This window comes from Vulpes lagopus, chromosome 5 (assembly GCF_018345385.1).
Source record: "Vulpes lagopus strain Blue_001 chromosome 5, ASM1834538v1, whole genome shotgun sequence".
NCBI classification, from domain to species: domain Eukaryota; kingdom Metazoa; phylum Chordata; class Mammalia; order Carnivora; family Canidae; genus Vulpes; species Vulpes lagopus.
The window spans coordinates 54904075-54976163 of record NC_054828.1 but is presented as its reverse complement, the minus strand read 5'-3'; positions in this window follow the sequence as shown (position 1 = coordinate 54976163).

Genomic DNA, 72089 nt, shown 5'->3' with positions numbered 1-72089 from the left:
ATGTGTTTGGTACTAATGTCTACAATTCTCAGCATTTTCTGGTTTCAAATTCTTATCATATTTAATCCTCCCAAAAAGCCTACGGTGGAATTTATAAACTGTTTCCCCAGGGGTTGGATGGGATACAAAAACAGAACAAAACAAAAAGCAGTATGGCTCATTGGGGGAGAAGTGGGATCAGTTGGCAAACATTGTAATATTACCTATTTAGCAATAAAATAGACTATGCAACAATATAACCTAAATCTCTGAGCTTTTCAAACATGTTTTTTTTAGGAGTGTACAGAGAAAAGGAATATACAACTTCTAACTTTCCTGTCCCTTTTCATATTCAAACATCTGCATTGCACCATACTTAGAAAGCTATTTAAATATATTTTGTTTTCCCTCCCATCAAATGATTTTGTGACATCCTGATAACCTGAGATAATCTTGTTTCTTAACAATTGTTGACAATCACTGGGTGGTGATGATTCAGCTAAGGAAGGAGATTAAGAAGCTAATTTTTAGAATCCTCAAATCAAGGGGCACCTGGGTGGCTCAGGCAGTTAAGAACCTGCCTTTGGCTCAGGTCATGATCCCAGGGTCCTGGGACTGAGCCCTGCATTGGGCTCCCTGCTCAGCGGAGAGTCTGCTTCTCCCTCTCCCTCTGCAGCTCCCCCTGCTTCTGCTCTTCCCTCCATCAAATGAATAAACAAAATATTAAAAAAAAGAATCCCCAAATCAAGAAAAATATCTCCTTTTGTACTAGGGGCCAAGCTTGAGAATTTGGGCCAAATTCTAGTTAGTTTTGAAATCATTTCTAAAAATATCCCCGTATGACCCAGGCCCACTTTTGTCTTGGTGTTTCCACCTCCCAAAGAGATATCTTCTTGGCTCAGTTTCATCACCACATAGTAGTCAAGAAGAAATATCAAAACTCATGAAATAAGGCAAAGAGAGGTGGTTAACTTTTATATCATGTAGAATTTTTTTTTCCATTTTTTTCATTCTTTCACTTTGGGAATTGTTAGATTAAATGGTGCTTTAGTTTGTGATTCCCAGCAGTATACTCTGAAATGAAGTTTGAAGGCAAATGGCTTATTTGAAAGGTGCAAGAAACAAGGAAGGGGTGTGATAAGTGAGACAAGGAAGAGAAGACAGTAAATAAAAAAAGCACGCAAAAAAAATTAATCATAAAAAATGTAAAAAAGCACGCAACCATTATGGGTGACTGGAGCTAAGATCTGCGGAAACCTTGGGAAATGGTATGAAATACAGATCTCAGAGTTATTCCATGAGAGGTAGCGGGCTGCAGTCTTCAACTCCTGTTAGTCATTGATCAACGTTTGCCTCTTAGTGAATGGGAGAAAATGTCAATTCCTTGATATTCCTCGCCTGCCAGAGTCTTGCCACAGTGGTTTCCCTCCCCTTAGAGAAAGCCTGCTGGGGCCAAGATTCAGATACTGTGAGTTGCAAGTTGGACAGTGGCCATTAAAGTGATATAAGCAGGGTATCAATTGTATTTGGTACAAATGGCCTCCTCTGTGTCTTTGAAATAAAAGCCATTCTATTTCTAGCTGTTCCTTCCTATATGCTTGCATATTGCACTTCAGTTTTCATTAATTATCTCATTATATTATAACCATTTATTTGTATACCTCATACTGTTCACCAGCGAAACTACAGTGCACTACCTCTTAGGAGCTCAATAAATATTTTTGGAATAAATAAAAGAATATCTTCAGAATCATGAATGACATCTTATAATCTTCCATTATTGACTTTTCCTACTCACCTCATGCTAGTCTAGACAATTAGCATACTTTTAAACTTAGACGTATGATTATTCTAAGATTTTAAACACACTATATAGTCACCTGTATTAAGAAGTATTTTTTCAGGCACTCTGTTGTCCTACTCTATTAACATTTAAGTAGAGGTTTTAGCAAAGGAAGTAAAATGCTGCGCGCGTATCTTGAAATACCCAGATTCAGAGGATAAGTTCATTAAACACCAAAAGTGAGGTAGTGGAATTACATGAGTAAATATGCATTTCCAGGTCAATGCACTTTATAGGGATGCTTTGAAACTTAAGAGGTTGGCAAAACAGAGAAAAGGGAATGGGTTGTCATTGAGATTTTAAATGAACAAGAAATATCCCTGCCACTTTGAGAAGGATCTAGAAATATACACTCAGTTGAAGTGCTGTCCAGTAGAGCCATGCATGAGTTTACATGGAGTCCTAAGAGACTTGTCCATGAACTTTTTGTTACCAGTACTTACAGTTTTACAAATACAATATTTTAAAATTAATTGAGGTTTGAATAATATCTTCTCTGTAGTTCTATTTCTGATTCGTGTTCTTAAACTTTATGTTCTCTATTGGTACAATGGCTTATATTCTAAAACACATAACCTGTGGTTGTATCAACTCACAGCTGCCATCCAAAGATGTCAACCTGAACAGTTTTAACTTTCTTTTAAGTAAAGGCATATCCTGGGGCACCCGGGTGGCTCAGGGGTTGAGCGTCTGCCTTTGGCTCAGGGCATGACCCTGTATCCGGGGATGGAGTCCTGCATCGGGCTCCCGCGTGGAGGCTGCTTCTCCCCATACCTGTGTCTCTGCCTCTCTCTCTCTCTGTCTCTCATAAATAAATAAATAAAATCTTAAAAGAAAGTAAAGGCGTATTCTAAGATATCCAAAAGTATTCATTTATACTTATAGCAAATACATTTAAAACCTTATACAGGTTGTGGTTTGTGTGTGTGCATATCTATCCTCTATCTATCTATCTATCTATCTATCTATCTATCTATCATCATCTATCTGTCATCAAAGCAGAAGATGAAGAAGTATTTGAGGAGAGTCACCTTACTCCTGGGGAAGCAGGGATGATCCCTTTCTTGCTTTGTCTTCTCCTATGTCCTGTAAGGGTAAGGCCTGCCTCTAACTTTCAATACCTGAAATCTTCCAACCCTGGAAGGTGATAAGAGAGGCATGAACTCTTTGTTAAATACAAATGGCAAAGATTTCATAGCTTGGAAGAGTAGAGCTTCTCAGCTGAGATGGTATTTGAAAAATGAAACTAAGAAAATGATCCCTTCAGATGATTTCCAGACACTGGATACTAGTCATTTCAAACTTTAATTTAGGAAGCAAGGAGGGGGACCCCTGGGTGGCGCAGCGGTTTGGCGCCTGCCTTTGGCCCGGGGCGTGATCCTGGAGACCCGGGATCGAATCCCATATCGGGCTCCCGGTGCATGGAGCCTGCTTCTCCCTCCGCCTGTGTCTCTGCCTCTCTCTCTCTGTGACTATCATAAATAAATTAAAAAAATAAAATAAAATGAGCTGACGGGCGAAGTATGAGAAATAGGCATTTAGAAAACCAAGGGTTGCATGCAAGTAGAGAAAAATATGACATCTAAAAAAAAAAAAATAAAAAAAAAAAAAAAAAAAAAGGAAGCAAGGAGGTAGCAAACAGGGAACAATAATGGCCAACACTTGCTATCATTACTATTTAATAGATGCAACTGAAGCATTTTACATAAATTTTCTCAGTTAATCATAGCACCAACCCAAGAATAGATAACATTCACATTTTAATAGGGTAACATTTAGAAACTAAAATAACTTACCCAAGGTCACATAGCTAAGTGTCCAGCCAGGTCTATAACTCAGGAGGTCAGACTCCAAAAATCATATTCTTAGTAAAATTCTGTGTATGATCTAAAAAGGAGGAAGATAGGAGGTATCTTAAAATAAATTATGCAGATCCTAGTCTTCTCATGTCCCAAAGGTATAATCAAGACTCTAGTAAAACTGACTGAAGCACATACCTTAGGGACCTTGAGAAGTCATCATAAGTGATAAAGACTTACACGAAGGTTATTAGTTTGTGAGTGAAAATCTTGAAGACTTTGAGAGATTGAAGTGACATTATTTATATTATATTAATTACCTTGGTAACTTCTTACTAATTGGCCAGATAAAAGGGAATGGAAAAGACTAGACTAGTGTGTCCTCAACTACTTGAGAAATAAGTACTATTAGCTTGTATGTGTAATACCATGTTTGTGGCAGTTCGGCTCATCTGCTCACAATTTGGTCCATAATTATTGGTTAAGCAAGTGAAAAAGGGAGGTGTAAAAAAGGGGTAGGAGCCCATAATAACACTACCACTTGTAGAGCTTTCCTAGAGTTTGTCATTCAGAAGTATTGAATGAAATAATTTTATTGGACTTCTGAAAAATACTTAAGGTAATGAGTTAATTTCCGTCTATCAGCAGATCCTAGATTCCTTGATACAATGAGCGATACCTATGAAGTGATGAGTCTCAGGCAGTTAACCTTCAAAGCATCACGACAGTAAGTTTTATTGCAGGTCACACTTATTAGGCAAAAATAATTTGGGGGCTATAAATCAGACTATAAATCAAAAGATGAACCTTCTGTGTTAGAGAAGGCCAAAATGCCCAGGCGAGTAGTCACCTACAGCAGTGGTTCTTAGTGGGGTGTATTTTGCCGCTGAGAGACATTTAGCAGTATCTGGGGACAGTTTGGGGTGTTACACCTGCAGATGATACAGACATCTATTAGAGAGTGGCCGTTGATGCTTCAAACATCCCACAATGCACAGGACAGCTCCTGACAATAAAAATGAGCTGGCCCCAAATATCAGTAGGTCAAAGTTGATAAGCATTCACCTATTAATGAAGACTTATTTGGAACAATTCCATCCATGAAGTCTTAAAGTCAGGAAGCAAAAATCTATTGAGAAGGGACAGCAGCTATTGGAATGGCGAAGGTTTGTGCCTCTGTATTTTTATGACTGTATAAAGCTAATTATTGAGGATTGAGCAGGGAGTTTTGATTATTGGAAAGTCTGAATAGGTTGATTGAAAACTGGCTTTTTAAAAATGAGAGCTTGAATAACAAAAGGAAAATAAAAATTCTGAATCTTGTCTCAACTAGTTTAGGCAAATAAAGGATAAACTGTAAGTATATAGGCATATCATGTAAATTATTCAAAACTCATACTATAAAACTATGCTTATGTAGTTCTCTCAAAAAAGTATTTTCAATACTAATGGTATATAAGGAAAAGGAAGAGATAGTGGCATATAGAGGTATTATTTTTAAATATTATTTCTCGGGGACCTGGGTGGCTCAGGGGTTGAGGGTCTGCCTTTGGCTCAGGGCGTGATCCTGGGGTCCCGGGATCGAGTCCCGCATCAGGTCCTCGCAGGGAGCCTGCTTCTCCCTCTGCCTGTGTCTCTGCCTCTCTCTGTGTGTCTCTAATGAATAAGTAAATAAAATATTTAAAAATAATTATTATTTCTCTACGTGATTTGTACTAAAAATTTAAATATCAAAAATCCCAATGAATTCTGTTGTTGCAAAGCATTCTTGTTTCTAGCTCACAAAACTACAATAGGATGTAGCATTAATGGTTTTCCCCATAGGTCTGAAAAATACAATCATATGATTTCTCCAAAATTAAGGAATATTAATAAAAGTGCCTCTTTTTTCATAGTAAAAGCAATTTCACTGTTTATTTCGGGAATGCACTTTGCACTAGATTTTTAACTGAGTGATAATCACAGAAAAACTTTTAATCCTGATTTATACAGTTGATTTCCTAGTTAAATGCCAAATATCTTTTTTTTTTCCCTGAGACTCATACATTAAGAAGCATTATTAAGCATATTTTGGTAAATGTAGTAGATTGCATTTGAAGGTAGAAAGGCTCTAGATTAGGCACTCTGAGTCTGGGGCCTGAGAATGGAGTTTGAGGTCTTTAAATCCTCTAAAATTGAGTTTAAAATTTTGTGTTTGAATGTATTTTTTTCCCTATGTGGAAATAGTTTATAGTTTTCATAGGATAGTGACAGGGTCCATGGACCAGATTCTTAAAAGTATTACCCTAGAGGAAAGTTAGAAAGGACTTAGATTAATCAAAAAGTCTGGTTCTCTCTTTTCTATCTGGAAATATAAAATTAAAATTGTCATATTCTCTATTGGAGCAGAGAATAAGAAAGGTGAAAATTTCTTATCACTGTTGGCTCATAAGGAATATCCATCTTTCAAAAGCTCATTTTCACAAAAATCTGGATTCTCTCTTAAACTCATATTGACAAAAACTACAATCTTAAAACACTGCTATCTACTGCTTTGAATGTTTTGAGAATACACACACACAGACACACACACTGAATTTAAGGAGTCCAATTTTAAAACAAAAATACTATAAAACAGTCTTTTTAGGTACAAACTGTGTCCATCTAAACACTGCAGCTATAATCACTTAAAATTAACCTGTTGTTAGTCCTTATCTTTGCAGCAAATTCATAAAAAAGAGAAATATATAAATGCTATAATTCTCTTTTGATTTTTATTTAAGAATGTTCAATTTAGGGGCAGCTGGGTGACTCAGTCGGTTAAGCATCTGCCCTTGGCTCAGGTCATGGTCTTGGGTCCTGGGATTGGAGCCCCTGCTCTGCTCATGGGAAGCCTGCTTCTCTCTCTTCCTCTGCCTCTTCCTCCCACTTGGCCCAAATGCACACAGGAGCTCTCTCCATCTCAATAAATAAAATCTTTTTAAAAATAATTCCCTACTTACTCTCTTTAAGGGATTCCTAGAGCAATCTGTTTGGATTTCTATTATGTTAATCGTATCATTCTGTATTTCATTATAATTTATTTTTTAGAATTTTTTTAAAAGATTTTATTTATTCATGAGAGACACAGAGAGAGGCAGAGACACAGGCAGAGGGAGAAGCAGGCTCCATGCAGGGAGCCCGATGTGGGACTCCATCCCAGGAGCCCAGGATCATGCCCTGAGCCCAAGGCAGATGCTCAACCACTGAGCCACCCAGGCATCCCTGTATTTCATTATAATTAATTAAAAACATGCCTCTTTATTCCATATGAGGTTACCTTCCTGAAATCAATTATTTTTTTCTTATTCATGTTTTTTTCTCCCTTATCAGAGTACCTTTCAAAATGAAAGTACATCAAAAACCATAAAATTTGTATGTTCTAATAGCACTTCAGATTTGGTCAAAATAGTTCTTGAAAAAGAACATAAGAAGAGAAATCACTTTGTCAGATAACAAAAAGGATCTAGTCTGTTAAAGGTCCAAATCTGTAATCCAGATGGAGGAATAGATCTGATCCTCCAATATCCTGAATTCAAATATAAAGTGAGATAGAGTTTCAAACTAAGGTTTCCTGTCACTAGATTTGTTAGAGTTTGGCTCAAACATGAAGAAAACGTGGGAAAGGGGAATATTTTGACAAATATCTGATTAATAATCACATAAATAGTTTTGTTACTTAGAAAACTTTTATTTCATGTACCCAGACTGGTTATACTTGGAAAAGTGATAAATTCTATTCCATTTTTCCTTTTTCTTGCCTTCTCTCTTTTCATAGGAGAGCTGTGTAGGCCGTAAATAAGAAGCATCAAAATATCCAGATATTACAGATCAATGAATTAAATTAAGGGTGCACTCATTTAGCCAATTTCGATTTCACAAGACATACATTTTACCTGTGACTCAAAATATTGATATTTTGCAAACCTAACGCCAGATTGATGCAAAATTTCTTTCCCTTGTGCAAAATTTTACTGGGGTAAAACAAGTATTCACCATTCACGATGTCAGTGTGCCAAATGTAGATTTACAGAACATTCTGAACTTGACTAAGGAGGACTAAATTTAAAAAATTATATAATTATTTGATAACTATTCCAGTGCCTTCCCGGGCACTACAGCTTATTAGCAGATGCTACATTACCCCAGCCAGCTGTCAATACCTGCTGTCACCATTGCACATGCAAAATATGCACAGAAATAGAGCAAATATATTCCTCTGATATCCTTCACCATTAGGTCCCGAAGTTAGATGGTCTAAACCTTATCATCTTCATTCTGTTTCCTTATTCTACAACGAAGATATACAAGATGCATACTTTTTAAAGTTGACTTTTCCAATCACTATTATTACTGGTAAAAACTGGCAAAAGTCAGTTTAAGAAAGCTAGAAGTTTGGTCATTGATATGCAAGCAAAAATTGTTGATGAGTTTTCCACAAGTTAAATTATGGCGAAAATCTCCATGAAATTGCATGTATTTTCACAGTGTGGTTTCCCCTTTTTAGTTACATATTTTTCTTTGATCTCTGTGTTACAAATAAGACCACGGGTCAACTCTTTTCACCTTTCTCTTTTGTAAATTCTCTATACAAAATGTCTATGGGATGGGTATACTAAGAAATAACTAAATTTAAAACTGATGACTTCTTTGTGCCTCTAGCAAGTTAAGGTACAAAAAATATTTCAAGATCTTAAACTTCCCAGTTTTATTTCTTTAAAATTGACACACATATTGTTAAAGCTGCTTATTTTCCCCAAGCTATTTTCATCTTAGATCTCCCACAAGGTATTTCTCTTCCAGTTTCCTTTTCAACTGGCACATGTACAACCTTTCCAAATTCCTTACTCGACAGTTCAAGCAAATATTACGTTTATTCCTACTCAACTGATCAAATTTCTCCCCAACCATAACTTTAAATTCATGTCTACCATAAGAACAGATTTGAAAGTGATATTCCTGGAAGTGGTAGCTTCCTATCAAAGTCAATCTCTTTATATAATTTCTGGCTCAGGGGAGTTTGCTCCCGTGTGACTGGTCTCACACACACAGCAACGAGATTCAACAATATACTTAAACGGAATGAATTCAAGGGAACAATCTTCTTAACAAATAATCTATTCTACATCGAAGGTCAGTGTTTTCTTTCGGTGTCAGACCTTTTCTCTGAGGGATTTTATTATATTAGACAGTTTCCAATAGGAACAAAAATAGTCCTTTAAGTATTTTGAGCTCTATCTCATTCCCAAACTAATAATCAGATATTAGAGGTTTACGTACTAATGCATCTAGAAGAGATTTGAAACTACTTTTTTTTTTTTTTTGCTTTTTCCCTCGTGCTTAAAAAACATACATTCTCTCAAATGACAATTTACCTCCTTCTAAGTAAAAATAAATAAATAATATATTCTGATCCTTCCCTATACATTGGGGTTTCAGGTTCTGAAGCACAGTGTTTGAAGTGAGAAAGTCCTTATCTTTTCTTCCATATTAGTCAAATAAAAATGTTGTCTGATATTAAATGAATGACTTGATTTGTTCTCTAGGCATAACTGCATGGATTTAGATTCCTTTTTTTTTTTCCAACCAAGGAACATGGAGGGATTTAATAATCTCCTATACACAAACCAACTTAAAAAAAAATTTCCATTACTTCTATTAAAAAAAAAACACTTAGGTAAATATTATCCCCATATTTTGTGAGACCAAAGGTCTCAAAGCTATATATTTATATATCTGTAATAGGTTTTAAATATAGGTTAATTGCAATTGCCTAAATAAAAAGTCTATAAACATGAACTCTGTGACCTGAACTAATATAGAAAGAGTGCATGGATTAAGAAACCAAATTATTTTGGCACTTTCAGGCACTGGGCTTGGAGAAGTTGATGGGTTGTAGTATTCTGAATCATGAAGAGATGTGCTATAAATAGTAATATTATATATATTAGATCCATTAGAAGTACTAAATCTGAGAATATTATTGCTATAGAGATTTTAAATTACAGTACTATAATTTTGTTCATTTTATTTAAATATTACCACTCATGTCATGAGATAGCATCATGTACAACATCATTACCTTAAGTGCAAGGTACTTTTTGGTATCATTCAACATTAAAAATTATTTTGAATGAAAAACTCAGTTTATAAGTTTTGCAGCATATGCTAATTTATAAAATATTTCTGTTGAGTTGATTTTTTTCTTTTGCATTAGCGGAAAATATATTTTTATTGTTTTTGTTCACAAGGTGGCAGCTGGTTTGCTTTCAATATATAATTTCCATTTTCAGCTTTGCTCTAATATGGAGTCAGATTACTGTGGCCCCTTATTCTGGAGTTGTCTTTATGTTGTAGTTTCTTTACATTACTTAATCATACATGTAATTTATTTTACTCCAATATACCTTTATATTATTTAGTTTACTAAATTACTGCATATGCTCATTTATGCTCATGAAACTCAGATATCTAGGTATTCAATAATGTCTAAACATTTATTAGGTATTATTTCACTTGTAAGTTATTATTTTAATGCGATAGTGGCCTATTAAGGAATGATAGCATCTATATTGTTATATTTTCTACATGATAATATTGATTTTTAGTAGAATTTCCATGAAAACAAAACTCCATTGGAAGTTTTGTTAACTGTGATATGAGGAGGCTAGGTGACACCCCTTGGCAGAAAACAAACATAAAATATATATATATATATATATATATATATATATATATATATATATATATAAAATCCTCTCAACTCATTATTTCAGAGCACTAAAAATCAACCAAACACAAACACAAAAAATTGAGAAACAATTATTTTTCAAAATTTCCAACAGTGTTGGGTGAGAATGGTGAAAAAGCAGCGGCCTTCTTGTTGGGTTTCCCCACCAGCTTAGTCAGAAAAAGCTCTAGTTTTAATTGTGGCTGAGAACAAAACCCAGAAATTCTGAAATAATAGAGAAGACTCAGTTGAAGGCTGAGGGATAGTAGATAATAGCAAAAATATGGTTTTGTTATCACTGTTTTTGTTTTGGCTAAGTGGAGCTGATTCAGTTTGTAAATATTAGGAAACAAAGCCTATGACCTCAGGATTGGAAACTGTCTGGTCAGAACTCAACAGGGAGATTCTAGAAGTGACACAGAAATAGAAATGCTGATATGAGTTACCCAAACATTTCTGGACGATTTCTGTCTCCAAATATCACTATGCAAGTATGATGAAACTTAAGAGAACCCTGAAAAAATAGAGGCCTAGTGAGACACGAGTAGTGACTTTGACCTTGAAGGTGTGTCACATAGCTTGGTTTGCTAAAGCAGCATTGTAGTCATGAGGTTTGTGAGCCTAACACCCACTTGAATCATTGGCTGATCACTAAATTATAGAGACATCACTGTAAGTCATCTTAGCCCTTTCCCAAAAACAAACCAAAACAAGAAATAGGCCCAGCAGGGAAACAACAGGTCCATGAGAAAGTCTGGTTTTATAATTTCTGACACAATAATAAAACAAAGAACAGGAATGATCAGAAAAATAAAACAGAATCTAGAGTTCCTAGAATATATCATCTAAAACATCTATGTTTAGGCAAAATTCCTCTATGTACAGAAAAAAGTGTGACACTTCCTCAGGGGAAAACACCACCAAAACACAACCATAAAACAACTCAAAATGGTCTCATCTTGCATATGTTGGAATTAGTAATGAAGACTTCAAAGTGACTATTTTAAGTCAGTCAAATAATTAAAGAAAATATGTTCAAACATTTAAAGAAAAATATGATAACAATGAGACTATAAATAGGGACTCTCAAAGAGAAATGGAAAGTATAAAAAAGACAAAGTGGAAGTTTCAGAGATAAAAGTTACGATAACAGAAATGAAAAATTCAATCAATGACCGTATCCAGAGATTTGAAATGGAGATGAAAAATTATGAACTGAAGATGAATGAACAACAAAAAAAATCCATTCCAAAGAATAGAGAGAATAAAGATTGAATAAAAATAAATAGGTAGGAGACACCTGGGTGGCTCAGCAGTTAAGTGCCTGCCTTTAGCCCAGGGCTGATCCTGGAGACCCAGGATCGAGTTCCACATCAGGCTCCCTGCATGGAGCCTGCTTCTCCCTCTGCCTGTGTCTCTGCCTCTCTCTCTCTCTCTCTCTCTCTGTGTCTCTCATGAATAAATCAATAAAATCTTTAAAATAGATAGATAGATGATATATAGATAGATAGATGATAGATAGATAATAGATAGAGAGATAGATAGTACCTCAAAGATCTTTGGAACAATATCATGCATTTCAACATATGGGTAATGAGTTATCAGTCGACAAACGAGAGAAAGGAAAAGAAAATGAAGAAAGTGAAGAAATGGCCCCAATTTATTTCTCATCCCTAATGAGGAACCTGAGCTCACAGACCCACACTGAGTGCATAATGGTCAAACTGCTCAAAATTAAAGACAATGAAAAAGCCCCCCCAAGTCCTAAGAAAAACATGACTGATATCATACAAGGAGAAATGAATACATCAATGTCTGACTATTCAATAGAAATAATAAAGACTGTAGGCTCTGGAATGAAATATTCAATATACTGATTGTTATGGAAGAAATAAAACTATCTTTCTTGGCAGATAAAATACAAAATAATCTTGTATGTAGAAATTCATAATGAATCTACAAAAAATTTATCAGACAAATAAACAAGTTTAGAAAGGTTGCGGGATACAATATCAATACCCCAAATCAATCGTACTTCTGCAAATTGGAAAAATACATTGGATAATGAACTTTAGAAATTCTATTCAAAATAGTACTGAATTAGAATAAAATATTTGGGAATATACTTAACAAAAGTAGAGCAAGAACTATACATATTGATGATAGAATTTAAAGAAGACAAATAATTGGATATACCATATTTATGATTTAGAAGATTCAAAATACTAAAAAGTAAATTCTTCCCAAATTGATCCATAGATTTAACACAAATCTTAACAAAATTCCAGTAGCTTTTTTTTGGGGGGGTTGGGGGCATAAAAATGTATAAGCTGAGCTTAAAACTTATAAAGAACTGTAAAGAATCTAAAATAAATAAGCAGTTTGGCAAAAGGAAAAAATATTGTTGGAGGACATATATTTCCTGATTTCCCAGTTTCCTATATAAGCTGAAGTAATCAAAAGTGATTAGTACTAGCACAAGAATAAACATACAGTTCAATGGAGCAGGATAAAAAGAGTCTAAAAATGGTCCTCACACGCATGGTAGTTGGTTTTGAACAAAAGTGCCATAGTAATTAAATGAGGAAAGAATATTCTTTTCAACAAATGGTACAGAAATATTGATATATCTACTTTTTAAAATTTTTTTTTATTATTTATTTATGATAGTCATACAGAGAAAGAGAGAGGCAGAGACACAGGCAGAGGGAGAAGCAGGCTCCATGCACCAGGAGCCCGACGTGGGATTCGATCCCGGGTCTTCAGGATCGCGCCCTGGGCCAAAGGCAGGCGCCAAACCGCTGCGCCACCCAGGGATCTCGATATATCTACTTTTAAAATAAACATCAATTTCTCCCTCACACCATACAGATAATTAAGTTAAAATGAATTATCAGCTTAATGTAAGAACTAGAACTATGAGGGTGACTGGATGGCTCAGTTGTTAAGTGTCTGCGTTCAGCTCAGGTCGTGACCCTGGGATCTTGGGATCAAGTTCCCATGTTGGGCTTCTCTGCTCTGCTTCTTCCTCTGCCTCTCCCCTGTTATGTTTTCTCTCTCTCTCTCAAATAAATAAATGAAATCTGTAAAAAAAGAAAAAAAAAAAAAAAACTAGAACTATGAAATCTCTAGAAGGAACACAGGAGAAAGAACTTTGTTACTTTGCCATAGACAAAGATTGTTAGATATGACACAAAAAGCACAAAAAGTAAAAATGACTAAAAATATTTTATTAAAATTAAAAACTTTACTTATCAAAAGACATCCCTAAATAGAAAAAGATAAGCAACAGATTAGAAGAAAATATTTACAAAACCTATATCTTATGTATCCCAGAGAATATAAAGAACCCTTAAAACTCAAACATAAGAATTAAAATATATCATTAAAATGGGAAAATATTTTTTTTTATTTATTTTTTTTTAATGGGAAAATATTTTAGTTGACAGCTCCACCCTACAAAAGATGATGGAATGGCAAAAAAAAATAATAATAATAAAAAATTTTAAAAAAAGATGATGGAATGGCAAGAGAGCTATGGAAAAATATTCAACATAATTAATCATTAGGGAAACACAAATTATAATCACAAAAATAAACCACACTAGAGTTCGTGGAAAGAGAGAAGGAAGGAAGACTGGTGTACTAGTCTAACCAGTAAGAATGTGGAGCATAATTTGCTGGTGGGAATATAAAATGTCAGAGCCACCTGAAAAAACAATTTGCTAATCTTCTAATGTTAAATATACATTTACCATATAATCCAGCCACTCCACTCCTCAAAATCCATTCTACAGAAATGAAAATATATATCCACTAAACTCTTTTACACCAAAGTAATAGAAGCACTATTTAGAGTAACATCTAGAAACAACCCAAACATCCACAAGCTAGTAAATGGATATCCAATAAGTGGTATATTAACATAATGCAGTACCATTCCGCAAACGAGAAGGAACTACTAATGCATCCAATAACCTAGATCTGAAAAATATGCTTGCTACATGAAAAAGCCAGATACAAAAGACTATATATTATATGATTTATATGGATTTTCAGGGAAAGGCAAAATTATAGAGATAGAATCCAATACATGGTTTTCTGGAACTAGGTGTGGGAGTAGGGACTTACTGTGAAGAGCACAAGGGGATGTCGAAGGTTATAACAATATTCTGATACTGCACAACTGTATACATTTACTGAAATCATTGAATTGTATATACAAGGTGGTTTAATTTTATGATACACAAATTACACCTTGAAGCTGTTGAAATTCTCTATTAAAAAAGAGAGAGAGAAAGAAATTAGGGTTTGGGGTTCTTTATTGCATGATATTAAAATGATTTATATACATGCTGTTTAACATTTATTGATAACCTAAATGTTCTAGATTCCCTAGGGAGATTTCAAAATGTCTCTGTCCTCAAGTCACAATAATGACAAAGATAGAACTGAGTAACTATGAGACAAAAAATGAGATAAAAAGTTAAAATTGAGACGGGAATTGCTATAAAAATAAAGAAGTAATTGAGAATTCCAAAGAACACTCAGAAGAAGAGAATGCCTGTTAGTTGTTGAAAAACAGTATAGGACTTAAATATGCAGAGTTGTTGTCGAAAAGACATTTATCGAGGAGGAAGCAGCGTGAGTACAGGCATGTAGGCTCTAAACATATCACATATCACATCATGTTGCTATAAAAAATAGGAATGTCTCTCCAGTAAAGTGATAGCCTGCAATTTTCTTTTAAAAACAATCTTATTAAGAAGTATACATTGGCAGCCTTTTTTATCAAAATGAAGGGGCAATATAAATTTATTCTAAATTTACAATGTCGAAATTGAATTACCTTGATCTTCTTTATAACCTCCCTTGAGAGTTTCAAATATCTTTTTAAATCCCCCAACCAAGCACCTAGAAATCATATTTTTAGACCATATATATTAATCTTCTCTAAGAACTCATAACATAGGTGATCTTTGCAAAGGAAAATTATGATCATGTAAATGAGAAAAAAACAAGGAAATATAATTAAATTATGCAAAATTATAAGTATACTTTTTATTTTTTAGGAAATCAAGGACATAGCAATATAGATTGGAAAACAAACTAAAAAGCATCCATTAATGTAGGAATATTATTTTTAACAAAAAATCTGCAGTGGGGTTTTCATAAGGTACTATTATCAACATTGAGCAATTAAAATGAATTTACTTTACAGAATGTTGATCTATATTTACTTAAGCTCTGAAATAAATAAATCTAGTTAGAGTAATGGAGAATGTAGAAAAGGTACTTGAAAGATTGCCGGACGGAGTCACTGCTTAGGTCAAGTCTTCACATTTCTAGCTTTTTATGGTCTACCACATCATGCAGCTTCTGAATGTTTCACTTTGAAAGTCACTCTGAGGTGACGTTCTGATCACACATTTTTTAGGTGACCCACAAATGGCAATTCAGGTCCAATATTATGGAAGTGTTGGTTTTGAAAGAAGATTTATCTTTTTATAAATATAATTACTTTGTTGATCAGAATCAACACAGTCATACCAGATAAATGGCGAGGCGTATGAAGAAGAGAACTTACTACCTTGATAGCATAGTTTCACAATTTAAGTTTGAATATTCCTGCTACTTTTGTATTTTTATATTTTATATGTACTTATATTCTTTTATATTGTCTGCTGAACACAATGCAAACTTATACATACTTCTACTAGAGAAGACCCTGAAACTTACAGAAGGATAAAAGAAAATTTAAATGCTTATTTGTAACTTATAGCAAATCCTTGTTTTTTTTCTTTTAATCTCATTACTCTAAATAAGACGTCTTAGATTGGGTGAATAAACTGAATAAACTGGGGATACAGAAATCTTAGGAAATTTCTAAGTCTTCTGCTGCTTAGCTGTTGGCACCTATCCAGAAATAAAGATGCAGGTGAAAGTGAAAAATAATTTCAAAATATTACCATGAGGAAAAAATAAAAAGAATATGATAATAATGTTAATTTTTAGGAGATAAAAAGAAAAAGACTGGGTAATTTTAGGTGTACTTACTCTGAAGCTTTAATTTTTACCCCTTTGTTAATAAACAAATTCAATCTATACTGAACAAGCCCCATCATTTGCATACTACCAGCACTGTATTTTCCTACTACTCATAGACAAATGCCTAGGAAAAATTACTAAGGTCTTCATGGTAACATAAAATACAGCAATAATTTTATTAGGTGAAAAGACAATAGCAGGTTTTAACGTGGGATAATCATTTTTGGATAAAGTCAGGCAAGTATTGAGACAGAGTATATAAAGTAAACTAAAATATCTCAAAACAATTTATATGAAAGCTTAGGAAAAGAACATATAACTGAATTATTCCAAGAATTTTATATACCTAGTAAATGATACTGCAAAGCAGGTGTTTTTCATTAAGCATCTTCAAATGGTTTCCTTTTTCATTATACCATAATTTTGGTATCATCCCCGTTTAATAGTTTTCCTCTATACCTATTAAACTTGAAGCACAATAATCAGGTAAAAGCATTTATAGCATTCCTAATGAATAGATATTTGATTTATATGCTCATCTGTAAATAATCGTGATATGAAAATTATTATATGTACTCTGCATGTAAAATCATATTTTTAAAGCAAAATAGTGGGAAATTGAGCATCGTCTTTTATGTGTCTACTTATGATATACTCTGACATAGGCTCTCAGTGGGATATTCAAACAGAAAAAACACATCTTTCTCTTCAGATTGGAATACAAAAAATGTACTTCAAAAAATGTGTTTCATTATTACATGATTTCCTTTGCCATAGATAAAAAATTATACTCCCGAGGCTCCCAAAATTAAAATCACACTTCAGGAGTCAAAATCCTGGTGGAATTCGATAAACCTGTGTCAAACATCAGACCAGAATCCCTACCTTAGAAGACAGTTTCCAGTGTGGCGGTAAAAGCTTGCAACCTGACAAATGTACACTCATTTTTGCCCAAAAAGAACAGAATGAAATGCTATTGCTTACATTGACTTGTCCACATCAATAGAGGGAAACAAAGGGGATATTATAAAACCCTAATTAACCAAAATACATCATATTTAGTTTGCAGTGTGTCAAATTGCTGTTTTTCCTAGTTCATCTTATTAATCACATTTTACTAAATTGGATTCTGAAGTTTAATTGACAGTATTTTGGCACAGACTTTCTGAGGTGTCTTTCTGAGTAACCTTCTGAAATAAAACTGTTATTACCATCTCAAAAACAGAATTTATTTTAGCTTAAATAATAACGGCAGGTCCAGATATTGTGGTACTTGAAATTTACACAATTTTGGAGACCCTCTTTAGGTAAATACAAATTTATAATTATAAAATTAGGTACAGGGCAGCCCAGGTGGCTCAGCGGTTTAAGCGATGCCTTCGACCCAGGGCCTGATCCTCCCTGCATGGAGCCTGCTTCTCCCTCTGCCTGTGTCTCTGCCTCTCTCTCTCATGAATAAATAAATAAATAAATAAATAAATAAATAAATAAATAATCTTTAAAAAATAATAAATAAAATTAGGTACAAAAGTAAATCTTAACTGAAAGTGGTTTTAACTGATTGTAGTCAAGTATTTCATGGCTGCAAATTGTACAAAACTATATGAACATATTGCTAGAGCCCTTGAAAGGGCTCAGAAACCAGTATGAATGAGAGGCCGCCCAAGCCTAATCTTCATTAGCTTTAGTACAAAATTCCATGAATCTACAGGCTGTGAGAAATGCACTTCTAGGCCTAAAAATGCATGGAGATGACAACTTAGATGTTACCCAGCTGGATGCCAAAGAGGAAGTCATGAGACTGGATGAGATGACAGGGAAAAGGAGAGGTTGTTCACAATTGAACAAGTCCTTTAACAGGGCACAGCAGAATGGACTTGCAGAGGGTTATTCAAGGAGCAGTGGAATTGAGCAGTACAGAACTGTGAGCCTGGGAAACATGGCAGCAAGAAGATGTTTGTATTTGATGCGATAATTTTTAAGTAATATAAATGGATGAGACAAGAGCTTAGACTAACTTAATCCCAAAGTTCCAAGCAAAATTCCTTTATTTCTGGGTGTGCTGCTCAGAATTTTTCCTGATGGTAGAGACCAATAGCCTGAAGGGCAAGTTAGTGGAGCAGAAAAAGAGAGGCCTGATGGGGCACATCTTTCCATCTTCAACATACCATCTTCAAATCCAGATGAGTGTTAACGTACAATGACTCAGTTGCCAGAAGTATTTTTTGCCCTGACTGTGTTGAGTAACATAGACCAGTAGTTCTGAGAACATAACAGCCAATAATCTTTTAATCTCTTGCTCATAAAAGTTATTAGTCCATTGCTGGAATTTAACACTGATTCTTCATTCTCTAACACATACCAAATTATCTATTAGAAAGTAAGTATCTTGTCACTTAGGAATAAAATCCATCATTTTATGTGGCTCAGAGAATATTCCCTATGTATGTTGTTCATTTAGCCACTGTGCCAATAGGGGATCCATCAGGATTATACAGATAAGAAAAGGCTAGGGTACAACTTGTTCTATGCATTCTTTCCCATTATTTCCCCCCTCTTATTACAGTGTTAGCCCAGAAAATTCCACTCTTTGACTCATGCACTCTTGCATTTCAAAATTATATCTCAGGATTATTTTTTAACATGTACCCTACTACTGGCTTATGTAAGTTATGGAAAATTAGTTTACACATTTCTACTGAAAAAAGAATGATAAGAACAAAAATGTAATGCCAATAATAAAAACAGACTTAACTTACTAATCACCGATGTGCTAAATACTTAACATCCACTATTTGGTAGCTATTACTGTTTACTCCCATTCTAACAGATAAAGAAACTACATATTTGTGAGCTTGAATAGCCTACTCAAATTTATACAATTAAAAATAGAAAATCCCAAGACTTATGCTCAATATATGCTAGACATTAAATGATTTATATATCAATACATTCAAGTATTATAATAATGCTAGAAGGTAAGTAATAATATTCTTTATTTCTGCTTCTTAGATGAAGAAACTGAAGCAATGTAAGGTTAAATAACTTGGCCAAAATCACATAGCAACTAAATGACAGACTCAAGTGTCATACCTAGCTGATTTGGCCACAGAGTCCATACTTTTAAACACTATGCTTAAAATTTGCTTACTGAGAAAATATTGTAACATTAATTGATCCCAAAATGTTCAGTGATTAGCCATTATAAGAGAAATAGCAAATGAAAAATGATGAGTATTCTCAACAGACAAACTGCAACTGTGTTCTGTAATAAACCTAAGTCTGAGTCTAGATCCAAGTCAAGGTCAAAGGAAGATCTAATTCTAAGAAATAAAGTGAGAACATATTATATTTGATTGAAGTGTCAGGTATAGCACAAAATATCTGAAATAAATATTTAATACTCTGAAATTCTTTAAAAAATAATTCACATAATCATAAACTAAAAAACATGTGGCCATCTCAATATGTAAAGGATAAGCATTTGAAAAATTCAACATTGATAAGTGACAAAAACACTCTGCTCTGTAGAAATATAAGAAACTTCCATAATCTAATAAAGGGCATCTACAAAATATACAGCTCAAATAATACTTAATGGCAAAAGAGTGACAGCATTACCCCCAAAATCAAAAAGAACAGAAATCTATCAACTCTCACCATTTCAACAATGATTTCCATTAACTCCTCCTCATTATGATAATATGATTATTTATGTAGGAAATCTTTAGGAATCAGCAAAATAGTTTAGTAAACCAATAAATAATTTTAGGAAATTCTCAGAATAAAATATGAATACATACAAATCAGCTATATTTTTATGAATGATCATAATCAAAATTTAAACTATAAAATATATCAAAATAACATCTGCAATTACATAAAATATGAAATACTTCTAGAATATGTGACAAACATGTGCATGACATGTATATTGAAAACAAAACAGAAAAACATTCAGATGCTCAGAGAAATTAAACAAGACACAAATAAATGTCAAGTTATATTACATTCATGGATGTGAAAGATCAATATTGAAGATCAATTTGGGAAAAATATCTTAAGTTCAACACAATCCCAATCAATACCCCAAAGCTTCATTTTTTTCTCTCTCTCTTTCTCTCGAGAACTCGGTAGGCTAATTCTAAAATTTATATGGAAATGCAAAGAAACAAAAATGACCAAAACAAATTGGAAAAAAGAAATTGAAGGAACTTATACCATCTTATATTCACATTTACTATAAAGCAACTCTAATCAAGGCTGTGGGATTGGTATAAATATAGCCAAATAGGTGATATGAAAGAGAGAGACCAGAAATAAACCCATATATCTATGGCCAATTAAACTCTCAAAAAGTTGTCAAGCCAGTCGCTGAAGAAATCACTTTTGAAAAAAATGGCACTAGAATAATTGAATAGAATAACTGAATAGCTTCCTACAAAAATGGGAATGTCATCCATTAACTGTCACCAGATTAAAAAACATAACTTGAAACGGAGCATATACCTCAATATAAGTGCTAAAATTATAAAACTTTGCAAAGAAAAAGTAGACAAAGCATCTTAGTAAATTTGAGTGTGGGAAAGATTAAACAGGACAAAAATATCACAAGAAGAAAAAAGTGGTAAATGCATGTCAATAAAGATTTAAATGTTTGCTCTTCAAAAACAGAAAGGAAAATAAATGGAAGAAAATATTTTTAAAATAAATAGAGAAATGATTAAATGTAGAAATGTACATATATTCAAGATGTATTCTACATTTAATAATTTCTAACATTTAAAAAATAGTTTAAATCTTGTTTAAAAAAAAAATTAAAGAAGTAAAAACAAAGTATTTGAATGATTTCTTCACCAAAGGAGCTGTAAGAATGACAAATAAGCATTTGAAATTGTGCTCAACATCATTCATCATTAGAGAAATGAAAGATCTAATAAAGTACAATGAGAGCACCAAAGAGTAAGTACAATGGTCAAATTAAAACAACCGATCATACCAAGTGTTGGCAAGGATATGAAGCAATTCAAACTAATATACTGCTGTGAGAATGAAAAATGTCACAACTACTTTGTAAAATAATTCGGCAGTTTTCGAGAATTAAACTTATCTATGACACAACCATTTCACTTCCAGGTATTTATCTAAGACAACTGAAAGCACATGCTCATACAAAGGCTTGCACACAAATGTTCACAGCAGCTTTAACTATAATAGTGAAAAACCAGAAACAACCTTACTGGTCATCAACAGGTAAATGGGTAAACAGATTGTGAGATGCTCATATAATGGACTTCTCAACAATAGAAAAGCAATATGGACAATTTTAAAATACAACTTCTTAAGTGAAAGACACTAGACAAAAATAACACATTTGGAATTGATTCAACTTACATGAAGTTCTAGAAAATGCAAACCAATCTACAGTGATAGAGATTAGATCAATGTTTGTTTAGGGACAAAGGGATTGAGGAGGGTGGAAAGGACAACAAAGAGGTATGGGGAGACTTGTGGGTGATTCGTTAGCTTGACTTTGGGGATGCTTTGTTGGAAGTACGTACATGTGTAAAAATAAAACACTGCCTATGCAAAATATGTGCAGTCGAATGCACAGCAATGATTTAATAAACCTGTAAAGCAAGGTGAGAATGGTGAGGACAAAGAGGATAAGGAGAAGGAGGATGAGGAACTGTGGCCACAGCAAAATCATTGAATCACTGGCTCTATCCAATTAAAAAGGCAAGGAGTTCATCCGTGAAGGCTTTCTGACATAGGTAGGCTAAGAGTCAACCACAAACCACATTAGCTACAGTTAACAAAATGCTCCTAAAATGTCTGCCTGGCTGAAATATTATTTTATGTACAACGCACGGTCAGTGGCAAATGGCTGGTTAAATATTAAGGGTGATGTGAGTGTGCTTTGAGACCAGTGTAGGGCTAGCAACCAAAATATGTATGCCATGTGGCTTCATAAAGCCGTGTGTATCTGTATCACTACATTTCATACTACCAAAGAGCCTTTAAATTAAAATCATATTATAGGGACACCTGGGTGGCTCAGTGGTTGAGCGTCTGCCTTTGGCTCAGGGCATGATCCTGGAGACCTGGGATCTAGTCCCACATCGGGCTCCCTGCATGGAGCCTGCTTCACCTCTCTCTGCCTGTGTCTTTCATGAATAAATAAATAAAGTCTTTTTAAAAAATCATATTATAATTGCTGTTGTTAACATTTAAGGGGCAAGAAGAAATATCTCAGTTAAATGTCTTGGCCAGTATTATCTAACTCTGGCTTTTATCTTCTCAGTCTAAATTCTTTATTTTATAAAATTCTGTGTATATGCATTAGGAAAAGCAGACATCTACAATACTCAATGTAGATGGTAGTCATAAGAAAATAAGAAATGGGTAGACGAGGAAATGAGAAAAGGATATCACATGTGGCTTCCTAGACACAGTGAGTGTTGAACCAAATCTTGAAGGAATAAACTAAGATTTGTTAATAGAAGTTGTATAGAATCTGATCTCTAAGATCATTAAAAAGAACCTAATTAAATATGGAAGGAGCAGAAGGTATGTCATTCATCCGAGAAATCTGGGAGCAAAGTCCTAGGAAGGGGAGAAAGAATAATTAAAATTTTTGTGGGGGTGCGAGTACGAAGTCTGGCCAAAGTAAAAGGGAGCTGCTCAGTGAGGACCGTAGAGCCTCACCCCAGAGATCTGCGGAAACAGAAGGGGGAGTTTAGAGAAGAAGGTTCAGAGGAAACACGCATTACCCTCTTAAAAGAGAATAACCTAGGAATCGATGCCTAGATATCAAAGCTAGACTCCACAGATCATTTTTGTAGTAATTGTTATAATAGTGGATAATGTTGTTACCTCCCCAGGTCGGTTTCTTCACGGTAAAATGGGGTTGTAACAATACTTGGTTTTTAGGATTACAGTTGCCCTTACAGGAGATGCTTAAAAGCAATGCCTGGAGCAATAGTTAGTGCCATATAATGGCTTACATTAACAAATAGGAAATAAAATGGAGTTCTGTGATGCCTGGTGAAATGACTGCACACAATAGGTTGTCATTAAATTGTTTGACACATCAGGACTGCAGTTGATCTTTCTTCTAGTTAAGGTACTTATAGTAAATAGTGGCTTCTCTAAAGATACTTCATTTATCAGTTTCTTTTAGCTCTAAAGGGGTTATTGGCACCTATCATTGTATGGAAGCTCGTATTATTGCTGCCAGACTAGTTTCAAAGCAAAATATAATTTTTCACTAAAGGCTCTATAATTTAATATTGTCTAAGGTATAAAAGCTAGTTGTGCATAGCAGTGACTTTAAAGGTATTTTATAATTTAATTGGCCTTTTCTTCTCTTTTTCTGAATTCACTACAGATTAAAGTAGGCATTATGGTTTCCATGGAACAAAAGAGTTATCTTCAAAACATGTCACAACGGCCTGGAAGCTGGTAATAAGAAGGTGCTAATAAAGACTCACTAATAAGCAGCTCAAAGGTACCTCAAAATAACCCTACCATGAGCTTTTCCATCCCCCAATCCAACATACAAACATCAAAGCGAAAGAATAGAGAACAGGATTGCATATTGATTATTACCTGCTTTTTTGTTGTGAGGATCTTTTGTTCTGCACAGTTTGAGAAGCTTAATATGTGTGAAAGAAGGAATATAGCTTAAGAGTAATGAAATGGGAGCCCTATTATTAATAGGATGGTTCCATCCTACTTCATGGGCTGTAAGAACCAAGGTAATGTTTTCCTTCCTTCCTTCTTTCCTTCTTTCCTTCTTTCCTTCTTTCCTTCTTTCCTTCTTTCCTTCTTTCCTTCTTTCCTTCTTTCCTTCCTTCCTTCCTTCCTTCCTTCCTTCCTTCCTTCCCTACTTCCCTCTTTCTCTCTTTCTTTCAATAGAAACCTGAATTGATAGAATTCATGATGCGGGAGGCATTCCAACTAAAATCACATCTTCAACAGGGTTGATGATGAGTCTTTCTAGAGGAGGCCCAGTGGTAAAACCAATACGCTGCACCAGCTAGTCAGTGGGTATTAGTTACATGGTGGCCCAGTAACTATTTCCCTCACCCTGTGCCCACTCTCAGTCCTGTATCTTGGGTGAAATTCCACATGACTTTTGACAAGATCTGACCAAGTTTACGTGAACAATAACTCTTAGAATCAAACCATTATATACTTTAACTTCTGTGACTAGAAAGATCCTCACATGACCAGTAACAGTTAATTAAAAACAATAACTTCTGGGACACCTGGGTGGCTCAGCGGTTGAGCATCTGCCTTTGGCTCAGGCCATGACCCGGGGGTCCTGGAATCAAGTCCCACATGGGGCTCCCTGCAAGGAGCTTGCTTCTCCCTTTGCCTGTGTCTCTGCCTCTCTCTCTCTCTCTCTCTCTCTCTCTCTCTCTCTCTCTCTGTGTCTCTGTGTCTCTCACAAATAAATAAATAAAAACTTAAAAAAAATAAAAGCAATAACTTTGGCTTGAAATTTAGGGAAAGTATTTTTCCTCTTATTACTGGAAGAGTTGTTAAGAGGTTCTGAGGTGTGGGGCTTCTGCAACCATAAAAGAATCTGTAGGGGTATTAAGCCAACTTGGATGAATACCAGAAAGAAATTTTCCTTAACTCAGTTTACCACCTTTCATACTTTTGAGACCTTGCAAGAGGAAGAATGCTGATATTTGACAAAATGCTTACTGCATAAAATATATAACTATTTTTTAATCATTCACTTCTTTAAGAGTCAAAGAAAATTCACTTGTCAGTACTTTTTGAGTGCTAAATTGTAAGACCTATTTTGTATTGAAAAGCAAACATATTATATATCTAATTTTAGACATTACTGAAGTTTAACAATCCTATTGTGATTAGCAGACTTATTTCTGTTAGAGTTTTTTATTGTTATTTTATTTTTTAGTATCAACCCATTTCTCCTAATAGCATCTCTGGTATGTTGTGAACATAAGGAGCTAGGTATATAGACTACAATAGATATTTTGTAAGTTGAAAACAATAGCTGTAATCTCTGTGTATTTTTTTAAATTTCAGATCTCAAGTCACTAATTTTGAAAGAATAAGTGACAATAAAATATAAGTTGATTATTATAAAGATAGTTTTTACACGAAATTGACAGTGAATTCAGCTACATATTATGTCACACAGTCACTGAAGGAATTACTACTAAACTCTGAATACTTTCTTGGAATGTGATCCTGAATATATGTGTCCCGTGGTTTATCAGAATCTAAATGCCTGTGGGTAAAAATCAGAATTAGAAACATAATAAGTGAATGATAGAGCAATCCCTATATATCATACTTTAAAAATAAATTAGTGAATTCCAGCTCTAGAAATGACAAAGTAGGTTGTATTGGAAAAAGCAGCCCAAAGATAACCATGATAAAGTCTGGTGGTGGGGGAGCCATCACACCAAGGTATTAGAGAGCTCTCCACAGCAGGAAATGATTTTAGGTTATCCAGCACTTAACAACATAAGTTAACTGGAGGAGATGTAGTTCTTTCCCCTAAAGGTATTTTCCAGGTGATGAATATAAAGGCTAGAAATCAAGTAGAAAGATTCAGTTCTATCAGTTTAAGGTTTCAAAAGACAGACATTTTAGGTAACCAGAATGCCCAGGAATTAAGGAGATAAATCTCAGAAAGGATGAAATCCAGAAAGGCTTGTTCCCAGTTCTATCCATAAACTCCTTGAACACCATGGCGTACCTCTGAGCTGAACAGCCCTGTGGGACATTCCAAAGAGTCATGTAGTAAAAATAAATGCATGAATAAATACATACAAAATCTGAAGGACTGAAAGACTAAGAAGAAACTCCAGCTCTTGCCCTAAGGAACAGGGGTAGCATTTGGAGTTTCAGTCCTGTCAAGTTAGAAGCATTTATGAAAATCTTTGAATTTTCCAGAGTTTGCCCCCATAGATTATAAAACCAAAGCACTGCAAGATCAAGGTGAATTACCAGTAACTTAACTACCTGCATAAATAAAAACAAACCATCATCAATTAATAATAAAAGCCAGGATCTCCACAAAGTGGTATTTACAATATCTAGTATATAATCAAAATTTATAAAATGTACTGATAAGATAATATGACCAACTCTTCAAGAAAAAAACAAATACAGAAACTAGAAATAGAGTAAGGGATAACCCAGATGTGGAAATAGCAGGCAATGTCTTTAGTGAAAGTATTACAAATATGTTTGAGGACTTAAAGGAAAACTTGGTTAACTGGATACAAATGCAGAAATTCAACAGCAGACAACCCAATGGAAATTATGAATTGAAAATTACAGATCTGACATGAGAAATAAAATTACTAAATAAGCTTAATAACAGAAAGAAGAGGACTGAAAAACGGGTTTTTGAGATGATTAGAAACTATATCATGTCAAGAACTAGAGAAAATGACTTAAAGGATGAAGAGAAGTTTACTGACTTGTGGAGCAAGAATGAATGTTCTAAGATATGTAGAATTAAGCACAAATAGAGGAGTAGAAAAATTGGGACAGATTTTACCAATATGATGACAATCATCAAATAACAAATCTAAAAAACAAGCAACTCAAAAAACTCTGCAAACTCCAAGCAAAGTAAATTCTTTTTTTTTTAAATTCTTTTTTAAAAGCAGTACCTATTAAAACAGCTGAAGTGCAAAAAAAAAAAAAAATCCAATCAAGGGAAATGAGCATATAACAACAACAACAACAAAAAAAAAACAACCAGATACATTCATCTTAATACATTAATAACAAAAACTTTCAGTAAACTATGGATAGAAGGCAAGATTTTCATTAAGATAAAGAGCATCTTAATGGTGAAATATTGAACATCTTTTCATTGAATCTCCCAAATAAGGAAAAGAAATCTCCTCCCCCAATTTCTTTTCAGCATTGCATTAAATGTGCTCAATAGTACCGTAAGGCGATAAAAAGACACAGTAGAAAGATTGAAAAGGAAGAAGTAAATATCCTTTATTCCCAGATGACAATTGGTCACATAGACAATCCAAAGACATTTATAGAACTACTAATAGAATAAGTGAATTTAGCAAGACCACAGCTGAATATATTACAATTATTTTATTACTTGTTTTTTGAGAGACCATGTGCACACATGAGTGGGTGGGGAAGGGGAAGGGGAGAGAGAAGGGGAGGAGAGGGAATCTTAATCAGGCTCTACTCTCTGCATGGAGCCTGACACAGTTTCAATATCATAACCCTGAGATCATAACCTGAGCCAAAATCATGATTCGGATGCTTAATCAACTGAGCCACACAGGTACCCCATAATTATTTGTATTTTCATACACTGAGAGCAATAAGAAAAGAATTCAGAATCCATTAACACACACATCAAAATCCATTATATACAGTCAAATTTAGCAAAAGATGCATAAAACCTCTACATTGGAAACCATAAGAGATTGCGACAAGGGATCAAACTTGACCTAAATAAATGAGAGATGTATCATGTTCATCAATTAAACAATTTAATGTTGCTAAAATTTTAATTGATCTAAAAAGATTAAATTCATTTTAAGTTAAAATTCTAACATGATTCCCTGTAATAATTGATGAGTTGAGATTAAAATATAAATGGATACTTAAAATATCTTGAATAGCCGGAAATAATTTTGAGTAAAAAAAGCTGAAAAACTCACACTATATGATTTCAAATCATAACGTTCTTTACTATGAAGTTGTACAGTGATCAAGACAATGTGTTCATGGAATATGGATGGAAAAATAAGTTGATGCAACAAATAAAAAGTACAGGTACACATATAAAGGTCAATTGCTTTTCGACAAAGACCATGCCAATTCAATAGAGAAAGAAAAATATTTTTGAAATGCGGTTTTATACCTGCTGGATATCCAGATGGAGTAAAAATACTTCAACACCTACATCAGGTTTGACACAAAAATATTTGTAAGGTGAAATATAGGCAACATTCAAAGTAAAGTAAGAAAGCTGCTAGACGAAAACACAGAAGTACATCTCGACCTTGGGGTATGAGGGGATTTCTTGGAACCAAAACACACTAACTATGAAAGAAAAAAAAATGTATTTATCAAAGTTAATACTCCTCATCCAAACATATCCATTTTTAAAAAAGGCCTCAGAGAAAATACTTACCGTACATACATTTTACAAAGGACCTGTATCAACAATGTAAAGAATTGGCAAAAAGCAATAGCAAAACAACTTAATTTTAAAATAATTAGGCAAGAGACACTTCACAAGTGAAGATAAACAGATGGCTAATAAGCACACGAAAAGATGTTCGACAGCATTCATCATCAAATTAAAACCACAATGAGATCATTTCAAATCTAGAATCGCTAAAACTTGAAAGATTGACAACACTAAATGTTAGTGAAGAAGTAGAGCTATTGGAACGCTCGTGCTGCTGGTGGGAACGTGAAATGGTACGTACCCTTTGAAAATCTGGCAGTTTCTTAAGTAGTTAAATATATAGCTATCCATGCTCCACCAATTCTACTTTTAGATATTTACGTAAAAGAAATAAGAAAAAGAGTATATCCACTAAAGTCTGTACAAAAATGTTTATAGCAGCATCATTAAAAATAACTTAAAATTATAAATAACTCAATTATTGTCACAGAAGCCTGGGCAAACCAGTTGTGGTGCACTCCCACGATGGCACACTATTCAGCAGTCAAAGGGAACAGGCTACCGATAAATGCAGAAATATGGAGGGAGATCTCACAAATACGTATGAAACAGAAGAAGCCAAGTGCAAAACAGGATATTTTCTAGGATTCCATTCATAGGAAATTCAAAAATGGGCAAAATTCAGCCAGGACTTAGAAATGAAAAGCAGTGCATGCTTTGGGGGTGGTGGGTGACTGGATGGGTGAGCAGTGATGTGCATGTATACGTTTAAGAAATTCTGTAGGGGAAAAATGTCTGAATTTTAAAAATTGTGATTTCCATATGAGAAAATCTGGCCTTGCCCATTTCCAGCTACTATCATGAAGTTGTTGAACACAGAGTCAAGAATGTCAGGTCACACAACACCTCATAGTATTTCTACCACACAGAAGCAAGATAAATAATCTCAAGAGCAGAACAGTAAATGCAGTAAAATAACTAAGATCTGAGTTGATGAATTTTGTTTTAAATAATTGTAAGTTCATATAATTTGCTTTTTAATAATGCCTGTTTAATAACTAGCTCATGAAAATTCCTGAAATACTATCAATCTCAATTTGCACATTTTTAGAAGCCATCTTCACCACGTCTTGGAAGGGGAACGTTTCTGAGGCAAGCAGTCATGTTCTATATCTTGGCAGGGATGATGGTTTCATCGATGAGTAGATTTATCAAAATTCATCAGTTCTCCACTTCCGACCTGTTCACTTTACATCATATAAGGTTTTCTTGAAAACCATATGGATCATAAATGCTTACTTTCTCTTGAGTCTGTTGAGTGATTTTATCTGCTGATTTCTAGGTTAGCTAATTTTTCTGGATTAGAGTTATAATTTTAAGAAATTATTAGGGAAAATATATAACACAATTTACCATGTTAACAATTTTTACATGCACAGTTGCCTTAATCGCAGTCACAATGTTATACAACCACCACTGCTATCTATTTCCAAAATTTTTCCATCATTCTAAACAAATTCTCTTTCAGTTAACCAATAGCTTCCCATCCCCTCCTCCTCTTAAATCCCGGTGGTCCTAATATACTTTCTGTCTCTATAATTACCTGTTCTAAATTCTTCCTAAACACTCCAAATACAAAGTCATTCATTTACGCAACAAATATTCTTTTTATATCCTAACAAAAGCTAATAGTTTTAATATTCCTGTAACTACAGAAAGGAGCAAAATATTAAAACATCTTTGCCCTCATAGAGTTTACATTCTTCTTTTGGAGCTTTGATGATAAACATTTTCAGTCTGTCGGTCTTCTGTTGGTCTCATTCTCTCAGCAGGACTTTAGTGATATGTGGTTTCTAATGAGAATGTACTAGAAGTTGGAAAGATGACTAGAAATATACCCTTTTGTTTCATGTTCCAAATAGCAGATATCCTGCAGGCGATGAAGATTAAGTCACGGACAGAAACATTAAGCCCATGTTTGCCCATCATCTCAGTCAATTGTTTTTCAACTTGAGTTCCAGATAAAAACATAGATAAATTGATTTTATGGTGGCTCTTTCTCCAAGGGGTATGCTATTAGGATTAGTTCATTATACGGAATCATTATATTTTTAGCTGAGACTGCTCCCTAAAATTGTGGATTTCTAACTAAGCTAATAAAACCTTTCAGATTCATAGCGCTTTAAACATTTATGCTTATGGCAGCCTTGTGAGGGAACATACAACAGGAAATAACTTCATGTCTTATGACTGAGGAAGCAAAGATTGTAGGATTCCCCCAGTATTGGAGGAAAGATGTGGTAATCAAATCAAGATCAATTTAAGTACTGTTAGAACGGACTCTCTTGTATCACGTGTCACGTAACTATCCTTGGCCCTAAGAGCATTTGGAACTAATAATAATAGATCAACCAAAACTTTTATATTACAAACAAACAAACAAACAAACAAAAATCACAAATGACTTAATCACATAGTATTTTTCAACTTAAAATCCATATTATATTTCATTTGTTTTTAATTTGCTGAATCATTTATAAACAGATTTATAAGTATTATTTGTGTCAATGATAGTATTTACGGTAAATGCATGGTAAGCATAGTGAATCACTGGGCCCCAGGGTTAGAACTCATTGTCCAACACTCTATGGTCTATGTGGCCTGAATTGTGGTAACAATGCTGTTGTTGTTGTTGTTTGACAATCAGTTTTAATACCATTCATGTGCTTCATTTAAATTTAAAAAAATGTATTAGTGATAAAATCAGTAAAAAGTAAACACTGCTCTTATGTTGGTAAGAATGAATCCCCAAATTGATGCAAACATCATATGCTAACATATACAATGCTGCTTAGAATTTGTGTGCAGATAAACCAGCCTTTTCACAGATATGTGTATAAAAGATCCGATGTGAACTACTTACTGAAGAAGGAAAGTGTAGACCTTTATTTTTTTTTCCTTAAAGATTTTATTTATTTACCCATGAGAGACAGAGAGAGAGAGAGAGAGAGAGACAGGCAGAGGGAGAAGCAGGCTTTCTGCAGGGAGCCCCATGTGGAACTCAATCCCAGGACTCCAGGATCACACCCTGGGCAGAAGGCAGTGCTAAACCACTGAGCCACCCAGGCTGCCCAAGTGTAGACCTTTTGAAACTACACGGCTGTAAATAAAATATACAAGTATCCTTTTTAAACATCTTGTCAGGGTAACCACAGCCTAGATTTAACATAGGTATTTTGAGAGTTTGTTATTTATTATTTGGCTTAAGATTTCTTAGGGTCGGTGGGCAGAGGTAGAGAGGGAGAGAAGATCTTAAGCAGGCTCCATGCCCAACCCCAAACCCAACCCCAACCCTCCTAGCACAGAGAACTAGGCAGGCCTCCATCTCACAACCCCAGAATCGTTACCTGAGCTGAAATCAAGAGTTAAATATTTCACTGCCTGAGCCACTCAAGCACCCCCTGGTTTAAGACATTTAACATTTGTATATGATACTCTAAAAGTATAATAATTATTTTAGTTAATTTTGAATACTTTTTCTGTGGTCCTCAATTCATCAAGATTCAACTTGTCACTGGCAGATCATTTAACATAATGAACACACAGGAGATTAATTCGAAGAACTTAAAGTTAGTAAACATTTCCCCCCAATGGCTGCCCCTTAATTATCTAAATATTCTATATAAATTAACTTATAAATTAGGAAAATGCTAGAATTAGTTTTATATACCTACACAGTATATTTTATTAAGTCACATTTAAAAAAAATTTTTTATACTTGCCAATATTGATTCTATAGGAGTATTGACTATGTTGTTATATTCTCACATTGGTTCCACTATGGAACAACAATTCCCAATCTCTAATAGTAATAACTGATTTTTTTTTTCATGTGCCAACTTGTTCCCGGGTCTGACAGCTGCTGGTCTTCTCATTAGTATCTCTTTCATATTTTCATGCTCTCAGAGCTGGCATCGCAGACAAGAAGCTACTTTTGCATCAATTTCTTTGTGGGATGCTTGCCAAAATGCTATAGCCCATGCTCTTCTTTTGCACCATTTCATGAGCTCAAATAGCCATGATGTATTCTGTTTAATACTTTCTGGCAAAGATTATTGGAAAGAGCCATGCAATCATCTTTCAACAACACACCATTCACCATTGTGAGAGATGCCCTGATGTTCCCATATGCCCATAAGGCTTTTCCCGTTTCTTCTACTTTTTCAGCCAACCTACTCATAATAAAATTAATACATTGTTAACATCAGGTCCATGGCTATCTCTTATGCCATCCATCTGGACTTGTCTTCTGTAATAGGCAAGATTTTATGAATGGTTTCAGTCTATTTTTCCAGACCTGTAGAATTTTGGACAATATTCCCAAAGTTAAGAATTTTATACATAAATTTGCAACAGGTATTTTTAAAGCATTGGTCATATTATCAAACTTGAACTTTGAGATCTTGATCCTGAAAGTGAGAGCTGTTAAATTACAGAGATGTCTTATATGTCATTTGATGATCCTGGGTTTTTAGCTTTTTTTTTTTTTTTATTGGATAGTTTATACGTATTACTCTTGTCACTGTTAAAATAGGACAGAAGTGATGCCTTGCAGATTTATTTAAGAGAGCTTTAGAAAAAGAGGAGAAAGGGGAGAAGCCAAGCACTTGTGTGTTTTTTTGCTAGACATTTGCTATAGTGAGATTCCAGGGGGACATTTGTAGCACCAACTGACCCAGAGTTGTTTCTACTTCGAGCCAAGGAAGCCAGCCTTCATATCACTCTGTAAGAAAGTCATTGGCTGTGGTCTTCTGAGAGTGGTTGGGCTGATAATCTCCCAGCTGAACAATTAAGCCGCTCCTATTCGGCCAGGAAAAATTCTCCAGAAAAAATAAAGCCCAAGTGTCCACCATAGGTGAATAGATAAGCAAAATGTGGTATACACATACAGTGGGATGTTGTTCAACCTTAAAAATGAGGAAATTTTGACACATGCTACAACATGGATAAATCACAAGAACATTATGTGGAAAAAAAAAATCAGAGAAATGCAAATATTGAATTATTCTACTTAGATGAGGTACTTAGAAGAGTCAAAATCACAGAGACAGAAAGTAGAATGGTGTTATCAGGGTTTATGGTAGTGAAAGGAGGTCCACCAACAGTGGGTGCCTACCTCTGTGCCTGTGGCTCTGTGATGAGAAACAGAAGTAGGCGGCCAGGGCACAAATCTTTGGTATCTGGAAGTTAGGGTCCTTGTTGCTCAGCCTGGCCTTGGCAAGATGTGTGCAAAATACTCCAGAATGCACACAGGGCTCCCTGTCATGGAGCTGTGGGGTGAGGGATGGGTAACTGCTGAGGACCCAAGGCTTGAAATTTGCCAAGCTAAAAAAAAAAAAAAAAAAAAACAGAAAAGAAAAGAAAAGAAATTTGCCAAACTAACCTAATTTATCATCCAGTCTTTCCCCTGGAAGTTGCGAGTCTTTGATGGACTTCATAGGTCTAAAACAGTTGCATCAAACTGATTCTCCCAACCTATTACCTGGGTGGGGAGACAAATCCCTTGTACTTCCTACTCTGCCATTTTCCCAGAGTCCTCTCACATATCATGGCTTTTGATTCAAAGATTTAGAAGATTTTTTTTGAGACAACATTTGAAACAATACAATAATTTAAAACAAAGTATAATTAAATGAGAAAATATAAAGTTCTGTGACAAATCCTAGGGGAGATCATGAAGGAGTGAGTTCAGTGAGTGCATGCCGATTCCAGAATTTTAATGATGGGTTTTAGACTTGGCCTTGAAAGATAAGCCTTGGGTAGATACAAAGAAGGGTATCATCTGGTTGCAAATATTACCTTAAATAGTAAAAGATCTGTTTATGGAAACTTCATAAAATAAAGCCAGTTTGAGAAGGCCTTTCATCCGTTTTATTCCAAGGATTCTGGTAAGTTCTTGAGTGACTTATTAAGTGGGGAAATAGGTGTTTTGTTTTGTTTTTAAAGATTATTGAAGGAATATTAGGAAAAAATATAGGGGTGAATCTTGGGCTGGGAACTACAGAAAGCCTTTAAAACCCATATAGGAACACATCAATGGTGTCAAAAACAATGCTCTCTAAATGAGGGGTTAAGTAGTAATTCCTATACACTACATTTATATTTAAAAATTTATAGATATACATATTGGTGTTGGTGTTGTAAGGTTATGGATAAATTTTAACTAATTTATTTTATTTTTTAAATTTTAACTATTTTAAATGCAAAAAAAATATTGAAAACATTTTTGTAAAAGTATATGTGAGAAATAATGAAGACCTAGAATTGTAATAGAAAGGAAAAAATACCAGAACTTGTGAGAAAAAAAAATGCATTATACGTGTGTTATATAGTATATACATGATCAACTTAGAAATAACTTATTCAGCTAGTTTTTTTTGTAATTTGTATCAATATTACTTTATTTGCTATGTGTCTTTAGGGGTAAGTCAATAAATACTTCAGGAATACATATATTGATTTAACTGTAAGTTTGGGTATGTTGGCCTTTTGCTTTTGGTCTTAATGTTTTGACTTATTTTTAAATTATTAGTTTTATTCTCTAGTGTGTTTTAAATTTAATCTATGATCTCCCTGATTACAATTGAGGAAGTGTATTTTAAAGAACATATTGTTTTGAAAGCTAACACAATTCCATGTTATACTTCCTTTTTGGGGGCAAGGGGTAAAAGGGCAGAAAGAGAAAGACAGTCTCAAGCAGGCCCATGCCCAGCGCATAAGCCTGACGTGATGTTCAATCTCACAATCATGAGAAAATGACCTGAGCTGAAATCAAGAGTTGGACACTTAACCCATTGAGCCACTTAGGCACCCTATACTAATATATTTTATATTTAAATGTATGTATTTTTAATATATATTTAATTTTATATATTTTAAAAATATTTGTGAATATATTTTAAAAATATAAATTTATGTGTTACATATATTTACACCTATAAACAATGCAAACAAAACACCCATACATTTTTAAATATATTATTTAATTTTGGAAAACTATTTTGTGTAACTAAATTTCAATATCAGCAATGCCCCACTTTAACCTATGGTGAAGTGGGACAGGTGATCAAAATAAGTCTTGAGGATGTAATCTATAGTGTAGTGACCACAGTTAATACCACTGTATTGTACATTTGAAAATTACTAAGAGAAGATCTTAAAAGTTTTCATTATAAGAAAAAAAATCATAACTATATGAGATGATGCATGTTAACTTGACTTACTGCGATGATCATTTCCAACAAATACTTTGAATCGTTACACACCTGAAATGAACACAATGTTATATGCCAATTATATTTTAACTTAAACAATTAAATATGGCATATATCTACTACTACCAGAATATTATTTATGTCTCTTGCACAGAAGCATGTCTGCCTTTTAGTCAATACCTGTTAGAGGTAATTTTGTTTTTCTTACCAGTTTTTTTTTTTTAAATTTTTATTTATTTATGATAGTTACACAGAGAGAGAGAGGCAGAGACACAGGCAGAGGGAGAAGCAGGCTCCATGCACCGGGAGCCCGACGTGGGATTCGATCCCGGGTCTCCAGGATCGCACCCTGGGCCAAAGGCAGGCGCCAAACCGCTGCGCCACCCAGGGATCCCTTTCTTACCAGTTTAAAGTGACTTCTATAGTTTTTTTGGTTCCACAGTACTGTTTTCAATATAAATGAAAAAAAAAAAAAGTTATGACCTAATAATAGAGTATATGAGAAAATGATGCATTTTTTTCTCTTTATTCTATGACAGCTACAATGATGGTAGTAAAGTTGTTCCCCAAAATGCTTAAACTAAATTTGCATGTCATTAAAGTAATATAAAAGATTTCCTTATACACATTTTGATCAACAATATTTGACTCATTTTCTAGCCTCTTCTCAATTCTTTTTTTTTTCTAAACGGTTTAGAAAATATCATCATAATTGTAGGAAAAAGAAAACCGTATCTAATTTGATAAAACTTCTAAACAGAACAGAGTTCCCTTTAATAATAAAAATTGAAATGTACAAACTCAAAATGTACCCTGATGGTTTGTGTGATTTCTTAAAATTGTACGTAGCTTTTCTTGGATAAATTCTAATCAGCACACTTTCCCCCCACGGTAATTTGTAACATGTCATCCTAATTAACAAGAGAGGATATACAGTGTGAGTTATTATCTGTGTTAGATAGATGTGCATGTTAAGTTGAGTGTCACACATAAACATGAGTGATGAGCAGCTCAGTCTTCTCAGTACTGTCGGAATTACTCAGTATTGTAGCACTTTGAAAGCCTCATTTCACCACCATCTGTGCCTTGTGTGGTTTATACACCTTTCACTTCTTACTGGAAACTTTGGGATTTCTTCCTCATTACCTGTCATAACCAATCACTGGCCAATGGAGTGTGATGTACGTGGATTGCAGCGGAAAGACTCTTAGGTTAGCTCCCCTCCGGGCTGCACTCCCTTCCTGAACTCAGGCTGGACCTATTTTAGCTGAGCTCTGGAGCCAGCAAGGTGCAGAAAGAGGAGACTAAGTGCAGTAGTGAATGGTGCCAAGGAGCCCGGCCTGAACTACCTTAATTGTCTCAGGTGATCTGTTTGAAGAGCCCTGTAATAGAGGCAACGGCCTCGAGGTGCAGGTTTTAGAAAGGCAGCACAGGAATGTTCAGTTCTGGACAGCAAAGAACATTTCCCTTCCTCCTTTTATTAGTATTAATTTAATCATATAAATGAAGAGTCTTTTTTTTTTTTTTTTTTAAGAGTCTTTTTTTTTTTTAAACACTCTAAGTTTTGTTCCTTTCCCATCATGTCATTTGGTGGCATATATAGTACAGTTGAGGCACAGAGGAAGCATTATGTAATTTTACCCCCCAAGGTTAGAGTCCCAAAGTGAGCGGTCTGTGTGTGTGTGTGGTGCACATCATCCCTTCCCACGCGTGTGCCCACAGTGGATGCCTCTGGCCATCAGGATATACTTCATGAATTACAATATCCGAGATCAAACACAGACAGGTGCCCCTAGGTCAGTCAGTCATGAGCAGGTCCACACTGTAGGAAAAGGAAGATCTACCCAAGGAACTACCATGCCAGCAATTTTCTTCTACGGGGAAACTAGGAAACTCAGGAGAATCTTTGATTTCAACCTATTATACTCCTTCCTTCAGAATTCCAAGATACAATGGCCTGCAGGTGAATTCTCCAGCCTATGGTCTGGTGAAAGCATCAAATCTTGGAACACATTGGGTTCAAATCCCTTAACTCTCCTCTCATCCATTGCAACACTTATTTCACTTATCTCTCTCTCTCTCTCTCTCTCTCTCTCTCTCTCTTTCTCTCTCTCTCCCTTCCCCAATCCCACCTTGTTCTATTTTGCATCGTAGAGAATTAGCTTATATTGTTTTTATCTCCTGGTCTCCAAATCCTTCAACTATCGTTTCTTCTATAAATGGGACAACTTGAAGCACTGAATGTTCTATGAATGGTGGAGATCAAATTGAACTAAAAATGACAAATATTTCCAAACCATGTGAAGTACCTAATATCCTCCTCAAATTATAAAGCTTATATTACGGTCCTGGTTCTCCTCACACATTTATACTGCATGACTACACACAGAACCACACACCCTTTAGTATAATTACATTTACTTATCTAGTAAAAGCAGGATAATATAAGCATATTCCTATCTGTAGACAGAATGTTGTAATGACTCAGGTGATAACACTATTTGTACTTTTAGAAGAAAGCAGTGTAATCCGCCAACCGGACTTAATAGTCTCTGGTCGGCTTTAATAATATTAATATCTGCAGTTCAGTGCTTTCAGAAAATGGAATTTTTATTAGATTTTTGATTATTAGTAACAATTCATTTGAAGTCTGGAGAGAAATAAGTTATTTTTAAAGTGACTATTAATTTTCTTTGTTACCTGCGTTAGATTTTGTGATAGTCTAGACATCAAGCAAATCTTAGATTTATTACAGATCACTTCAAGCAATTATATAGTATTTTTCAATCAACGATAATGGTGTTTTTCACTAAGGGGTCAACAGTTCGCCCCTGTTATGTTCTGACCTAGCCCCATGACTATCTGGTTTCTCAATAATAAGAGATGCCACCTTGTTATCAATTTCCTTATTTAGTTTCGGGGTAGTTAGAGGTTGATTTTACCTTTCTTCTTTCATAAATGATTATATTCTCTACCAAATGGTATGATCATATCATCCTTTTGAACGCATTCTTCTGTGTTTCTTTTGTTGTTGTTGTTGTTGTTTTTACTTTTCTTGAGCGAGTAGTATATGATCACTCTATTCCTCATTTTGTGTTAATTTCTCGACCTAGTGCCGTTGGATTAGTTTTACCTTATTTCATTGAATCTGTTTTAATTCCCAAGTAGCCTCTTTTTTTTTTTTTTAAAGATTTATTTATTTATTCTTGAGAGATAGAAGGAGAGACAGAGCCAAAGACACAGGCAGAGACAGAGCCAGAGACACAGGCAGAGGGAGAAGCAGGCTCCATGCACCGGGAGCCCGACGTGGGATTCAATCCCAGGTCTCCAGGATCGCGCCCTGGGCCAAAGGCAGGCACCAAACCGCTGTGCCACCCAGGGACCCCCCAAGTAGCCTCTTTATATGTCAAACCAATTAGACTTCATTCAGTTTCAGCTTTCTTCCTATTGTTCCTTTTGTAACTTAAAACTAGTACCTATTCTTTCTTTATTGAAACCCTACAAATTCCGTGTCAAATATACAACTGGTAGATATTCCAAGCTTTCATGTGAAACTCACTTCTTACTATTTCCTCTTGGATGTCCTGATAGCTGAACTCCAACATAGACCACATTTCTTTCTTTACAAGCCCTAGTCGGTTTTCTCCTGATCCCTGAGTCTACTAGGGGTACAACTCTCAGTCTAGTTGCCCAGATAGAAGCCAACCATACCTTCTCCCTTTTACCCATTGGCAATATCCATTTAGTTAGCAAGTACTATAAATTCTCTGGAAAGCTCCCTTGTACTCTTTTTAATCCATTTTAGTTGTTCCTTCAATCATTATGCATCAGTCACTACTATGTAAATTAATTACTGCTGTTGTAAGAGCTGTCAATATCGGGGAGAAAAATAGGCCAGTTCTGACATTCATGAAACTTTCAATATAAGAAGGTAGAAAAATAAAAAACAGATGGACATGTCAATGAATTATTTCAATTTTTCTGTGTCGCAAAATAAACCATCACGAAATTTAGTGACTTCATAACTAGTTTGTTATATTCAGAACTGTGAGGTCAGGACCTCAGGCAGCAGTGGATTTTCTTTTGCGGGATGATGTCTGCAGGGTCAGCTGAAGTAGCTCAAACTAGTGGAGAGGTTTTTTGTTTTTGTTTTTGTTTTTGTTGTTTTTGTTTGTTTTTTTAGATAGTTCAACTGGGTCAGTTTTCTAGGGCCTCAAATCTCCAGTTGGCATTCGGTAGCACTGAGTTTTCTAGGGCCTCAAATCTCCAGTTGGCATTCGGTAGCACTGAAATGTCTAATATGGCTTCTTCGGTGGTACCCAGGCTGGCCAGCATCACTCTCTCTTCACCCGGACACCTACTACCTCAGAGCCAAGTGGCCTAAAGGCAGTCAGACCTCTTCCATGATGCTAACGTCCTAAGACGGGCAAAATGGAAACCACCAGTCCTCTTAAGCAATAGGGCCTGAGTTAGAATAGCATTACTTTCGCCATATTGTATTGGTTCAAAGCAGTCACAGGCCTACCCCATAGCATATGGATTAGGCTCACACCAAAAACATGCAGAGCACTCCGTGGACTTCCCTTAAATCCTGCTTTGGTGATCTTGAGGTGGAGTAAGGTGGGTGGACCAGGAACACTGCTTTGGTTTTGGCTTTCTTTCTTTTCTTCCTCCTTTCTTTTTTTCGTTAGCTCGGTAGCCTCATAATGGATCTCCTTGCCTCTAGCGATGCTTTCTTTGCCTCTCTGCTACACACTTTGGACAGGGAAATCTTTCAGATTGAAAATATTGTCTCATCATTCCTTGTTCAAAACCACTCAATGCTTCTCCAAAATATTTTTGATAAAGGTGGGATTTCTGAGCTCTTGTTGCTTTCCACATAAAGTATTGGATATTTTGATGCTGACATCCTTCTATATTCCTGATCTCTAGTCACACACAGCCCATGTTTTCATCACAGTTTCCTAGATGTGTCACGTTGACTTCGGTGCCTCTTAATTCTTTATTTTCCTGACTGTAATTCCCAAATAGTCTCTCCATCCTTGTAGTGCCATTGGACAACATAAAGCACTTTTTTTTTTTTAATTGCAAATTACAAATGGCAGCTCTTCCTCTTTGGTGAAAAAGCCCCACATGAGGACACAAAACTTGTCAGAGCATGTGCTGATTTCAGCCCATCTGGTACTATGTCACCATAGGCAGACATCCTTGTTTGGTGATCAACCTGAATCAATGTACTTGAAGGCACAGCTCTTGTCTCCTGACGCTGGCTATGAGTTCCTACTCACTCCTCATAGGCTGTATGAGCCATCGCCTTTGAAAAGTACCCACACCCACGTCTTGGGAAGAAATCTCATCTCTCTTTACGGCTACTATTGTACCTGCACATACCTACTCTTATTCAAACCCTCAGTCATACTGTGTTGTTAATTGTTTACATGTCACCTATTTTAGGAAGGGAGACTGATTGATTATTTATCTATTAAAGACATTTTTTTCACTTCTGTAGCCCTAAGGCCTAGTGATACTTTTTTACTTTTGGAATCTCAGTTATTATTGTAATAGCTAATATTAACATCACTTACAATGTACTAAGTGCCCTCCTAATGCTTTGCATGTTTCACCTCATTTTCCACACAACATGTTATGAGGAATATGATAATCCCATTTTATAGATAAATAAAGATTGGGTTAGTCACTTGCTTAGGATACCATAGAAAATATTTCAAACTCTGGCTCTTAGACACCAGTGTATACAAACACCAGCAAATGTGTGTGTGAGCATATATAATATACATAAATATGAGTATGTACATTTGCATATATAAATGTGTATACATATTTATATGTTAAATACCTAAGGATTATAAAAGATACATGCATAAAGTATGTCAATTTGTTATATGTTTGTATTTATATCTGTATAATATGTATATTTGCATATTATAGCTAAATATATAACTTTTACATTTGTGTGTGCAAAATTAAAGAGTAATTGGAGGGGTGCCTCGATGGCTCAGTGGTTGAGCATCTGCCTTTGGCCCAGGTCATGACCTGGAGACCCGGGATCGAGTCCCACGTCGGGCTCCCTGTATGGAGCCTGCTCCTCCCTCTGCCTGTGTCTCTGCCTCTGTCTCTCTCTCTCTCTGTGTCTCTCATGAGTAAATAAATAAAATCTTAAAAATAAAATAAAATAAAGAGTAATTGGAATGATTGTTTCAAACATCAAACAGGGATCTTTAGGGAACAGTATTTTCCCGCTGGTAATGTTTAGAATTGCTAGCGAATAGTGATAAAAGAAACCAAGTTTGCTGCTTTTCTAATTACTGCTTTTGACTTCTCTAAAGACAATGGTTCCATCTACCTCATGAACGAGACCAATAGCTCCCACCGTAGCACACCTGGGACCCCACTGCAGCCGGGTCTACCCCAAGTAAGAGGTACCTTTTCTTAATGCTCAGAATGTTACTTGGCCAAGTCATGTTTCTAAAGGGCTACATCCATGTAAAGGTGCCACCGTGTTTTTGTGTTTGGGTTTTTTTTAATTGCACAGAGTTATCATATGTGTTAGAGGTAACTCAGAATTCTAGGCAGGGGAATAGAAGTGAAAAGGTGCTTTGGCATAAAAGACAATGACACATTCAGAGAATTGATATTAGAGCTAAGCGGTGAGTGAGGAGGAGAGCATGAACAGAGAGAAGGTCATAGCAGAACATCAAAAGCTTAGAGTACTAATCGATGCAAATGTAAGGAACTGGGAATTAATTCTCTTTTCTATGGGGGAATAACTGAACGTGATTAATTGAAATCTGCAATATGGAAATATCTCTCCGGCCACAGTGTGGAAGTCAGAGGGTCGGGAGTAAAAGTGGAGGCAGGCATCATTAGGGCCCTTTTGAAGTGTGAAAGAGAAAGTAATGGCTCTGAACTGGAGCAGCATTCCTGGCAGGTGTGCACCTTCCATGGCTGGGAGCCCAACGCAACAGTGGCTGAGAAGTGACTGAGCTCAGAATACTGCTGGGGACATGTCTGAGCCCCAGGATTCTCCTGCAACTCTTGAGTAGTGACTTCTGCTTCTCCCGTACTGCGCATTACACTGAACCATGAGATAAAGTACATGATAGGAATTCATTACCATTTTCAGAGTAGGTGAAATTTAAAAAACAAGCAAAACAAACAAAAAAGTTCAGAAAAATAAAAAAATAAATAAAATTTGAACAAACAGCCCTAGAGTCTCCAAAGTACATATCAGATTATGTGATATTCACTGCCCACAACCCAGCAATTGCACTGCTGGGGATTTACCCCAAAGATACAGATGCAGGGAAACGCCAGGATCCCTGCACCCCGATGTTTATAGCCACAATGTCCACAATAGCCACACTGTGGAAGGAGCCTCGGTGTCCATCGACAGATGATGGATAAAGAAGGTGTGGTCTATGTACACAATGGAATATTCCTCAGCCATTAGAAACGACTAATACCCACCATTTGCTTCGACGTGGATGGAACTGGAGGGTATTAGGCTGAGTGAAATAAGTCAATCGGAGAAGGACAAACATTATATGGTCTCATTCATTTGGGGAATATAAAAAATAGTGAAAGGGAATAAAGGGGAAAGGAGAGAAAATGAGTGGGAAATATCAGAAAGGGAGACGGAACATGAGAGACTCCTAACTCTGGGAAATGAACACGGGGTGGTGAAAAGGGAGGTGGGTGGGTATTGGGGGTGACTGGGTGATGGGCACTGAGGGGGGCACTTGATGAACACTGGGTGTTATGCTATATGTTGGGAAATTGAACTCCAAAAAAAAAAAAAAAGATTATGGGATATACATGTCCTCAGTGTTGGAGTTAGTTATCATCATAGACGTCGCTGCCCTTCAGTTGTACCACCATCTCTCAGCCACCACACCAGTGACCACCCTTGATGATTCCTCGCGTTGTGGATGTTGCCTCATGATCCTGTTGAATTACTTGCTTCAAGTAACTTTGTCTTTCACTCTGTTCCCTTGATCACCACATCCGTGCTTTTCAACTTGCCATCATCAACAATTTTACCATTTCTATGAGTCTCAGTTTCAAGCGTCCCACTCTCTGGGCACTGCCTCTTATAGTCCCAGCTTAGTATTTCTTACACCTGTAGTTGAACAGTTCTTTAACCCTACTAGTAGCTCTGATCCGCTCATCTCCTCCATCTTCACATCCGTCAGTCCCTTCACGTTCTCATCTTTCCTTTTTACCCAATTGATATCAGTTTGTGTCATTAAAATCACCCCATTCCATGAATCTCAATTCCCTTACCATTCTCTTCCTTCATCTTTCTTACCAAGAATAACCTCAGATATAGTTAAAAACAGGATTTGCTTCCTCCTTGTCCTCTCCCAAGTAGCTAAACATGGCTGGGGAAAAATTTTAGGAGGGACATTCAGACTGACCTCACATTACAGGTGTCATCATAAACCTTAGGTGATTCCTAACTTGCTGGCATTCCCGTAGCATTTCTCAAGGTGAGTCATTCTCTCAGTGTGGTGACGATTTCATACCCACTCCTCACTGTATCCTCATTTTACTTCTAATTTTCCTTAGAAATATAAGTGATCTGAAAAGAACTTACTCTTAACAACCAGAGCTACTGTACTGCTATTCCTGTATCCCTTTCATCTTACGGTAATGGATGAGCCAACTTTACTCCCATCTAAAGCTAAACGACCATATGTGTACCAAACCTACTGAATTTGAGCAAGAAATAAACTTGAAATTTGTTAGCTCTTGAAATCAATGTTTGTGTCTAACAAAACCTGAGCTGTTCAGACTAATCCACGGATATGAAAATACCACTGTTATTTTTTTTAATTGCCGCATAAGAAATTACTATAATTTTATGGCTTAAATAAATAAACATTTATTATCTCACCATTTCTGTGGATCAGGAGTCCAGGCACAGATTAGCAGGGTCCTTTACTTTAGTGTGTCCCAAAGGCTGTCAGGTTTTTTCAGGTCATACCCTCATCTGAAGGCTTTCCTGGGAACAATCCATTGGCAAACATCTTTGGGTATTTGGTAGAAATGGTTTCTTTGCAGCTGCATCACTGGAGGCTCTGACTTTGTGCTGGCTGTGGTCTGGAGGCCTCCCTTGGCTCCTAGAGGCAGCACACAACTGCTTGAAGGTATAGACCTGACCCACACAATCCCTTACTTTACTAACACTGCAAGGGGAGCCCCTGGCTCCTTTTAATGGCTTTCACCTGATTAAGTCCTTCTTTTACGAGTTTTCACCTGATGAAGTCCCTACTTACAGGTTTTCACCTGACTAAGGCCATGCAGGACTCTCCTTCTCTTGATTAACTCAAAATAAAACCAGACCTTAATTATGTACACAGGATCCCTTTACATTTGCCCTGTTCTATTGACTAGTAGTGAGTCCCCCACACTCAAGGGGAGGCATCATACAGAGCATGAACACAAGGTTATAGGAATCATAGAGACAATCTTCGAACTCTGCTTAACATAATCACTTAAATTTAAATAAAAGTATATAAGTAAAAATATAATTAGGTAGGGATATGCGATGCTGTTTAGAGCTTCTCAGAGTATAATTTACATATTTTGGTGACTGGGATTGGATTACAGTGGAGGGAGTCAAGCGTAGGGAAAAAGTGACAAAATTAAACAGTTTTTTATTAGTAAACTTAATAGAAAAAAGTTAAATATGGCACAGTATTGATAGCTATCAAGGATAATTTCAGTTTTTTTTTTTTTTTACTTCAAAACTGGGTGTATTATGGTTCTGTTCACTGAGTTGGAATCATGGAGAAAGAGTAGATTTGGGTGTTATTATAAAGTCAGTTTTGAACATGCTAAATTTGAGTTGGTTTTGAAACCTTCCAAGGAGAGCATCTAGGAGGTATTATTCTAACAGGTACTTGAAGCCTAGAGGAGAAGGTCTAATGCAGAGGTATAAATTTGGAGGTTTTTGGTGTAAAGTTGAGAACCTTGTGAAATTTTAATATTTAAAGAGTGAAGTCAAAGAAACTGAATCTGCCAATGACTGCAAATGAGATGTTACAGATATAAAAGGGGAATAAGAACATTGAGTCATGACACAAAAATGACCTTAAGATGGAAGAACTTACCAACAATACTGAATGTCACCAGAGACTGAAGAACATGGGGCATTATGGAGTCTCATCAGCTGTGCTCATCCAGAAGTTTCTGATAATTCTGACAGGTAAGTTTCGGTTGAATGGTAAGGCTAGAAGACAGACTGACGTATGAGTAAAGGAAGGAAGTCCCGACCAAAGCTGGCTAGTACATTAAACAGTTTGAGGGCTTGACATCAATTTTTTTTTTCTGTTTTCTTTTCTTTTCTTTTCTTTTTTCTTTTCTTTTCTTTTATTTTCTTTTTTTTTTTCTTTTCTTTCTTTTCTTTTCTTTTCTCTTTTCAAGAATAAGGGCTGTCAAGGTAAAGCAAATGGACCAGCAACTGCAGCATGGAGGATGGCTCTATGTGACCTGCTGTTGCAAAGGCTGTCTGCTTAGGCTTTTCATTAATAACTTTAGAGAATTTCCCAGTGCTTCTGTCCTTTTAAGGAGATATCTTTTCAAAAAGATATAACATGTAATTTAATCAAGTGTTCACTGTGTACCAGTCAGTACATATAAAGGAACTTTCCTTATTTTAATTCTTTTCTTTAATTGGAACATAATGCATAGAATTTGATTATTAGTTAACGGCAAACTATGAACATGGGCCACATATATCCTCTTTAATTTTGATTTATGTTATAGCCCTGTGGTTCTGTAGTTTTTCTACTGTCTCAGACAGGGTGGGTCAATTTAATTCTGGAGGGAAGGGTTAGCCAGCCAGGTGTTTCCAAATTCGTAAACTTCATTTTCTAAACTAGCTTTTGCCGATGACAAAACTGATATGTTCATTTTTGTCTGTCTTATTCCGGCATCCATCTCTTAATTGGTTCTTAATTCATGAAGAAAAGAGGAGTTTTATGAAGGTATCTTTCAAACTCCACATATAACAAACTGCTTTTGACTGCACCTTGAAATATCAGTTATTATTTTTTTAATTAGGGTGGCCATATAATTTACCATCCAAACAAGGATGTTTGAGAATGAAAGGGAGCATTATCAATAATTAGCCGTCCTCTTTTGTAACTACAAAATAGTGCATCAATCAATTTTGCTGAATAAATACTACTTCAACTACTTTATATAGTTACTTGAAAGAGTTATAATGTATTTTCTCATTTTATGTGGTTTGGCTGGATATTTCCTCTAATATAAGGTGGCACATCTACATCTAGCAGGTGGAGGTAGGCCTCCTACAGGTTGGCATTCCTCTGCTCAAAGTGCTCTCGTATTCTCCAGCAGGCTAAGCCTGGGTTCACATGGCAGCCCTAGGTTTCAAAGGAAGAGCATGGGAGGACAAATCCATAACCATAAGCATTTTCAAATCTGCTTATTTCCTAGGTCTCATTGGTCAAAATGAATCACATGACCAAACCCAGAGTCCATATGAGTTTGGCTGCTCAAGGGGATGGATAAGCGGAGATCTAAAGGAATCAAGGTCATTACAAAAACAATCCACTACAACTATCCTTAATTGCTGTTCTGGAAGTATATCTGGCATATTAAAAGATACAGCCCCAACTCTAAGTATTAACTTATTCAATTGTACAGAAGTAGGAATCATTTCCTTTGATTATAAATAAAACTAAAAGTTTTAGGTTTGTGGTAGTTATAAATCATAGTCGTTCAAGAAATTTCGCATTTTTGTTTTCAGGAAGTTAGATTAATTTTGCTTCAGAACATACATCCTACATTCTAAAAGACAGAAATTTGAAAACTCATGATACTTGAATACTTTCTTTCTGTAATAATGTGCCGAATTATTGAGATTTTACCATATGCAAATGTAGCCAGGGTGTCCTCTCCCAGCTCAGTGTGGATACCACTGAAATAGGCCAACAATGTCCCCTGGTGTGCTGCCCCCAGATCTACTCATTGTGCTGTTTTCATTCAAGTTTGGGGTTTAGAAAATTGCATGGCTGTAGCAACCTTGGCTTATGGACCTGCCTTTGCTTTCCTACCTGTGCTGTTTGGTCATCTCCTCTAAGGTGCTGCTTCCTTCCTGGAAAAGCCAGAATTGAAAGACCAAATGCTGTATCTCCTGCAATCGTCAAATTTTTACTCTTTCCAGCTCAGAGGAATTTAAGATTAGTTTCTGGTCTTGCAGAAAGTCTCTCTGTTCAAACTTTATACTCTTTAATAGGGTTAGGATTTCCTGGTGGAGGTGAAAAATGAAGTTTTTTGTTTGTTTGTTTTTTAATATCTGTAAACTGAATCATTTGATTTAATTTAACTTAATTCAATTGTGGGAAGAAATGTGACATGACATCTGCCTTCTTTTTCCTTTAAAGATAGATTTATTTATTTATTTATTTATTTATTTATTTATTTATTTATGATGGGGAAAAAGAACAAGAAAGTGAGGAGAGGAGCAGAGGTGAGAAAGCTGAATCATTTGATTTAATTTAAAATTTAATTTAATTATTTAATTTAATTTAAGGACAAACATTGTATGTTCTCATTCATTTGGGGAATATAAATAATAGTGAAAGGGAATATAAGAGAAGGGAGAAGAAATGTGGGAAATATCAGAAAGGGAGACAGAACATAAAGACTCCTAACTCTGGGAAACGAACTAGGGGTGGTGGAAGGGGAGGAGGGTGGGTGGTGGTGGTGAATGGGTGGCGGGCACTGAGGGGGGCACTTGACGGGATGAGCACTGGGTGTTATTCGGTATGTTGGTAAATTGAACATCAATGAAAAATAAATTTATTAAAAAAAAAATAAGACTGATGAATCACTGACCTCAACCTCTGAAACCAATGATACATTATATGCTACTTAATTGAATTTAAATCTAAAATATAAAAATAAATAAAATTTAAAAAACAAACAAAAAATAAAATTTAATTTAATTATTTAACTTAACTTAATTTAATTTAATTTAATTAATTAATTAATTAATTAAATTTAATTTAATTGTGGGAAGAAATGTGACATGACACCTGCCTTCTTTTTCCTTTAATGATAGATAGATAGATGATAGATAGATAGATTTATTTATTTATTTATTTATTTATTTATTTATTTATGATGGGGAAAAAGAACAAGAGAGTGAGGGGAGCAGAGGTGAGAAGAGAAGGGAGAAGGAGAAGGAGAGAATATGGAACAGCCTGACATGGGGCTCAGTCTCACAACCCTGATTTGAGATCATGACCTGAGCCGAAACTGAGTCAGTTGCCTAACAGACTGAGCCACCCAGGCGCCCTGACATCTGCCTTCTTAAGAAACTTTTAAGCGTACCATATATTATTGTGGACTCCTGGTACACTATGTTACAGTAGATTTTTATAACTTATTCATCTTACTTGATGGGAACTTGTTCCTGTTGATTAGGCTTTGGGAAACCAGCATGCCACACTTTGCATCTATGAATTTGACTCTGTTAAATACTCCGCATAAGTGGAATCATGCAGTATTTGTCTTTCTGTGAATGGCTTATTTCACTTAGTATAATGTTCTCAAGGTTTGTCATTATTGTTTCACGTGCAAAATTTCCTTCCTTTTTAGGGCTGAATAGTATTCTACTGTGTGTACACACCACATTCCTTTATCCATTCATCTGTCATTGGACGTTTGTTTCTATATCTTGGCTCTTGCGAATCATACTGCAAAGGCCATAGGAGTGCAAATATCTCTTCAAAATTTTGATTTCAATTCCTTTGTAAAAGTACTGAAAGCAGGATTGTTGGATGATATTGTATTTTTATTTTTATTTTTATTGATTAATTGATTGACTGACTGACTTTGAGGAACCTCCATATTGCTTTCCATAGTACCTGGGAATAAAGTCTTGAAGACTGCTTCTAATTAGATTCTGTGATATCCTAAGAAACGAAGTTTCCTACTTGCTTGAGAGGAGACAAGTAGAGGAGAAGGAGGAAAAGATAAATATGTAACATAAAAACTTATCCAGTTTCATGCTCATACCAAAATAGACTTTTTAGAATTTATAAGATAAACTTTTCATCAATATTTTGAATAATAGCAGCATGATTGAAAAACATGGACTCCTTTCATGCCTTAACTTTGAATGGTGAAATATTGGAATACATAAACTCTTAAACATTTGTTTCTCCCTCAAACTTTCATTAATTTATTAGCACAGTAGTCACTGTTTTGGTGGGAAATAATGCACTGATGAATAAGTAAAGATAGAAGAACCAAATAAACAGCATAGTACTGCCAGAAAATTTTTGGCATGTTCTTAGATTTATCTGTTTCAATATATCATGCTAGGTGTACACAAGAACATTTTTTTGATTTCCGAGTTGAACTGCTGAGAGAAAGTGGTATGGAATGGAAGAGAAGTGCAAAGATAAGAAAAAAAAGTATTTTTTAAGCATTTAATGGAGAAAAAAACATTTTCAAAAAACTAATAGAAAACTCCAGGAAAAGCAAGACTTCAGTGTAATAAAAAGTGATGATAAAATATAAAAAGGAGATTGATTGGTGCCAGTTTACCAGCAGTAAGCCTGGGGAAAAGCGACTACTCTAGGCACCAACAAATCCAACAACCTGTCAAGTAGTCACTCAACATGGCATCTACTTCCCAGGTAACAGAGAGTAAGGGCAAAATCACCATTACTTTTGGCATTTATGCCTTTCAGGGTACAAGTAACTCTGGACAGTTAAGTTAAATTACTGCACTTACCTTTTTGATCTACACACTTGTTCCTACGTAACCTGCACAGAATGAATCCTGGATCATAAAATCATTGATCTTTCTTCAGTTTGATACTTACAACCTAGTTCTACATCTTTAATTGTTCTTCTAGTTTAAGCAATATGTATATCCTGGTTAGCATTTGTACACATAAATTTTTTTGAAAATATTTTATTTATTTGAGAGAGAAACAGAGAGAATGTGAGTGTGGGGAGGGGCAGAGTAAGAAGAAGAGGGAGAGGCAGACTCCCTGACGAGCAGGGAACCCCAGGCAGGGCTCCATCCCAGGACACTGGGATCAGGACCTGAGTAGAAAGCAGGTGCTTAGCCAACTGAGCCACCGAGGCACACCTGGACACATGAAAATTTTTATAAGGGAATTCTATTTAATTCCTCTCCTTGAGTTTGAGTTAGTATGTTTTTGTTACTCCAGAAATATTTACTCCCTAAATATGCTAAATTAGTAGGTGAGCAGATTTCATGCCACAGTCGAGTCTTGTTCTAAGAATTTGGGCTGGAGTCATGGAAATTTACAAAGACCTCATATTTTCTTTGATAAATAAATATTATATATTCTTTGTTTCTCACCTTTTTAAACATTCTTTAGGTTTCACATAGCATAGCATGCCAAGCATGGTACTTTTGATTAAATTTTAGTAGTCAGATATATCAGCATTCATCCTTTAATTATGTAAGCATAATATGAATTACACTTTTATTTCTTTCTAGAAATTAGCACAATTTAATTCCATTTACTATCTTCCAACATATATGCTATCATTGTTGTGAAGTTTAAACTCATTTAGATATTTTACCATATATCATATTACTATATTTTAGATATATACTTTCAATGTTTATTATTATTTTTTGCATCCAGGAGTTTTAATCTAGGATTATTCTTCTCATTTAAAATTCAAATTTTTGAATCCTGATTCAAAGATCTTCTTTGATTTGGTGAATGCTCAAAAATTTTAGCCATAAATATTTTTATTTCACCTTCATTTATGAAAGCTATCTTAATGGGCATATAATTTTAAGATAGCAGTTCTTTGTTCTTCCCATTCAACAGTTTGAAAATATCAGTCTACTCTCTTGGAGCTTATATTGCTTTTGTTAAAAAGTCAGTTGTGAATCAAATTATGATTTCTTTGAAAGTACTCACTGCTTTGGTGGTAAATAATGCACCCTATGCTATTAAGATTTTTTCTTTGTCATTTTTTTAACAGTAGTCATATGATGTGTCTAAATGTGATTTTCCTTTCCATCTGTTCTTTTTTATATATCTGATTCAGTTTTTTTAGAACTTAGATCTGTTGGTTAATGACCAATTTTAGGAAACTTTTTGTTACTTTCTCTTCAAATGCTTCTTCTGCACCATTCACCTGCTCCCTTTCCTGTGGGTACCAATTACACATATATTAGACATTCTCACTGTAAATACATATATATGCACACACAATGCACTTAGCCATACTAAGGGCCTGTAAGTGGGAATATGATGTCCCAGTGCAACAGAAATGGGGAAAGCTGTCACCTGAGTAGAGTATTAAAAGAGTTGGAAAAGTCAAGGACATTAGTAACTAAGACTATTTCCTTAGTCATCCTGGATAATGGGTACCATCAAATCTCCAACTGGGATGAGCTGCAATTGGATATCCAAATTTTGATGAATAATTCTCTTAACATGTTTTCATTTCAAGTTTCATAAATCCTTTTGTCATTTTCATTAAGTTTGGGATTTTAATGCCTCAATAGGGTGAATATTTTGCCATTTATAATCATGTTCTTAATGCCACCCAATACTATGTAATTCTAGTTGGCGAAAATAGGCAACATTCCTGAGAGACAGAATTCTGTGTTTGTGGGTAATTTGACCTAAGCTATATGCTGGGTTATTTGTTTGAACCCAACTATGTGACAATTAATAATAAAAACTTCCATTTAATTTAATAGAAGCTTATCGAAAACATCATATTGTGCACTGTCAGAGAATCATTTAAATATTTAATATATGTATATATACATTGCATGTTAATTTCAAAATATGTAAATTACAACGTGTGCCTTTATATGTGGTACAATTTATTTTTGATGGGTAATAATGGTATGGAGGTAATAAACCTTATCATAGCTGTGTGCATCTCTGCAGGTGCTGGAGCCTTATGTCAATAAAAAACAGACGGCTTAGCCACAGAGGTAGATTCCATCATCAGGATCTAATCATTTGTTTGCAACAATAAATGTCTGAGAGTTTTTTTAAAGATTTTATTTATTTATTCATGAGAGATGCAAAGAGAGAGGCAGAGACACAGGCAGAGGGAGAAACAGGCTCCATGCAGGGAGCTTGATGTGGGATTTAATCCTGGGACTCAACCAGCAGATGCTCAGCTGCAGAGCCACCCAGGCGTCCCAATATTTGAGAATTTGAAATGCTGTTTTTATCTTAATTTACTACATTAAAAAAATAGCTTTCTAACCACCTTACCATACACTCTCTCTCTCTCTATATATATATATATTTATTTATTATTTTATTATTATGAAATAATATTTTTATTAGTTTTATTATTATGAAAAATGAATCACACTCACGAAATCATGAAATGGTGTTACATCATTACCAGTGGATTTATTGTGTTTTGTATGTCTTGAGAATTTAATTGAGTTTGTTGATTTATTTCTAACAGTACACAAGGAATCTTCTTTACTTTTTTTTTCCCTCTAAGCAATGAGAAATGGGCATCTCAATGGTTTAACATGCCCAAAACTTGAGATTATATATGCCTTAAATAAATGGTGAAAGTTGAAAAGCTTGATTATATAGATTAAACAAAAATTAGTAGGTTTAAGATCACATCAGAGGACAATAGGCTTTGCCCTTTCCTACTGACAATTAATGTATCTATTATCTTAGGCTGCATGGTAGTAATATTCTATTTTTAGTAATTCCCAAACCACCAATGTATTTGATGTATGTATCCCTGAGCTCTGGGGATCTCCTCCGTAAACATCTCCCAAGATAACCACCATTTTTCTTCCTACTCTTCAAATAGCTCCCTCCCCACTTGATAAATCTCTGAAGTTCCGCAAATAACATTGCTCCCTTTCGCCTTTCAAAACTTCAATAAACTCTTCCTTGTCATTTTAAGAAGATAGTCACCAGGAAAAAAAAAGAGAGAGAGAGGACAAATAGTAGCCACATTTTCCCTTTCTTCCTCTTTACAAAACTGTCAGCACAGGTATTATTTAATTTTTTTATACTACTAATGGGTGGATGGAAGTCAGAAAATAACAGAAGAGTGTAGGGGCCGGTATATAATTTTTTAGAATAGAAATGATAACTGCATTTCAAATCTCCGTTGAGAGTCATGTTTGCTTTAGTGGCCAAGAGATTAGAAATTTCTTTGAACATTGTGCAATTTGGGATCATCTCCTTAATCTAATTAACAAAGAGGAAAAAAAGCCTCTGACAAAGGACAGATTTTGGCCTTAATTTTTAGTTCCCCGTACCTGACAGTCATTTCACCCGTGAGGCAGGAAATGTGGTGTGGTTCATGTTACACTGTTTGATGTGTGCATCTCAGTGGCTTGTCTGAGCCTTTTTCTTAGGAGAAAAGACCTGCATTAGGCATACAAAGACCTGTACTGTTCAGCCTCTACTTCATCCCCTAACTTCTGATCCCAAGCCTCCTCCCCTCTCTCTACTCCAGTCATGGTGATATTTCTCTAGTTCTCCCTGTTTCTTACCACAACATAAACTTTATAGATACTTTCTACCCTCAATTCTTATTTTTTGTGGCTTTACCCTCAGCTCAGCTAATTGTTATTGTCTAAGCATGGTACTTTTGATTTAATTTTAGCAGTCAGAGATATCAACATTTATCCTTTAATCATGTAAGTATAATATGAATTACACTTTTATTTCTTTCTAGAAATTAGCACAATTTAATTCCATTTACCATCTTCCAACATGTATGCTATCATTGTTGTGAAGTTTAATTCTTTCCATATATATTTTAAACTCATTTAGATATTTTACCATATATCATATTACTATATTTTATTCTCAAAATAACTTGAATGTTTTTCTTTAGAAAATATTCCATGAGTTCTATTGCATAGTACTTTATTTATGATGAAAACGAGAAATGGGCATCTCAATGATTTAACATGCCCGAAACTTGAGATTAGATATGCCTTAAATAAATGGTGAAAGTTGAAAAGCCTGACTATATAGATTAAACAAAATTAGTAGGTTTAAGATCACATCAGAGGATCTTGTTATTGTCTCAGGGATGCCTTGAATAATGAACAAGGATAGGTTCAACCCCTACATGATGGGTGAGATATAACAAGATCATATAGACCTTTATATCTCATCTGCACCTGCCTCATTCACATCTATTTCTCTCTTATTATATTCCCAGGGCCTAGCAAACTACCTGATAGTAGCAGGAAGTTATTTAGTGTTTTGAATAAATGGTTAACATATATGACATCTGTCTATATATGAAGATTTTCAAAGCTAACAGATTATCCATGCATTTTATGCTGGGATGGCTCAAGACAGATTGTAGTTTATAACAAAACAACTTTATGCTTTCCTATTTGTGTTGCTTGCCCAAACCCAATATGTGAGGCCAGTTCTCTCTCATTATAATATGAACTGTTAAGCAAAACTTCTAAAGTTTCTGGCCACTAAGAAAATGAAGTTTCCTCTAGTCACTTTAAACAACAAAAGCAGTCTCATTTGAGAAATTAAAACATCTAGGAATATATGAATCAAAGTCTAAACCTCACTTAAAACTTCTGTTTTCCTTTAAGTATGGTGTGAGTTAGAGGAGATCCTGGGGTGGAAAAGAGGTATGTGAGGTGCTTCTTCTTTTTGTCACTGACTTGTTTTCTGTCCTCTTTTGCTGCTAACTATTCTTTTTATCCTTCAGGTTAAAAAAAAAAAAGGAAATATGGATGGAAGATAGGATCTCGACAAAGTGTTGAAGATGAACCCCTAAGAATGAGGGACTAAGGGTGAGATATAAAAAGCACAGACAGAAAAATCATCACCCATATCACAGAACTGCAGAAGACAAGCCTAAAGAGACAAGCCTAAATTGTCTTTAGACAATTCTAAAGAGAATTCTTAGTCTCCGAAATCTTACATGTAGGAATTAATCTGCCTTAAACAGCTCCAAGCTCAGAGAAGGGTCCGAACACTAAGACATGCCAGTCCAGTTAGATGTCATTAGCTCCTTATCCTACATCCCTCTCTTTCATTGGCTTAAGGTGAGTAGTTAGCTCAAAATCGAGCACCTCTCTGTAATTATGGGTGCTTGCTCACTGTCTGGTTCTGTCCTCAGCCAGAACTGAGTCAAAATTACCCAGAACTGCTTATTTGAACATTATCAGGATATGTGATTATTAGTCCATTCCTTGAGTTATCTGAGCTTTGTATTTCTCATATGTAAAGTGGAGATAATCATAGAAGTACTCCATATTTATTTCTGTTTTTTTTTTCCGGGTGAATTTAACATAGAAATAAAAACATTAATACTGTGGCTATGGTTCCACAAGCCATAAATAAATGGTAGCTACCATTATTATCTTTAAGACAATGTCTTTTCCCCAGTAGTATTTATGAAAATAGAAGGGTTATATACCTTCAGCATTTCTTTTGCTAAGACATGTTCAGAACATTGACTCCATATTCTTATTTCACTTTTTCATCATAAGTATAGTACTATGCAATAGAACTCATGGAATATTTTCTAAAAGAAAAACATTCAAATTATTTTGACCAGTCCAAATCTACAGTTGAATGATTAAGTTTTAAAGGGAAATGCAGAAAGGCTTAATTGATATTACCAGGAGACTAATCAATATTACTGAATATAATAAACCTCAATTTGCTAAATCATTTAAAGGTTACTTGTCCTATATAATTTGGTAGATAAATACTTGTCTAAAGAAGTTGAGATGACTGATTTCATCCCGATGTATTTATTGATCAATAGCAATATGAAAGTCTAAACTAGATCTTGTAGAACTAAGTACTTTCACCAAAGAATCAATGCAGAAAAATACCTGAAACATTTATTCACTTAAAAAATAAGGTAATCAATTTTAATAAAAAAGGATAAATGCACTAGCTACTGAAACAAAACCTTTTCATTATAGGTGTGAAATTTCTCTCTTAGATGCAATTTGTTTGAGATTTATTTTGCTTTTTTTTTAAATCTAGGCTGTTTTGAGACTTCCTGAAATGATTAGGTCTGATTCCAATTTCCCCCTGACAGGCATAGACTTGCTTTTGATCCTCTCTGGAATCACCCCTTTAACAGACCAGAGGCAAAAATAAAAATCCCTATCTTTCTAAGCAATATTTTTCAAAGATATGGCGAACTACAATAATAGGTTCTTCTCTCTTCCCTAATCTACAGTTTGCCATCAAAATACCCATGTAATAACAAATCAGATACATACATATGTGTGTGTGTATATATACATATTATTTATATTTATATATATACACACAGAGAGAAGAGACACTTAACATGTGTATGCATATATATATAACAAACATGATTTATTAAATTAAATATGTGTGTATAATATATTGTATATTTTAAAAAGAAATACATATAATAAAGAAATATATATGTATATTTATATTATATTATATTATATTATATTATATTATATTATATTATATTATTTTCCTTTGAATTAGTAGTCCAAAACTTGGAATATATATATTGAATTTAGAAAGCTGACTCTATGTAAATTAATTCCCTTATTTCTTCCCTGGAATTATTTTTGTTGTCCAATTGACTGTACATTTTTTATCCTGATTAAAAATGTGCTATATATTTTTTGAGATTAAATCAGCAAGGCGCTTTCAAGGTAGTTTCTTCCAACTTTTAAAACTATTTCTTGTGAATGTGGTAGGAGTAATCATGCATGGTGATGCATAACTTCCAACCATTCTGAAGGAGCCAAAGGAGATAGGCAAAATCTTGGCTGGAGTGAATACTGGAATCATAGCTTTGACCTTGTACCTAAAATATTTTTAATTCCAGTAGCAATTCATTTCATATATATATATATATACCTTCCCACTCAGGAAGGATTTGCCTGAGATCTCATGGCACATAAGTCTTTAGGAAAAATTCTAGAATTGTTGAGAATGGTGAAAAAAAAAAAAAAAAACATGGAAGGTGTATTCATTTATTGTTATGTTCCAAAATGTTTGAGGGCTAGACTTCTCTTGCTTGGGGGAAAAAAGAGAGAAAGAGAGAACAGAAAGCAAAAGTTTCAACCAGTGTCTTGGGGAGCTTTTTGCTTTTAACTAACCTTAAACCCAACCACAGAGAAACTTGTAGCTTGGGTGTTATTCTGTATGTTGGCAAATTGAACACCAATAAAAAATAAATTTATTATTAAAAAAATAAACTTGTAGCTCATTCACTTTTGTTCTTACCCTTAAAGGGATGATTTTAAAATATATTCTTAAAAACACATTCTCAAATTATCAATGATAATATTGAAAGTTCAGACAAGGGGCACCTGGGTGGGTGGCTCAGTTGGTTAAGTGTCTGCCTTCAGCTCAGGTCATGATCTCAAGGTTCTGGGTTTGAGCCCCACATCTACCCCCTGCTCAGTGAGGAGTCTGCTTCTCCCCTTCCTTCTGCCCCTCTCCCTGCTTGTGCTCTCTCACTCTCTGTTAAATAAATAAATAAAATCTTAAAAAAAAGGTTCAGACAAAATGCAGTAAGAGCAGTGAAGAATATATAAAACAACCCATATATGAACTCTGATTAATGATTGACCCTGAAAAAATAGGTTGTTTTGTAATTCATACAAAACTTTTTCTTACAAAATATTTCCCCATCAAAACAAAAAAACAAGCAAGCAAACAAAGGTGTGATAAGCAAAGTCCATACCTAAGTAAAGTTATTTGTTCTTGTCCTTTTAAATCCCATATATTATTTTTTCTGTTAATAAAATAGCAAAGAGCTTAGTTATAAAACAGTATCTTTTATAAGATGGTTTCACAGAATCCTAAAAACCTTGTGAAATAATATGTCTCTAAAATGTTATTACTAGTTTAAATTCTCCCATATAAAAAGTAAAATTTTGTTCATTCACTCTACAAATCTCAAATACATACATATATTAGGTTTACTTCTTCTCATTTAGGGATCAAGAATGTAATGTTATCAATGTAATGAGGACGTTCAATTAATAGAACTACATGTTTACATGAAAAGATAAATGCCAACTATTGCACAATTTATTTCATTGTATAAATAAATGAATTAAAGTAATCATTATGAAGACTCATTTTTTTTTTACAGAAACTTATTAGATATTTCATAAAAAAGAAAATTATGGTGCAATCTTTGACTTGACATATTAAATAACAGTTATTTGAAATCCAATTATTTCAGCTTTTGTTTTGTTTGTCATTAGTGTTAAGCACTCTGATTCTCAAAGGTAAGTTTTGGTAAATAAAATCAGGTCGTTCACAGCTCCTACAGTCAGAAATTGACTATCTTGGATCAAGAAAACCAGTAATCTCCAAGACTCTTTAAATTGAGGGAGAATAGAATTATTTTCTTTGTCTTTATTCTAATTAGGTCACCCTCACAAAATATTTTACCCAGTTATTGAGTATTTTAGGAAGAATATAAATAAAAATCTTTATGTTGATTGTAGGTTCATCGGATAAAATGCCTTCAAAGAATTCTGCGATGTTTAATTTTTTTTAATTTTATTTTAGCCTTCAATGAAACAGGAAAATCTTTGTTATTCTCAAATTCAGCCTACAGGAATAATTCATATAATTTTGAAAATTTTGAATAGGTTCTACCTATCATTTTTCAAAGTAAGAGGTCACCAAAAATAGGTCCTATTTTCAGGAACATCCATAATGATTATAGCAAGGCTTTGATTGAATAATATATTTAAAACCCGGGCAGCTTTGGTACTGAATGAACTCCTTTCAGTCTATTCTTTCCGAGAGTAAAGTTTCCTTTTGTTCTTGAAAATAATTAAAAAAGAAAGAAAGAAAAAGCAAATGTTTTTCTCAAATTTCCAACTATGTTTCCAGACTTACATTCTGATGCGTTAATAAATTTTACTAGTGTAAAGGTCATATCCTACCCCTATTTCATTATAAAGTATGTGAAAGAGTTCTTATTTAAGACCTATCTCTTTGTCAAAGAGGTGATAACTGTCATGATAGTAAAGGAGACTACTACTAAGCATTGCTGGATGAGTTTTTGGCAAGAATAACTGTTGAAGTGGAAATAAATGAGTCCTGGGGATAGGTGTCTCCTTTATTATAAAGTATCAGGGGTAGCCAAGCACCACAGGTGTTTTACTTGTGAGTAGAGGTAGAACTTTATTCCTCACACTAGACAGTTTGCTAAATAAAGAACATTTCCTCTACTTTAAGGATACCATTGCCCTCTTTTTTCTCAAACACACATTTTTTTTTCATGCCATCACTGTACACATAAACAGTTACCAGGAGCTGCTAGCACTTACTTTAAAACATGTGAGGTAATATCAGAAGATATTTAGAAAAATATATTATTTGTTAAGAAATAAAAGGAATGCTTAAACATCACTACAAGTCATTAAAGGACAATCCCATAGAAAGAAATATTAAAAGACTGAATGGAAACCTCATGTGAAATGATGTCCAAATAGCCAATAATCACACACACAAAAAAATATTCCATTCTACAAGTCACTCTAGACACTATTACAGACAAACCAAAATTGTTAAATTAAGGACATTGCCAATAACAAGTTCTGATTTAAATGTAGCTCGGTTAAAACTGTTAACACTCATATTATCAATAGAGAGAGTTTAAAATTATAATCTTTTGGAGCACTGTTATTTATTAAATGTGAGCATCTGCATACCCTCTGATATATACGCCACAGAAATGTATGCATATGTGCTTCCAAAGCACTAGAAATGGAGAAGAATGCCTATGATACCATTGTTTTAAATAACTGCAAATTAAAAACAGCCTGTATGTCTGTCTTAGTTTCCTCAAACTATCTTAAAAAAATAACATACACTGGGTAGCTTCAATAACAGAAATTTATTTTCTCAGAGTACAGAGTCTGGGCTGTCCAAGTCAAGATTTGGACAGGGTTTGGTTTCTGGTGAGAGTTCTCTTCCTGGCTTGCAGATGGTTCTTTTGTGTCCTCACTTGACAAAGCAAGAGAGACAGAGACAAGAGAGAGATCTTTCTCTCTCTCTCTCTCTCTCTTTTTTTTAACTTTTTTGTTCACCATTTTTTTTTAAAGTAAGCTCTACACTCAACATGGGGTTCAAACTCATGACCCTGAGATTAAGAGTTTGATGCTCTACTGCCTAAGCCAGCCAGGCTCTCCTCTTCCTTTTCTTATACATGACAGTCTTAGCAGATTAAACACGTCATTTAACTGTAATTACCTCCTAAAGATGATTAGTCCATAGTATTCTATATGCTCATCAACATAAAAGAAATCTTTATGTAGTCATTCAAAGGATTACCATTCTTCAATAAAAATCAACAGATTACTTCTATATAGATTCATTCCACAGATAAAAAGATGGCACAAAAGTAATGAAAGGAAAGAAAGAAAGAAGAAAGAAAGAAAGAAAGAAAGAAAGAAAGAGAAGAAAGAAAGAAAGAAAGAAAGAAAGAAAGAAAGAGAAAGAAGAAAAAGAAAGAAAGAAAGAAAGAAAGAAAGAAAGAAAGAAAGAAAGAAAGAAAAAGAAAAAGAAAGAAGAAAGAAGAAAGAAAGAAAGAAAGAAAGAAAGAAAGAAAGAAAGAAAGAAAGAAAGAAAGAAAGAAAGAAAGAAGCAGCAGGGTTCAATTTTTTCAAAGGCAAAAATATTTAACCTAATATATGGTGTTAGACACCAGGAAAGTGCCTCAAGTAGTACAAAAGAATAGGTATTAGAAGGGAAATGTTAGGGAGCTACTGATAATGTTTTGTTCCTAACTCTGGTTGTAGTTACACTGTTGTGTTCACTTCCAATAATAAAGTTGTACATATCTGATACATATACTTTTATTAATATACTTTACATGTAGATTCTTTCCAGGAAAAGTTACTTTCATTTTTAAAAAAGTCCATTAATGGCCACTTCATGCCCCTTTACTTTCCATCTAGTTTCCATCTATTACTATTTTGTATAAATAATTTGTATACCATTATCCATAACTTGAAAATTAGCAAGTTCTCTTCAATAATGTCTAGTTTGTGGTTACATTTATTTTGCAGTGAATAAAAAGTTCTGTTTTTCAAAAAAAAAAAAGTATGTGTATTAGAGAAAAATTCACATTTCTTAAGTCTACTTTTTAATGATGTAAGACATATTTATAACTTGATAAATATAAGGTTATTCCTCCACTTTACTGTTCATTCCTCCATGGGAATAATTATAAGTATTCTGACATTATTGCTAAACTTTTTCTGACAATGAAAGCTTTAGTGTATGTACCTATTAATATACATCTTTGATATTGTCCATATTAATATATTCATGAGGTAAATCAAGAAAGATTCCTACTACAATAAATGTAGATTACTTTAAAATATTCCAACTAAACATATACATTAACTTAAATCCCATTAGGTTATGGTACTGATGATTTTATCTGATCCGTCTTTTAATGATGACATTTCAGATTACCAAAATTTTAGGGACTGGTGGTAAAATGATACTTTAATAGTCTGATTTAGCAAAATAATATATTCTTAACATAGACAATTTTCAACATAACAAGAGGGGACTGAAGAAATAATATAAAACATTTTATCCCAAATCACATATTCTTTAAAGCCCAAACTTGGTTCTGTATTATTTTTTGTTGTTGTTGTTTTGTTTTGTTTTGTTTTTAATTAATTTTTATTGGTGTTCAATTTACCAACATACATAAAAACACCCAGTGCTCATCCCGTCAAGTGTCCACCTCAGTGCCCGTCACCCATTCCCCTCCAACACCCGCCCTCCTCCCCTTCCACCACCCCTAGTTCGTTTCCCCGAGTTAGGAGTCTTTATGTTCTGTCTCCCTTCCTGATATTTCCCAACATTTCTTTTCCCTTCCTTTATATTCCCTTTCACTATTATTCATATTCCCCAAATGAATGAGAACATACACTGTTTGTCCTTCTCCGATTGACTTATTTCACTCAGCATAATACCCTCCAGTTCCATCCACGTTGAAGCAAATGGTGGGTATTTGTCGTTTCTAATGGCTGAGTAATATTCCATTGTATACATAAACCACATCTGCTTTATCCATTCATCTTTCGATGGACACCGAGGCTCCTTCCACAGTTTGGCTATTGTGACCATTGCTGATAGAAATATCAGGGTGCAGGTGTCCCGACATTTCATTGTATCTGAATCTTTGGGGTAAATCCCCAACAGTGCAATTGCTGGGTCGTAGGGCAGGTCTATTTTTAACTCTTTGAGGAACCTCCACACAGTTTTCCAGAGTGGCTGCACCAGTTCACCTTCCCACCAACAGTGTAGGAGGGTTCCCTTTTCTCCGCATCCTCTCCAACATTTGTTGTTTCCTGCCTCGTTAATTTTCCCCATTCTCACTGGTGTGAGGTGGTATCTCATTGTGGTTTTGATTTGTATTTCCCTGATGGCAAGTGATGCAGAACATTTTCTCATGTGCATGTTGGCCATGTCCATGTCTTCCTCTGTGAGATTTCTCTTCATGTCTTTTGCCCATTTCATGATTGGATTGTTTGTTTCTTTGGTGTTGAGTTTAAGAAGTTCTTTATAGATTTTGGAAACTAGCCCTTTATCTGATACGACATTTGCAAATATCTTCTCCCATTCTGTAGGTTGTCTTTTAGTTTTGTTGACTGTATCCTTTGCTGTGCAAAAGCTTCTTATCTTGATGAAGTCCCAATAGTTCATTTTTGCTTTTGTTTCTTTTGCCTTCGTGGATGTATCTTGCAAGAAGTTACTGTGGCCGAGTTCAAAAAGGGTGTGGCCTGTGTTCTCCTCTAGGATTTTGATGGAATCTTGTCTCACATTTAGATCTCTCATCCATTTTGAGTTTTTCTTTGTGTATGGTGTAAGAGAGTGGTCTAGTTTCATTCTTCTGCATGTGGCTGTCAAATTGTCCCAACACCATTTATTGAAGAGACTGTCTTTCTTCCAATGGATAGTCTTTCCTCCTTTATCGAATATTAGTTGACCATAAAGTTCAGGGTCAACTTCTGGGATCTCTATTCTGTTCCATTGATCTATGCGTCTGTTTTTGTGCCAGGACCACACTGTCTTGATGACCACAGCTTTGTAGTACAACATGAAATCTGGCAGTGTGATGCCCCCAGCTATGGTTTTCTTTTTTAAAATTCCCCTGGCTATTCGGGGTCTTTTCTGATTCCACACAAATCTTAAAATAATTTGTTCTAACTCTCTGAAGAAAGTCCATGGTATTTTGATAGGGATTGCAATAAACGTGTAAATTACCCTGGATAACATTGACATTTTCACAATATTAATTCTTCCAATCCATGAGCATGGAATATTTTTCCATCTCCTTGTGTCTTCCTCAATTCCTTTCAGAAGCGTTCTGTAGTTTTTAGGGTATAGATCCTTTACGTCTTTGGTTAAGTTTATTCCTAGGTGTCTTATGCTTTTGGGTGCAATTGTAAATGGGATTCACTCCTTAATTTCTCTTTCTTCAGTCTCATTGATCGTGTGTAGAAATGCCATTGATTTCTGGGCATTGATTTTGTATCCTGCCACGCTACCAAATTGCTCTATGAGTTCTAGCAATCTTGGGGTGGAGGCTTTTGGGTTTTCTATGTAGAGTATCATGTCATCGGCGAAGAGGGAGAGTTTGACTTCTTCTTTGAATTTGAATGCCTTTAATGTCTTTTTGTTGTCTGATTGCTGAGGCGAGGACTTCCAGAACTATGTTGAACAGCAGTGGTGAGAGTGGACATCCCTGTCTTGTTCCTGATCTTAGGGGACAGGCTCCCAGTGCTTCCCCATTGAGAATGATATTTGCTGTGGGCTTTTCGTAAATGGCTTTTAAGATGTCGAGGAAAGTTCCCTCTATCCCAACACTCTGAAGGGTTTTGATCAGGAATGGATGCTGTATTTTGTCAAATGCTTTCTCTGCATCTAATGAGAGTATCATATGGTTCTTGGTTTTTCTCTTGCTGATATGATGAATCACATTGATGGTTTTACGAGTGTTGAACCAGCCTTGTGTCCTGGGGATAAATCCTACTTGGTCATGGTGAATAATTTTCTTAATGTGTTGTTGGATCCTATTGGCTAGTATCTTGTTGAGAATTTTTGCATCCATGTTCATCAGGGATATTGGTCTGTAATTCTCCTTTTTGGTGGGGTCTTTGTCTGGTTTCGGAATTAAGGTGATGCTGGCCTCATGGAACGAATTTGGAAGTACTCCATCTCTTTCTATCTTTCCAAACAGCTTTAGTAGAATAGGTATGATTTCTTCTTTAAACGTTTGATAGAATTCCCCTGGGAAGCCATCTGGCCCTGGACTCTTGTGTCTTGGGAGGTTTTTGATGACTGCTTCAATTTCCTCCCTGGTTATTGGCCTGTTCAGGTTTTCTATTTCTTCCTGCTCCAGTTTTGGTAGTTTGTGGCTTTCCAGGAATGCGTCCATTTCTTCTAGATTGCCTAATTTATTGGCGTACAGCTGTTCATAATATGTTTTTAAAATCGTTTGTATTTCCTTGGTGTTGGTAGTGATCTCTCCTTTCTCATTCATGATTTTATTAATTTGAGTCTTCTCTCTCTTCTTTTTAATAAGGTTGGCTAATGGTTTATCTATCTTATTAATTCTTTCAAAGAACCAACTCCTGGTTCTGTTGATCTGTTCCACAGTTCTTTTGGTCTCGATATCATTGAGTTCTGCTCAAATTTTAATTAACTGTCTTCTTCTGCTGGGGGTGGGGTCTATTTGTTGCTTTTTCTCTAGTTCCTTTATGTGTAAGGTGAGCTTTTGAATTTGAGATCTTTCCAGTTTTTGAATGGATGCTTGTATTGCGATGTATTTCCCCCTCAGGACTGCTTTTGCTGCATCCCAAAGATTTTGAAAGGTTGTATCTTCATTCTCATTAGTTTCCATGAATCTTTTTAATTCTTCCTTAATTTCCTGGTTGACCTTTTCATCTTTTAGCAGGATGGTCCTTAACCTCCACGTGTTTGTGGTCCTTCCAAACTTCTTGTTGTGATTAAGTTCTAATTTCAAGGCATTATGGTCTGAGAATATACAGGGGACTATCCCGATCTTTTGGTATCGGTTCAGACCCGATTTGTGACCCAGTATGTGGTCTATTCTGGAGAAAGTTCCATGTGCACTTGAGAAGAATGTGTATTCAGTTGAGTTTGGATGTAAAGTTCTGTAGATATCTGTGAAATCCATCTGGTCCAGTATATCATTGAAAGCTCTCGTTTCTTTGGAGATGTTGTGCTTAGAAGACCTATCTAGTATAGAGAGAGCTAGATTGAAGTCACCAAGTATAAGTGTATTATTATCAAAGTATTTCTTCAGTTTGGTTATTAATTGGTTTAAATATTTGGCAGCTCCCACATTCGGGGCATATATATTGAGGATTGTTAAGTCCTCTTGTTGGATTGACACTTTGAGTATGAGATAGTGTCCCTCTTCATCTCTCACTATAGTCTTCGGGGTAAATTTTAATTTATCTGATATAAGGATGGCAACCCCTGCTTTCTTTTGAGGACCATTTGAATGGTAAATGGTTCTCCAACCTTTTATTTTCAGGTTGTAGGTGTTCTTCTGTCTAAAATGAGTCTCTTGTAGACAGCAAATAGATGGGTCCTGCTTTTTTATCCAGTCTGAAACCCTGCGCCTTTTGATGGGGTCATTAAGCCCGTTCACGTTCAGAGTTACTATTGATAGATATGAGTTTAGTGTCATCATATCTATTCAGTTCTTGTTTTTGTGGATTGTTCCACTGAACTTCTTCTTAAAGGGGAATTTTAAGAGTCCCCCTTAAAATTTCTTGCAGAGCTGGTTTGGAGGTTACATATTCTTTCAGTTCCTGCCTGTCTTGGAAGCTCTTTATCTCTCCTTCCATTTTGAATGAGAGCCTTGCTGGATAAAGTATCTTGGTTGCATGTTCTTCTCATTTAGGACCCTGAATATATCCTGCCAGCCCTTTCTGGCCTGCCAGGTCTCTGTGGAGAGGTCTGCTGTTACCCTAATATTCCTCCCCATAAAAGTCAGGGACTTTGTTTCTCTTGCTGCTTTAAGGATCTTCTCCTTATCTTTGGAATTTGCAAGCTTCACTATTAAATGTCGAGGTGTTGAACGGTTTTTGTTGATTTTAGGGGGGGATCTCTCTATTTCCTGGATCTGAATGCCTGTTTCCCTTCCCAGATTAGGAAAGTTTTCAGCTAGCATTTGTTCAAATACATATTTTGGCCCTGTGTCCCTTTCGGCGCCCTCAGGAACCCCAATTAAACGTAGGTTTTTCTTCCTCAGGCTGTCATTTATTTCCCTTAATCTATCTTCATGATCTTTTAATTGCTTGTCTCTTTTTTCCTCAGTTTCCCTCTTTGCCATCAACTTGTCTTCTATGTCACTCACTCGTTCTTCCACCTCGTTAACCCTAGTCGTTAGGACTTCTAGCTTGGATTGCATCTCCTTTAATTGATTTTTAATTTCTGCCTGATTGGGTCTAAATTCTGCAGTCATGAAGTCTCTTGAGTCCTTTATGGTTTTTTCTAGAGCCACCAGTAGCTGTAAAATAGTGCTTCTGAATTGGCTTTCTGACATTGAATTGTAATCCATATTTTGTAACTCTGTGGGAGAGAGGGCTGTTTCTGATTCTTTTTTTTGAGGTGAGGTTTTCCTTCTAGTCATTTTGCTCAGTGCAGAGTGGCCAAAAACAAGTTGTATTGGGAAAAGGAGAAAAAGAGAGAGAAGGAAAGAAAAGAGAAAAAGAAAAAAAGAGAAAGAAGAAAAAAAGGGGAAAAAGAGAAGAAAAAGAAAGAAAGGAGAAAAAAGAAAAAAAGGGGTGGGGTGGGGTGGGGGAAGCAATCAGAAATCAAGAAGAAAGAAAGAAAAAAAAAGCACAAAACAAAACAAAAACAAAACAAAACAAAACAAAAAAAACCCACGGGGGAGTATCTTCCGATTCTGTATACTTTAAGTCCCTTGACTTCCCCTGGAACTGGTCCGTGTCGCTGGTCTTCTGGGGGAGGGGCCTGCTGTGCTGATTCTCAGGTGTTAGCACTTGGGCGAGCTGCTCTGCCCCCTGCCTGGTGCAGGGCTCAGTGGGGGGTGTTTACCCCGTGAGGCCCCGGGAGGAAGCCACAGTGGCGGCGGCAGCTCTGGGACCCTGGAGTCAGCTCCCGCAGTAGCTCCGGGTCTCTCTGTCTGCAGGGCCTGAGGGCTTCGGGGTGGGGCCGCTGATCTGCTCAGCTCCGGGCAGGAGCGTCCTCGCTGTCCTGGGCCCTCCCGGCCTCTGCCTGTCCCTGGGGGAGGCCGGATCCTGGGCGGTGTCCCGGCGCCCTGTGCTCCGGGGCCTGCGCTGTTGGATTCGAGCTCCCGCCCCGTAGCCCCCTTCGCGGAGCCGCCGCCCGAGCCCCTCCGAGCTGTTCCCGGAGCCGCGCCGCCCCCTCCGCGGAGCTTCTTCCTCCGCCCGAGCCACCGCCGCTGAGCTGCTCCCGGAGCCGCGCAGCCCCCTCCGCGGAGCCGCTGCCCGAGCCCCTCCGAGCTGCTCCGGGTCCCGCCGTGCGCGCTGCAGCCCTTAGGGAGCTCGGTGCACTCTCCCGGGGCGCAGTTCCTCTGTCACTGTCCCAGGGAGCCCGAGGGCGTCCCCGCCTTTCTGGGGATCCTGCTCCAATTCCCCGGGAGGCCTTTCCGCGGGGAAGGTTGGTGCAGCTCCTGCTCCTCCGGGACGGGGCTCTCCTGTCCTGGGGACACTCGCCCCGGCCTCAGCCCGGCTCCTCGCGGGGCCCCTCCCCCTTGGAGGCCTTTTGTGTCTTTATTTCTTTTTTCCCGTCTTCCTACCTTGATAGAAGCGCGAACTCTTCTCACTGTAGCGTTCCAGCTGGTCTCTCTTTAAATCTCAGGCCGAATTCGTAGATTTTCAAGATGATTGGATGGTTTTCTAGGTAATTTGTTGAGGACAGGTGACTTGGAGACCCTGCTCTGCCGCCATCTTGCCCCTCCCCCTCTGGTTCTGTATTAGAAGCTGATTCTTTCCTTTCTGGTCCTATAAACTTTATTTTGCTATAAAACATCCTATTTCTGTGATGCCTTCTACCCATAATAGTTTTCATATATTTGGTTGAACATTGAGCTTTATCTTCCCTTTTACAATGACTTCGTTTCTCTGATAATTCTCTTTGCTAAAAACTCTTTCTGAGCATCTGGAAATTTTGTGTTGATGTTGAATTCTACATTAGTTGAATTCTGCATTGGAAGGCACAGTGTAGACTAAGATTTCATAAACACTCTTTAAAGTGAAGCTATTTATTTATTTATTTATTTATTTATTTATTTTAAAAATAAAGCTCTTTAAAGTGAGGTCATGAATTTATAGAAAGGCAGAGATTGATAAAGAAATAAAAACAAAAAATCAAAAACAGTTCAGAGCAAAGTTTAGACTCTATATCATTTCTTTAATATAATATTCCCTCTGCTCTAAAGTGAAGGTTGAACCTCCTTATTATAATTCACATCTAGGATGGATATGTGACTTGCAGCTACTTGGTTATATTTGTAAAGGAAGTTCCTATTGTTTTTTTTTTTTTTCCTCCCATTATGTTCTTCTACCTTGAAATATCCTATAGTTGTCCTTAAATAAATCTGTACGTAATATAAAACCAAAGAGATAAAGACAGTTAATAAAAAGAGATGAACATGTGGGAAGCCCAAGATGGTGGCATAAGAAGATCCTAAACTCACATTTTCTCACAAACATAGGAAAGCTATAGCGATGTATGGACCATTTCCCTTTGGAAACAAACAAACAAAACCTGAAAACTAGATGACCTACTCTCCACAACAAAGGATAAAAGGATGACATTGAGATATGTCTTGGCACACCCTCAAGAAGGGGGCATTTCAAGAATAAGTCAGGTGTTGTAGACAATCACAAAGGTTCAACAGACAACCAAGAGTCAGGGCAATGTTGAATGAATAGGCTCACCACCTATACAAGGTCACTCCTTAAAGACAAGAAAAGGTGGCTGTGGGGACACCTGGGTGACCCAGTGGTTGAGCATCTGGCTTCAGCTCAGAGCATGATCTCAAAATCCTAGGATCAAGTCCTGCACCGGGCTTCTTCCTCTGCCTATGTCTCTACCTCTCTCCGTGTGTCTCATGACTGAATAAATAAAATAAAATAAAAAAGAAGAGGTGGCTGTTATGACTAATACATAGAAATAAATACAAATCAAACAAAATGAGAAAATAGAAAAATATATTCCAAATGAAAAAACAAAACCTCAGGAAAAGAACTTAATGATACAGAAATAAGTAATCTACCTTATAAATAATTCAAAGTAATTGTCATAAAGGTACTCACCACACTCAGGAGAACCTAGTGAGAACCTCAGCAATGAAAGAAAACATAAGAAAATATTAAAGAGAAGTCACAGAGCTAAAGCCTACAATAAGTGAACTAATAAATAAATGAATAAATGCACTAGAGGGATTCAATAGTCGACTAGACAAAGTAAAGAATGGATCAGAGAACTGGAAGATAAACAAATTGGATTTACTCAGGCAAAGTAGCAAACAGAAAAGGGAATTTAAAAAAAGAGAATAACTTAAGGAACTTCTGATACAACATCAGACAGAACATCACATTATAGAGAGCTCAGAAAAAGAAGAGAGAAAGGGGGCAGAAAACATATGTAAAGAAATAATGGCTTGAAAAGTTCTCTAACTCGGGGAGGAAGCAGATATCCAGATCCAGGTCATAGAATTCTAAGTAAAATGAACCAGAAGAGTTACACCAAGACTCATAAAAATTAAAATGTCAAAAGTTAAAGCTAAAGAGAGACTCTTAAAAGCCAGGAGAGAAAAACAAATTGTTATGTAGAGGGAAACCTCATAATACAATCAGCAGATTTCTCAGCACAAACTGCAAGCCAGAAGGGAGTGGCATGACACATTGAAAGTGCTTAAAGAAACCAACCAACAAACAAAATCCAACAAATAATACTCTATCCAGCAAGATTAGTATCCATTGAAGGAGAGATAAAAAAGAGTTTTCTAGGGCAGCCCAGGTGGCTCAGTGGATTAGTGCAGCCTTCAGCCCAGGGCATGGTCCTGGGGTCCCGGGATCGAGTCCGTCATCGGGCTCCCGGCATGGAGCCTGCTTCTCCCTCTGCCTGTGTCTCTGCCTCTCTCTTTCTGTGTATCTCATGAATAAATAAATAAAATCTTTAAAAAAAATTTTTTTTTAAGTTTTCTAGACAAGCAAAAGCTAAAGAAGTACATCACCACTAAACTGGCCTTACAAGAAATATTAAAGAGACTCTTTAAGCTGAAAATAATAGCAGTATTTCATAAGAAGAAAGTATATTAAAGTAAAACACAATGGAAAAGGTAAATATGTAGTAAAGGTAGTAGCTTAATCACTTATAAAGTTACTAAGGTTAAAAGAAAAAGTAAAATTTAAACTAAAATATAATAATTACATAAAATAAGTTACACAAAATAAAAAGATGTAAAAAGTAATACACAAAATGTCAAGGAAGAAGTATATAGAGTTTTGCACAAATTTAAGTTGCTGTCAATTTAAAATGTACTGCTATAGAATGTATATGAATTTCACAGCAAACACAAAGCAAAAACTTAAAGATACAAAAGAAAAGGAGGAAGGAATCTAAACATTATACAAAAGAAAGTCATCAGACAACAAGGGAAGACAGCAAGAGAAGAAGTAAGGAAGAGAGGAACTACAAAACGGCCTGAAAGCAATTAACAAAATGGCAAGTATATACTATCAATACTTACTTCAATGTAAATAGACTAAGTTATCCAGTTAAAAGACATACAGTGGCTGAAAGATTAAAACAATAAACAAACAAACAAGACACATCTCTATGTAGCCTAGAAGAGACTCACTTCAAAAGGATACATACAAAATGAAAATGAAGGGATGAAAAAGTTATATCACACAAATGGAAATGAAAACTGGTGTAACCATATTCATATCAGACCAAATAGACTTTAAAACAAAGCCTGCAATAAATGACAAAAATGGATCACTACATCAAGATAAAGGGCTCAATCCAGTAAGAAGATATAGCATTTATAAATATATATGCACCCAAAATAGGAGCACCAAAATATATAAAGCAAATATTAACAGATGTAAAGGTAGAAATTGATT